The sequence below is a fragment of the Crinia signifera genome, unplaced genomic scaffold (assembly GCF_055691185.1).
Source record: "Crinia signifera unplaced genomic scaffold, ASM5569118v1 HAP2_SCAFFOLD_79, whole genome shotgun sequence".
NCBI classification, from domain to species: Eukaryota; Metazoa; Chordata; class Amphibia; order Anura; family Myobatrachidae; genus Crinia; species Crinia signifera.
The window spans coordinates 55,182-127,270 of NW_028142697.1; the positions used below are offsets into that span (position 1 = coordinate 55,182).

Below are 72,089 nucleotides of genomic sequence, written 5' to 3' on the forward strand. Positions count from 1 at the left end.
CCTCTGCGCGGCTCTTGTCCTTGATGTTGCCTAGTGTTCAAAACACACTTTCGGACAGGCAACTCTAGGGGCAGCTCCGCACCACCGAGGGGGCTTCTACAGGTCTCCAGCTAGGGGTCCTTTGCGTGTCCTTCCTCGAGAGCGGGTGTCCTCCGCGGTGCCTGCAGTCCTTGGTCTCCACTTGCTGCGTAGGGATGGACATCGGAAGCCAACCATCAAATGATGGCAGTGCTTCCACCATTGAAACTTTCGATGCGATGGTAACTAACCATTGAATCAAAAGTACTCGATGGTGAAAACTAGTTATATGACTAGTGCATGCGCAAAAGCCTGTATTGCCATTTGTAAGGTAGTAATTGAGTTTGGTGGCAGGGCCCAGGCTCTGAGCAACATATTACTTTATCATTGGACATTGTGTGTATAATATACATATATAATATTCACACAATGCCCAATGATGAAGTAGTATAATAATTTTGTACACATTATTAACACTTTAACAGCAAGTAATCAAAATGTAATAAAATTAGATAAATTGTAAACTAACTCGTTTTAGGTTTCACTATTTTTCCAGATAGGAAAATGTCTATTTATTAAGGCAAGTGTAACTACACACACACACAAATAAGGGAGATGACGGTATAGTGGTCATCACATCATTTATATGGTGAGATAAATATTGCAATGAGCAGGGCTGGCTCTACCATTAGGCAGCTGCCTAGGGTGCCAGGATCTGTGGGGGCACCACTATAATGCTACACACTAGGCGATTCTAGCTTCCATCGTCAGCTATATGGTCGCTCAGTGACCATATTGCCGGTGATACCTAGCGACCTTCGCCGTGTGTGCGCTCCCACCGCAGCCCAGCGACGGTCGCTGGTCGCAGGAACTTGCTAGAATCACTGGTCCCCAGTAAAATACTGATAACCAGCAATTCGGTCACTGAGCGACCAATCACTAGCGACAAGGTCACGTAATATAAAAAATAGTTCACTATATATAAAAACAGTTAAGGTGCCCCTACACTGAGGCGATTTGGTCCGATTGTGACCAATCGACCCCTTAAATCGGACCAAATCGCCTCTCCCTGACATGCTGTTGGGTCCCATGCGCATCGGACCCGACCAGGTGCTCAGACCGGCAGGCAGCCACCCGTTCCCCCTGGCGGTGAGGCGGGTGGGAAGCAGGGATGCATGCAATCTATCACAACGGATCGCATGCGTTCCTGCCGCCGGGAAGGTCCCTGCAGCCTGCAGGCTGTCCTGTGTCCATACACTGCTGCGAGACATCACAGCAGTGTATGGGCACCTTTAGCTTGGTTCATTCCACTGGTACCCCAGGACTGTGTATATTGTTCCTCACTATATTGACAGAAACAGACAATCTGACCAACACTTCACTGATGATGATGATATAGTGGTTGCTGCCTGGTAATACTAATGCAGCATATTAATGAGTGTTGTATGTGACTGACATTCACAACTGTCTAGTTGTATTGTGTACTTATTATTATTGTAGCTTGCCTGAGCTGGTATAACATTCAGTGACGTCTCCTCCTCTCTGAATCCTCCAGAGCTCAGTGTGTCTGTGAAATTTGCTGCTGTTTGAGTGACTGGTGCTGCAGGGTGAGGTTTGTGCTCTGATTGGCTCTCTGAGTCTGGGAGAGCCAATCAGAACTAGCAGTGGGCCCTGTTGCCTAGCAGCTACAGCAACCATAGAGAGGGAGAAGGAGGGAAGCAGAGAGAAAGTCAGACAGCCTCCAACGAACCTAGGAAGTTTCCCTGACACAGACACAGCAGCAAGGGGAGGCATAGCTTTTGGGAATTACAAAAAATAAGCCACCATCGGTACACCATCGAATGATTAGCATTCGATGGTGACAAACATCGGAAGGTCACCATTAAATGGTAAAAACACTAACATCGAAAGAAAAACATCGATGTTTCCGAAACATCGACCATCGATGTCCATCCCTATTGCTGCGTCTATCTTCTTACACAACCAGCCGGGGGACTCCTCCGGCTGGTTGTGCTCCGCAACATGCATGGGTAGAAATATTTGTGAACTGAACGTAGCAGCTGCCGGGTGAGTTGGCGGGGTACCACAGGCGATTCCCCACCCTAGCATATGGGGGCCTTAAGAGCTGCAGAGTTATTCAAGTTGGGTCAAAATCTGTGCTAGTCCTCTTGTTGCGAACCACGGTGAAAGCAGATACATATGACCATATCACCCTCCTCCTGTCATCCGTAGGACACAGAAATTAGTGTTCCTGCCCTTTTTGTGTCTGGGACTTTGCGCCCTTCCGCTGCCCCCCTGGTGCGCTGACACCACGTTGCAAACTTTCTCATCCGCCCCCCTGCATGCACTGAAACGCTGATGAGCTCTCTGCTGAAAGCTGTGTGTCTGTTGTTACAGATGTAGCCCGCCACCGTCCCCCATGCTGTTACCACTGCTGAAGTCCTGAGAAGTGAGCGGCATGGCAGCTCTTTAAAGTGACAAATCCCCCCCCGCGCCACAACGCTAAGCTGCTCTCTGCTAGCAGTGGCTATCAGCTCTTCCTGCCGGCTAAGCCCTCCCTCCACAGACAGGAGGGCTTGCTGGGGTTGCTTTTCCCATTCTGGGTAACAAGGATATAATACCTCCTGGGCAACGAGCATGAAACCTTCTTGGCAACTAAGCATAAAACCTTTGGCATTGAGTAAGAAACCCCTGGCAATGAGCATGTAGGTAAGAGGCTCTTATGTGCCATCATATGTAGTCGCTGTTAAGGTGTGCGATGGGTATTACAGTGTGGGTCATCGTGTGTGATGGGCATTACAGTGTGGGTCATCGTGTGTGATGGGCATTACAGTGTGGATCATCGTGTGTGATGGGCATTACAGTGTGGGTCATCGTGTGTGATGGGCATTACAGTGTGGGTCATCGTGTGTGATGGGCATTACAGTGTGGGTCATTGTGTGTGATGGGCATTACAGTGTGGGTCATCGTGTGTGATGGGCATTACAGTGTGGACCGTCATCATGTGCGATGGGCATTACAGTGTGGGCCACTATCATGTGCGATGGGCATTACAGTGTGGGTCATCATGTGCGATGGGCATTACAGTGGGGGCCATCATGTGTGATAGGCATTACAGTGGGGGCCATCATGTGCGATGGGCATTACAGTGTGGGCCACTATCATGTGCGATGGGCATTACAGTGTGGGTCATCATGTGCGATGGGCATTACAGTGGGGGCCATCATGTGCGATGGGCATTACAGTGTGGGCCATCATGTGTGATGGGCATTACGGTGGGGGCCACCATGTGTGATGGGCATTACAGTGTGGGCTATCATGTGCGATAGGCATTACAGTGGGGGCCATCATGTGTGATGGGCATTACAGTGTGGGCCATCATGTGCGATAGGCATTACAGTGGGGGCCATCATGTGTGATGGGCATTACAGTGTGGGCCATCATGTGTGATGGGCATTACGGTGGGGGCCACCATGTGTGATGGGCATTGCAGTGGGGGCCATCATGTGTGATGGACATTACAGTGTGGGCCATCATGTGTGATGGGCATTACAGTGTGGGCCATCATGTGTGATGGGCATTACAGTGTGGGCCATCATGTGTGATGGGCATTACAGTGTGGGCCATCATGTGTGATGGGCATTACAGTGTGGGCCATCATGTGTGATGGGCATTACGGTGGGGGCCACCATGTGTGATGGACATTACAGTGTGGGCCATCATGTGTGATGGGCATTACGGTGGGGGCCACCATGTGTGATGGACATTACAGTGTGGGCCACCATGTGTGATGGACATTACAGTGTGGGCCATCATGTGTGATGGGCATTACGGTGGGGGCCACCATTGTGTGTGATGGGGCCAAACAAACATATCAAATAAAAGAGATGCTCCGAACAATGGGCGTTTCCGCCAGACTCACATCCCCCAACGTGGCTCAGTGCCATCTTCCCGGCCTTGGGTTCTCCAGAGAATTGCATCCCACAGAATTCGGTGCGACTGCGGCTCTGCGCCATTATATTGGATGGAAGCCTGCGCTTTGCATGCTCCGCTGCGCACTCTGCTGTAATTGTTTTTTTTTTTTCTACTGGACTCCTGTGCATACTGTGACTACTGGCCATACTCCACTGTGTATACATTACTGTGACTGCTGGCCATACCCCACTGTGTATACATTACTGTGACTGCTGCTCGTAACCCCATTGTGTATACATTACTGTGACTGCTGGCTTTAACCCCACTGTGTATGCGATACTGTAACTGCTGGCCATACCCCTCTGTGTATACGTTACTGTGACTGCTGGCTTTAACCCTCTGTGTATATGTTACTGTGACTGCTGCCCATACCCCACCTGCCACCTGTCGACCCAACGGTGTCGACCTAATGACTGTCGACCTAAGTGGTGTCGACAATACGACCATATCCCGTAAAGTGGCTGCTGGCAATACCCCACTAGTGTTCACACTCTGATTTTTTTAGGGCAGGGCGCTGACCATCAAGCAGAGCACTTTTTTCAATCGAAAGAGCACATTTTATACTAGAAATTTACATCAGAAACAGCAAAAATTATAAGAATGATGCCCATTACACATTGTCATACTCTGTTATGGCCATTACATATTCTGTTGCAATGAAAACACATTATACCACACACCGTAATACCCATTACACATTATACCGCACACACCATAATGCCCATTACACATTATACCACACACCATAATGCCCATTACACATTATACCACACACCGTAATACCCATTACACATTATACCACACACCGTAATACCCATTACACATTAAAACACACACCATAATGCCCATTACACATTATGCCACACACCCTACTACCCATTACACATTGTCATACTGATCTATGTCCATTACATATTCTGTAATAATGACAACTACACGTTATATCACACAACAAAATACCCATTACACATTATACCACACACCATAATGCCCATTACACATTATACCCTACACCGTAATACCCATTACACATTGTCATGCTGCGCTATGTCCATTCCATTTTCTGTCATAATGACAACTACACATTATGGCATACACTGTAATACCTCTTATACATTATACCACACACCCTAATACCCATTACACATTGTCATACTGAGCTATGTCCATTACATATTATGACCTAATGACATCACACATTATGGCACACACTGTAATGACTCTTACACATTACACCACACACCATGCCTCTTACACATTATGGCATATACTGTAATGCCTCTTATACATTATACCACACAATGTAATAACCATTACACATTATACCATGCACCACAATGGCCATTACACATTATACCACACACCGTAATACCCATTACACATGATGGCACACACCGAAAGTTCTCAGCGGCACGTCAACGCGGTGGGGGGCAGCGCAAGGGCGCAGAGTGCCACACACAAAAAACGCAGGGAGCATTTTGAGGTTTTAAAAACGGGCAGGGTGCAGCACCCTGTAAAAGAAGCTTAGAAGGAACACTAGTGATATTATGCTGGGTACACATCGGGTAGCTGGAAATGGGGAACGTGCATCATTATTATAGAACAATGTTTATTCATAATCTTTCTGTGGCTGATATACCAGACATAGCCAAGCGATGTTCATAAAACATTCAGTGATATGACTCTTTCCTTTATGGTGAAATGCCATTGGTAATCAAGATGTATATCCAATACAGATCAATCCCTGTATTTAATGTGTCCATTATGTGCTTGGTTGCATTACAGAGGAACATATTAGGCCCATGAGTACGTTACCTCAGGGCAGAAATTTCCAATTTTTCTTTTGTTAGGATGTTGAGCCACCACATTAATCAGCCTTAATAATATAGTTATATACTCATGTGTTTGTGTATGTCTCCTGGATAGGGAGCTGAACAGTATGGGCATCTGGTACCAAATGGGAAGGGTTCCAAGAGCCCCAGAATTTCCGCAGCCCTCAACACCTTCCTGCCCATCTGCTGTGGTGACGTCGGCATCTGCTCCAAACCTCCAGAGGTAGGTACTTGTGTAGACGTTTTGTTTGAGCCAAGTGTTACTATTCGGCCCAAATGTCAACTGCAATAAAGATACGTTACTGTCCTCCTTATACTACACACTTGCCGGTCCTTTCTCACAGAACCACGGGCTGCTAAGAGGCCCAGATATCACTGGGAAGGGACAGCGAGTGCGGGACTGTAATATTACCAGGTCTTTATTACTCTACAGAGAATGCTTCATTCATTAGGACAGGCATGTCCAAACTATGGCCCTCCAGCTGTTGTGAAACTACACATCCCAGCATGCCTTGCAATAGTTTAACATTCCCTAAAAGCAAAACTGAGGCAAGGCATGATGGGACTTGTAGTTTCACAACAGCTGGAGGGCCATAGTTTGGACATGCTTGCATTAGGACCTTCTCCCTGTTCACTTCCCTATCGTCGACCTAATGCTTGTGTTGACCCTATGACCCATACCCGTCTTATGCTGGGCATACACTATGCAATGTCTGTCAGACCAGCAGATATACGCTATGAGATAGTAGTGTATGGCCACATGATCCGGGTTCCTTCCCTGTAGAGGGAACATTTCCCCATGCCTCCCCTGTGACAGAACAGGTGAAAGGATGGGCGCGCAGTTTGGAATGTTGGAAAATGTCTCTTGCCCGACAGGCCGATCATCGCTTATTGGTTGCAGCTTCCCACTATGCACTCATTGGCCGGATCCACTGATAATCAGCCAGTCAGGACAATGATTGCATAATGTATCTATATGTATTACAGGAACTTTTCTTGTATGAAGTAAAGGGACGCTGTTTGTAACCATATGTTCTTGTAATCACATTACACTCTTGTTACAGTACATGTTTGTTACAGCCTTGACCCATGTTGGATGAAGTGTGTAAACTCTTACAATCACGGGACACACTGTCTGTATTATGGATGTTTCTGAGTAGTGCCTGGGTGCACCATGCGATGCCCGGAACTGCTCCGTACTGTGGATGCGTCTGCCGGCTTCTTCCTTCATAGTGGCTTTCAGATGGAAACTGATTCAGACGTATCTTCTGTACCCAGCATGAAGTGGGTCCGAACCCAGATACTAATGATGACTGCAGTGGGCGGGACAGGCTTTCACATGTGGATTGTTAGTGTACACGGGATACTCTCGCATTGCCAAATGGAATTCAGCAATGGCGCGGATGAGTCAGATTTACACCCTCTCCCGGTGACAATATACATATTATTCAGTTATTTAATAGACCAAATTTTCAATTGTTTTTTTTTTCTCATTTACCCACATTCCAATGTCCATGGGGGAAACCTTGTTATCTTTGCAGAACAATCAATAACATATTCTGAATATTCGCTTACTGATTTGTGATGACCCGTCACCGTGGCAGCACCTGACCGTAGCCTGGTGACTTACCTGGGTATCCAGTAAGTGAGGTCAGATTTCTGTAATGTGCTAAATCAGGGAATAAATAGTATGGTGACAGCAGGTACAGTCCGATATATAGGACCTAATCTGTCCATGAGTCGGTCCGCTCAGTATAGCTGTAAGTACAGTACATGCTGAACAGCTTTATGTGACTGCTACAGTAAGTACAGTACATGCTGAACAGCTTTATGTGACTGCTACAGTAAGTACAGCACATGCTGAACAGCTTTATGTGACTGCTACAGTAAGTACAGTACATGCTGAGCAGCTTTATGTGACTGCTACAGTAAGTACAGTACATGCTGAACAGCTTTATGTGACTGCTACAGTAAGTACAGCACATGCTGAGCAGCTTTATGTGACTGCTACAGTAAGTACAGTACATGCTGAGAAGCTTTATGTGACTGCTACAGTAAGTACAGTACATGCTGAGCAGCTTTATGTGACTGCTACAGTAAGTACAACACATGCTGAGCAGCTTTATGTGACTGCTACAGTAAGTACAGCACATGCTGAGCAGCTTTATGTGACTGCTACAGTAAGTACAACACATGCTGAGCAGCTTTATGTGACTTCTACAGTAAGTACAGTACATGCTGTCAGCTTTATGTGACGGCTACAGTAAGTACGGTACATGCTGAGCAGCTTTATGTGACTGCTACAGTAAGTACAGCACATGCTGAGCAGCTTTATGTGACAGCTACAGTAAGTACGGTACATGCTGAGAAGCTTTATGTGACGGCTACAGTAAGTACGGTACATGCTGAGAAGCTTTATTTATCTGCTACAGTAAGTACGGTACATGCTGAGAAGCTTTATGTGACTGCTACAGTAAGTACAGTACATGCTGAGCAGATTTATGTGACTGCTACAGTAAGCACAGCATATGCTGAGCAGATTTATGTGATTGCTACAGTAAGTACAGCACATGCTGAGCAGCTTTATGTGACTGCTACAGTAAGTACAGTACATGCTGAGCAGCTTTATGTGACTGCTATGAGGCATGGAAGTATAGCTACTAGACTATAACACAAGTCAGTATATAGCTGTATACGCACTGGATGATGTCTGTACCCAGCGGCATCCTCCGAGATGGGACCCGGTGGGGTTTTGGCATCGGCTAGTGCATACACACTTTTGTTAATGCCAGCCGCAACGAGTGACGGTGGGGGTGCAGGCTCCATGTTACATTGCTGACAAGTTGTGTGAGTGCACATCATCAGCATTGTGCGTACACACTAGACCAGGGGTAGCAAACTCCAGTCCTCAATAGCTACCAACAATTCACATTTTTCAGAGCACCTAGCTTGTGCACAGGTGCACGCATTACTCAATGACACATTTTAAAAGATCCATAGGTGGAGCTAATTACTTCATTTGTGATTCTATGAGGAAACCTGGAAAACACGCACTGTTGGTAGCTCTCGAGGACTGGAGTTGGCTACCCCTGCATTAGACTAGATCAGGCATTCCCAATCACGGTCCTCAAGGCACATCAACAGTGCAGGTTTTAGTGATATCCAGGCTTCAGCACAGATGGTTTAATCAGAATCCCTCAGATACTAATTAAGTCACCTGTGCTCAAGCCTGGATATCTACAAAACCTGCACTGTTGGTGTTCCTTGAGGACTGTGATTGGGAATGCCTGGACTAGATTTTAGTTCTGTTATTCCGATCCATCGGTTCCTGCTAAAGTATTTAACATGTCACCTGATGCTACTTATGTCACCTGATGCAATATATGTCACCTGATGCAATATATGTCACCTGATGCTATATATGTCACCTGATGCTATATATGTCACCTGATGCTATATATGTCACCTGATGCTACTTATGTCACCTGATGCTATATATGTCACCTGATGCTTCTTATGTCACCTGATGCTATATATGTCACCTGATGCTATATATGTCACCTGATGCTATATATGTCACCTGATGATAACATATTGGTGAGATTTAATAGGGTGAGAGATTCAAAAAGTGAGAGATTTGGTAAGAAATCTCCAGTTTTTTTTAAAGCGGCAATCATTTACTCTGCAAAACCAGTTTGATTTTGCCGTGTAAATGATTGCCACTTTAAAAAACTGGAGATTTCTTACCAAATCTCTCACTTTTTGAATCTCTCATCCTATTAAATCTCACCCATTGTATTAACTTCCAAAAATGAAGAGGATTTCCCAGATATTAGGGGATTCTAGCAATAAAACATTAGTATGGGCTGGATGGTGTAATATTATTAATGAAACTTCCTGTCGGCAGATGTGAGATTGAGTGTGACCTCACACATTAACCATATTTGCTAGTGGATAAAATCTAACTTATGTAAAATAATGACACGGACAACAGTAATGCCATTAAAATCAGTCAACCTTTTTATTTTGTAACATTTTAAATAACTATGGTGGCAGAGAGAAAGAACGGTCAGTTTACCAGTGACATAAGCCAATTGGCCAGTACACCACAATAGGCCAACTAGACAGTCAGTGGCCCTGACCCCCAGTAGGGTAGGTCACACTAGATCAGTGTATTAGAAAGAGGGGTGCCGGATGACTGCCCGGCAATCGGGATCCTGACGGTAAGTGTACCAACATAGGAATTGCGACTGCCGGTGCTCTGACATGGGGGATCCCAACTGACAGGGTCTATTCTCCCTTGTGGGGTCCATGACCCCCATAGAGGGAGAATAGAACCTGTGGCGAGCCACCGAGCCTGCAAGGGGCTTCTTTGCGCTCACCCCCTTGTCAGAGCACTAACTGGCAGTCGGGATTCCGATGTCGGTATACTGACTGTCATGATCCCGATTGTTGGACAGTCATACCACACCCTGAAAAGAGAGCGCACCTCCATAAAGCAGCGCATTAGCCACTGGACTGACGTTATTTCCCACCACAGAGAGGTTGACCAACCCCAACAGACAAGAAAAAAGAAAAAAAAAAAGTTTGGGCTAGGGTGGGTGGGGAATCCAGGCTAAAAGAGTCAGCCCCTAGCTAGCCTACAATCAAAATGTCCACATCTCCAGAACTATCGAAATAACAACCTGACTAATGCCAAGGGAGTAAGGGGGTGGGATGACTTGGCCTGAGGTGAAAACCTGAAAAACCTGAAAAAACTGCACGGAGAACACGAGCCAATAGTGTCACCGTGTATTCAGGAGAAAACAGGGAAAATCCCTCGGGACCCTCACCGCTAACGGTGACGAGTGGCAAATGCTCCCAAGTCTTTTCTATTCGTGATGTGGTGTAGAAAGTGGGGAAGCAGATCGTTGAAGGAGCCGCCCTGCCGATCAAGCAGGATTACACTATAATAACAAGTGCATGGAGCAGCTGACTGGTCGACACAGGCGGCCCCAACCCCAAACCGCTAGCCCACCCCCACACCACCTGACGAATAGACCTATATACAATGATAGGCATCACACCTCCTGCTGCGTTACTGATCGGAACGGCATCCTGGGCTGCAGTATCCGATCTCCTGTGACAACTTTTGCCAGCTCCGACCCAGTTGGGTCATGCAAGCCGACCATGGAATCTACTCCGATCAGGTCTGAAAATCTCAGTCCTCCGAAGTAGATCCTGGCCCCATCTTTCACAAACAACCTCCATCCCCATGCAATCCCCAAGCAGCATCAGACTATCAATCACTGACTGTCTGATGCCATAGTTCAACCAATGTTGTGGACACATACTGTACATGGGCAGTATGGGTCCAACACATGCGCAGGGTACCAAATATCAGTACTTTACTGAATGTGCCACTACAGCTTTGGATTATGATTCGGGCCCAATATGCTAATTTAGTATTTGAGTTTCTGTGCCATCGGCCGCAGGAGTGTTGGAGAAGTGTAAAAGAGACAAATACCAACCTGACTAATACCAAGTGAGGGGGGGGGGGGGGGGTGAGATGACTTGGCCCGAGGTAAAAACCTGATAAACCTGCACGGAGAACACGAGCCAATAGTGTCACCGTGTATTCAGGCAAAAACAGGACAAAATCCCTCGGGACCCTCACCGCTAACGGTGACGAGTGGCAAAATGCTCTCAAGTCGTGTCAGCCCTAGGCCGCATGAGTGTGGGTGGGGTGTAGTAAAAATAATTACCAACCTGACTAATACCAAGTGAGGGGGGAGGAGGGGGTGAGACGACTTGGCCCGAGGTAAAAACCTGAAATTCCTGATAAACCTGCACGGAGAACACGAGCCAATAGTGTCACCGTGTATTCAGGAGAAAACAGGGAAAATCCCTCGGGACCCTCACCGCTAACGGTGACGAGTGGAAAAATGCTCCCAAGTTGTGTCAGCCCTAGGCAGCAGGAGTGTGGGTGGAGTGTAGTAAAAATAATTACCAACCTGACTAATACCAAGTGAGGGGGGAGGAGGGGGTGAGACAGCTTGGCCCGAGGTAAAAACCTGAAATTCCTGATAAACCTGCACGGAGAACACGAGCCAATAGTGTCACCGTGTATTCAGGAGATAACAGGGAAAATCCCTCGGGACCCTCACCGCTAACGGTGACGAGTGGCAAAATGCTCCCAAGTCGTGTCAGCCCTAGGCTGCAGGAGTGTGGGTGGAGTGTAATAGAGGCAGCTGAAAGCTGCTGGGATGGGATAGAGCGGTTGTGATGATGCGAAAGACAGAAGAGAGTGTAAAGAAAAGAGGAGAGAGAAGAAGACCCAAAATGGGATAACACCTGTGAGGAGAGAGATAGAAGGAATTACCACGATGTACGGTGGAGAAGATCTTCATGTTCTCGGTGTATTCAGGAGATACGACACAGGACCGGCCACCGAGTGGACTGTCTGCGGCACACAGGACAGCTGGGATTTGAGTCCGTCCACACGTAGATGCAGCTCGGATGAAATCTGTGGCCACAGGGCAGAACTGACACCCGCTCTCCATTTTGGAACTCCATAATACAGATCACGCAGGATTGCGGCTCTTCATCCTCAGCAATAGTGCACGATGGAAATGCGCTGATCTCCAAATCCCAGGGTGCGACATTCTCCCTGGTGAGACGTATCTGCAGGTATTCGGGGTTACGACTGTCGCTGTCTACCTCCATGGCCAGGATATGCTGTCCGTTGACCTCTACAATCATGGCTGGTTGGTTAAGCTCACCGATGAACACCATTTCAGACGACAGGAAGTCTTGCGCGTTGAACTCAACAAAGATGGTCGACTCTGGGTTCTGCTCGTGCATCTCCAACATCCTGTCATTGAAATACTCCCTCTCGAGCTCGTCTACGAGGTCTGCGTAGTTCTGATGATGTTCAGCTGGAGGATCAGAGGCTCGATGAAGTTCCCTGGGACCAGGGATAAAAATGGGTGAACGGCTTCGGGCTCTGTTCTCCCTTTGAGATGTTTCGTCACTGGTTTCCTGACGAGATCTTCTTTGGCGCTCGGAGCGCAGCCTCTCCACAAAAACGGTCTGCGTAGAATCGTCTGAAAAGATATACCTTTATATTGTAGCTATAATTACTAGATAATTATTAAATAACTATTATTAATAAATAACATGTTCAAAGCAATTGCTGATCAGCAAATTGAGTTACAGTAATCACATTCTGAATAGAATACTTTATTGTGTCAACAATACACTACAACAATGCACTGTCAACAAAAAATGACACACAAGTACCTGCACAAACATATCCTATTTCATTGTTTATCATTCAGCATATTAACAGCAGTTGGAAAAAAAACTGTTTAGCATGTGCTTTGTACGTACCGGGATACTGCGGAACCGTTTTTTCGATGGCAGAATATCAACAACCTCATAATTATGATTTGTCAGTGATGAGAGGCAGAATATCAGGGTTATATTTCAAGTGAGTTTTTGTAATACCCCTTTCACACCAGCCTAATTTCCCGGGTAGGGCCCGGGAACAACCCGTGACTAGCGCTGGTTTGTTAGGTTCCCGGGCCAAACTCCTGGGAAAATTTGCCAGGATTTCAACCAAGCAGGGTTGTTCACGGGTTCAACCCAAGGTCCTGGCCGTTTTGAATGGGGTAGGGAGTACTAACCCTGGTTACTGGTCCATGGTGCAGATGGTCAGGCTGGGGATCCACACAGGCGGCGGGCGCAGATGACAGGACAGGAGGTGGATGAAGATGATGCAGCTCTCCGGTGCCCTAACTCCCGCCGGAGAGCTGCGTCATCTGCACCTGCTGTCTGACCTGTGTGGATCACCGGCCTGCACCGAGGACCAGCAACCCAGGGTGAGTACTATTCACCGGCCTCCGCCACCATCCCAGCTACCCCTGCCTTCTGACGGCCTCCTCTCTGCCTCCTTCCCACACCAGAAAACGCAGAGACTTTTCTGGTGTGAAAGGGGCTAACCGGGGCATGATCCCTGGGCAGAATTCCTGGGTGGTTCCCTGCATTTTCTGGTGTGAAAGGGGTATTATCGTTTGTTAGAAAGATAACATTACAGAGCAATAATAGCCAGTGCCTACCAGATATAGTATGTGTGGATGGGGTGGCATGGGTATTATTCGTGCCTCTAACTGGAAATCCTTATTTCTAGAGTTATTTTTGTGAGGTTTTTTTTTTTATATTTGTCTATTTGCTATTTTGGCAACTAGATGAATACCTAGTGTCTAAACTAGAACTTGAAATCGCCAATAATCCACTACATCAGTATATGTATACAGAATTTATATGTACATTTTATTAAAGGTAAGCATTCAAATCAATTTAACATTACAAATGTTATTATTATTTTTGTTTAAGAATAAGATGGTGGGGACCTCAAAAATGTGTGTTTCGTTGGGCCTCTAAGAACCAGACCAGAACCCAGTGATTACCATACAGAACCACCATAAGTGTACCATGGAGTCGGCCTGTGTCACATGGGTCAGTGATTAATAATGCACCATGTCCACTTGAACCTGATTTACCAATCCCAACCACTTTGTGGTCAGGATCTGCGATCTGTGATCCCTAAACCCTTATAAGAGGGCTACCCTGACAGTCTATACCAGTGACGGCTAACCTTGACATTCCAGCTGTTGTTGAACTACACATCCCAGCATGCCCTGCATCAGTTTTAGCATAGCCAATTGGTAAAACTGTAGCAGGGCATGCTGGGATGTGTAGTCCAACAAAGCTGGAGTGTCAAGGTTAGCCCTCACTGGGCTATACCGCTCTAGCAAGAGCCGCAGCCTGACTGTTACCTGGAGCGTGCTGCCTTAACGGATTGTAGTGTTTGTGCTCTATTGTGCGATCTGACCACTATATGAATAATATGTGTAACTAGGTAGCAGAGTATTGCCGGTTATATCTTGCTGAAACGTCTGGCAATGATTACTGATACACAGATGACTTAAACAATATGGGTGGTTCAGGAGGCAATGGCACCTTTTTAAGAGCTCAGCTCAAACATGATTGAACTCGGGCATGACCACTAATGGACAAGAGTAAAGGTGCATACACACTGAAAGATTTGAAGCAAGATGTGGACAATCCCGATCTCGATAGGAACAGCCTATTCAAATCGTTCCTTGCACCAGCCGATCATTAGGATTGGTCTATGATATTCCTAGCATGCAGGAAGATCATAGGCCAATTTTTTGTGAAGTGTTTCAAATCGTTTCGTGTGTACGCACGTTGAACGATTTGAAACCATCTGAAACCATGTTGGATCATTTCCAACATCGTTTCCAACATCGTTTCGTGTGTTTGCACCTTTTAGAATAAGCTATTCATATTTGTAAGTGGATACAATACAGTGGTATAATAAATTAGAATCTCTCCCGAAGCAGTGGTCATGCTAAACGAAATAATAAAGTTTTGAAAAATGATATGGCTGCTGTATCAGCCCGTTACTGGGATGTGGTCATTTGGTCTACAGCATGTTCGACATCATTAGGTCGACATGGGTCTAGGTCGACATAGAAAAAGGGGTACTTGTGTATTATAGCGGCTCCCCCGATGTACATCGTACGATGAACGCGTCGCATCGCATGCCATGTATCGGATTTTGACCCCCTATACGATGAAAAATCGTATAAGCACCCTAAAGGGTGCTTTTGAGCACCCTAATGGTGCGTGGCGAGCGGACGCGGATACCTTCACAGGTAAACGCGTCCCTTCGCGGGCTTCACAGGTATCCGCGTGCGCTCGCCACGCTTCGGGCTCGGTGGCTCGCTGCGCTCGCCACACTATTCTATTCTCAACTCCACGCCGACGTGGATAGTGGGGGTATGAAAAGGTCGTAGGACGCGTACCGCCGACCCGCGCGGGCTCGCTGCGCTCGCCACGCTTCGGGTTCACGTTTATAGTGGGGGGGTGGCGTGGGGGTGCATTTCAAATTGTAAGCACCCATTAGGGTGCTTATACAATGTTTAATTGCATCGCATCGTATGGCATTGTATGCCATGTACAATGGCATACAATTTGAAAATTGTATGCCATCGCACACTATTGAAGCAAATCGCGTCGCATCGCATACCATCGTATGCGTTATGGTATGCGATGGGATGGGCGCCGCCAAAATACACAAGTACCGAAAAAGGTTGACATGGTTCTAGGGCGAAAGGTCATTAGTTGGACAGATGCGGTGCACTTTAAACTGTGTCCATGTCGACTGTGTTGATATTCAGGTAAAAAAAAACAGTGAAAAACTCCATGTCGACCTTTTGACTGTCGACCTAGACCTTGTCTAACTAATGACCTGTCGAACTAATGACCTGTCGATCTAGAACCATGTCGACCTTTTCCCATGTTGACCTAATGGTGTCGACCATCATGCTGTAGACCAAATGATCCCAACCCCCCATTACTATAGCCAAACGGATTACAAAAAAGGGTACTTGTTTCCTAGCACGGCGCCACGATTTTCAATCGTATGGCATCTTATGCATTCTATCGCATCGCATGCCGTATAGCCGCATGCAATGCGATTTTAAATTGTATAAGCACCCTAATGGTTGCTTACAATGTTAAATACACCCCCATGCCACACCCACTATCAACGCCAACCCGAAGCGTGGCGAGCGGCGGCGGTACGCGTCCTCCGACCTTTTCATACCCCCACTATCCACGTCGGCGTGGAGTTGATTTTATATAGTGTGGCGAGCGCAGCGAGCCACTGAGCCTGAAGCGTGGCGACGCGTATTACTTTACTTGTATTGCGCTCGCCATGCTTTGGGATGGCATTGATAGTGGGGTTGGCATTGATAGTGGGGGTGCTTTTAACATTGTAAGCACCCATTACGGTGCTTATACAATTAATAATCTTATAGGGGGCCATTTAACATTGAAAGCACCCATTAGGGTGCTTATACAATTTAAAATCGTATCCCATACAATGGGATACGATTTTAAATTGTATAACATCGGGTGCCATCGCGTCGCATCACATACCATTGTAAGGCTTATGGTATACGATGCGATGGGCGCCGTGCTAGGAAACAAGTACCCAAAAAAGTATAACAGTGTCTAACAAATGAAAACATAAAATAAATATTCCAAACTGACAATGGTTCATATAATATCAAGCAGGAAAAACACCTTTATATGCTTTTAAAATAATGCAAATAACATTCTATATACCGTAATTATCGATGCTAAACGTGAGATCCCCAAACCGGTGAAGCCGGTATTTATTACAGATAAATACAGAGGGAATGCCAGATAAAATGTTGAGTGGTGTGATAATGTCCACTGTTATGTCGACCTTGGCTCGTGTCAACCTTCAGTGATGGACCCAATGTATGTTGACCTTAGTGCAATCAGCCCATACCCAGAGTAACATCAGGCATTAGGAAGGAATCAGAGTGAAGGTCAGTGGATATTTCCCCAGGATGCTATTTACATTTTATATACTAATAAAAGTGATATTTAATGATTCAGTAAAAGGATCCTTAGTGCACCTACGAGAAGGCTTGCTAGGTGTTGTAGGTCCCAGCTGAAGCTGTGGGTAGCACCTCCCATAGCAATGAATAAAGACTGAACTGTCGCAAAAACCGAGCTTGTAACATGACAGTTAGGGGCTAAAGGTAAAGGTCCTTTATCTCTACCAGTCGCTAAAGTTTACTGCATCTCCCTGTCAGCTTGAAAATGTCAGGAGCTTTGGAGGCCTATGTACTAACCTTGGGATAAAGGGGGAAATTTACCAATATGAAAAACCTAGTTTTTCGTATTGGTATTTTCCCTACGACTGCATACGACTGTTTAAGTCGTATGCAAAGTCGTGTTCCGGAGGATCAGTTACAAAGCAGTCATATACGACTGCTTTGTAACCCTCCGATGGTGTAATGATTCGTATTAGCGGCCGTATATACGGCTGCTAATACGAATTATTTCTAGCAGTCTGCACGGATCAGTCAGATCCGTGCAGGCTGCATGGTGTAAAAAAAATAGAAAAAAAAAATAAATTAAAAAAAAAAACGGCGTGGGGTCCCCCCCACAGCCGAAACCAGCACCAGGCTGACAGAGCCTGGAGCCGGTAATTAAAAATCAGGGAACCCGACAAATAGGGGTTCCCCGATTTTTAACAACCAGCCCCAGGCTCCTGCTCCGGGGCTGGTTCCCAAAATACGGGGGACAAAATGAGTAGGGGTCCCCCGTATTTCAAGAACCAGCCCCAGGCAAAACCAGCCAGCGGGTAATGCCACAGCCGGGGGGAGACTTTTTATGCAAGTCCCCCCGGCCAAAGCATTAACCCTACCGACCAGTCAGCCTGGCCAGGGGCCCTGGGGGAGTGGGGACCCCCCCAATAAAGGGGTCCCCCCCCTCCAGGACTTACCTGACCAGGCTGAAGCCTGGTGCTGTCCTCGATGCCCCTGGGCGGTGGGCATCGAGCTGATGGTTTTGTGTAAAAAATAGAATAAAAACCATTGTTTTTTACTGTGGCACTACAAGTGCCAGCAAGCCTCCCCAGCAAGCTGGGACTTGGATAACCACAAGTCCCAGCCTGCTGGGCATTAAAGGGCCCGCTGGGTCTTGTAGTGCCACCGTAAAAAAAATAGTTAAATAAAACACACTGACACCCGTTTTAAATAAAAGTTTAATACACACATTACATACATACTGATACTTACCTTTCTTGATCCCGTAGGTAGCCCTGGTCCTGATGTCCGGTGTCGTCCTCCAGGTCCATGTCGGCTGTCTGCGTCGTCCTCCGGGTCCATGTCGACGGTCCGTGTCGTCCTCCAGGTCCATGGCGGTGTCCGGGTCCGAAGAAATCCATGTTGGAGCTGTGGAAGGAAATCCTACTCACCTGGTCCTGCGCTGAAGAAGTCTTCTCTTGATCCGACGTAGTCCAGGTAATCTTCCTGCTGTCGCCGGTCCCCGCTGTCTGCGCTGTCCGTGCATCGCGCTGAGGAGAGATGCTGAAGTTTCATATTCGGCGCCTCTCCTCAGACTGAATTCTATTGGCCGCCTAGCAGGCCAATCAGGAGCCGACTTTCTCGGCTCCTGATTGGCCCGCTAGGCGGCCAATAGAATTCAGTCTGAGGAGAGGCGCCGAATATGAAACTTCAGCATCTCTCCTCAGCGCGATGCACGGACAGCGGAGACAGCGGGGACCGGCGACAGCAGGAAGATTACCTGGACTACGTCGGATCAAGAGAAGACTTCTTCAGCGCAGGAACAGGTGAGTAGGATTTCCTTCCACAGCTCCAACATGGATTTCTTCGGACCCGGACACCGCCATGGACCTGGAGGACGACACGGACCGTCGACATGGACCCGGAGGACGACGCAGACAGCCGACATGGACCTGGAGGACGACACCGGACATCAGGACCAGGGCTACCTACGGGATCAAGAAAGGTAAGTATCAGTATGTATGTAATGTGTGTATTAAACTTTTATTTAAAACGGGTGTCAGTGTGTTTTATTTAACTATTTTTTTTACGGTGGCACTACAAGACCCAGCGGGCCCTTTAATGCCCAGCAGGCTGGGACTTGTGGTTATCCAAGTCCCAGCTTGCTGGGGAGGCTTGCTGGCACTTGTAGTGCCACAGTAAAAAACAATGGTTTTTATTCTATTTTTTACACAAAACCATCAGCTCGATGCCCACCGCCCAGGGGCATCGAGGACAGCACCAGGCTTCAGCCTGGTCAGGTAAGTCCTGGAGGGGGGGGACCCCTTTATTGGGGGGGTCCCCACTCCCCCAGGGCCCCTGGCCAGGCTGACTGGTCGGTAGGGTTAATGCTTTGGCCGGGGGGGACTTGCATAAAAAGTCTCCCCCCGGCTGTGGCATTACCCGCTGGCTGGTTTTGCCTGGGGCTGGTTCTTGAAATACGGGGGACCCCTACTCATTTTGTCCCCCGTATTTTGGGAACCAGCCCCGGAGCAGGAGCCTGGGGCTGGTTGTTAAAAATCGGGGAACCCCTATTTGTCGGGCTCCCTGATTTTTAATTACCGGCCCCGGCTCCTTCAGCCTGGTGCTGGTTATGGCTGTGGGGGGGACCCCACGCCGTTTTTTTTTTTATTTATTTATTTTTCTATTTTTTTACACTGCAGCCTGCACGGATCTGACTGATCCGTGCAGGCAAAAACGCAAATAGAACAGGAAAATGGTGTTCTATTTTCCTGTCGTATTTGCGTGGGTGTTTCACACCACTTAGCAGCCGTATTATCAGTACGGCTGCTTAGTAAATCAGAAACCACCATTCTTTTGAATGGTGATTTCTGTCGTATCCTATCGATGGTGTAGGGCATTCGTATTTGTAACTACAAATACGAATGTTCCATCTTTAGGACTACGAATTGTTGTATTTTTGGGATTGTAAATCCCGAAAATACAAATTCGTAAAAAAAAGGTGTATTTCTCCCTACGAATACACCTTTTTTCTACGAATCCATTTTGGTAAATGTCCCCCAAAGTGTCTAGTTATGAAGTACCGCCAGTCAGCTCCTCACTGCCATGTTACAGAAGGTTTGAAAATGACATTTAGGGACTGATTATTGGTACTTTGGGGTCTGTGTACTAAGCCTGGGATAAAGGGTTTGGTTATAAAGTACCAGCCAATCAGCTCCTCGCTGCCATGTTACAGGAGGTGTTTGAAAATGTTAGTTAGGAGCTGGCGTGTTTGTAGATTATCTCTGTCCACATTATCTCTTTCCAAGTGTTAGTACATAGACCTCTTTGGGGCCCATTTATCAAAATAAATAGCTCCAGCCAATCCGCTCCTGTCATGTTTTTGAAAAATGGCATTTGGGAGCTGGTTTGCTGCAGCACCATTTATCATAAGCAATAGGTTTTAAGTGTCTAAAATGGATTTAAAGATTGTGCCCTGTATCTCTCCCCACAATATCTCTCTCCAAGATTTCATGAATCTCCCACAAAGTGAGGGTATTACATACAGCTCATGTGCAGCTAACCCCAACTGCCGCCCGCATGCCACACAGGCAGAGAGATATCATGGCATGTAGAAAGGTAAAGTGGGAGAGATAAAGTACCAGCCAAACAACTCCTATTATTATTAATGACAGAAGCTGGTAGTTTGGTACTTTATCTCTCTCCCTGCTGTTATAAATCGCCCCCTTAGATTGGACTAATTGCCCCAATAGCTCACTTACCTTGATCTCCTTGGCGGCTCCATCTCCTCTGGTCCTCCTGGAGCCGCCGTAACTCTCTTCTGCTCATCTCGATCTGAAATAAAAGCACAATAAAAAAAAAAAAAACAATGTCCAGTAAAGCTCAGGTGTTATGGGGCTCTGAACAGCGGGATCCTATAGAAATCTGCTGGGAGTACAACACTAGCTGTCGCAGCAAACTAGCTCTCTCTTCCAGAAGCAGCTTCTCTCTTCAGTCTCAGGTACACCAACTGACAAATTGCTACAGCTGGGACAGCAAAATGGCTGATCCTGCCAACACACTGAGGCCAGGCGGCCATACTTGTTACTGGCATTTATATAATCAGCTATGGAGATCTGTATTCTGGTGAATTAAGCTAACTATTGCTGCTGATTAGTTTACAAATGTGAAATGTACACAGGCTGTAGGTGCCCAAAACCACATTCATTGAATTGTGACATGTTTAGACCTTTTAAATTTGTCGACCTTCAGTGGTCCACCTAATGCATACAAACCTATTCAGTGTGTGTGTGTGTGATCATTTTTATTAGCCTGGTGATGTTTTCCCCTTGGTTGTCCAGTAAGGGAGGCCAGATAACTAATGTTATGTTAAATCAGAGGAGAATAGCTTGGTGACAGCAGACACAGACCGGTTATAGGGCCAGATGCACTAAGCTTCAAAAGTGATAAAATGGAGAGCGATAAACAGCCAGCCAATCAGCTCCCGCCTGACATTTTTCAAACACAGCGTGTGACATGGCAGGTGGGAGCTGATTGGCTGGCTGTTTATCCCTCTCCATTTTATCACTTTTGAAGCTTAGTACATCTGGCCCATAGTCCTTAACCTGTCCGTGAGTGGGTCTGCTCAGTATAGCCGGAAGTACACACGTAGCAGCTTTATATGACTGCTGTGAGGGGCGGAAGGACAGCTACTATACCTATATAATGACACACGTCCATGTAACGCTTGTTTACATTAGTCTAGGGTGGCCAATCCTGGGATCGGCGGGATCCCGGGATTGGTCCCCAAAATGTCAGAGATTTCAATTCCACTCCAATTTCGGGATTGCGCATGGGCAGTCTAATGCCGGGCAGCGTCTGAACAACCGCTCACACGCTGCCCGTCTTTTACCGACCACAGCGGTGGGCCTGCGCAGTGTGACTAGGTCATAGGTCATGCTGCGCAGTCTGCACTGCTGCACCTCGCCTTCCGGAACTCTCTCCGCCCACCACCTCAGCAGTGCCGCACATACACGGTGCGATTATTGCACCCGTTATGGGCTGGATCGCATCACATGCGTTTTGCGTGTGATGCAATCAGAAAGCAGTACAATAAGTATGTGCAGCGCATACTTTTTGTACTGTGCGATGCGATGCCCGTGGGAGCGCCATCGCATCGCACTGTGTATGGGCACCTTAACAGACCTGCTAGAAAGGTAATGTTACTGTAGTTCTAAATGCAGTTTTATTGGGGCATACTGTTTACATTTTCTGCACTTGCCGATGCCGGCTCCCAGCCACCGATGAAATCGCTGGGCAGGGGTGTAAGTTCATCCTGGTCACCTGGATACAAGCTGGAATTTGGTGCCCTCTCTTAAAGGAATAAAGTGAAAACAAATATTGTGCGTGTGAATATGTGTCAGCAGTCACAGCAGGCTTGCCTACCAAGCGGGAGGTTCACGATTTTTGCATGAGCCTCCCGCTCCCCCTCCTTCCTCCCGGTTTTTTTGTAAGCCTCCATTGAATTGGAACTGGCCGGGGGTGGGGCCTGTATCGGGAAGTCGCACCGCTGGGTAGTTGTTGGTAGCGCCGGGGGCCGAGCTGCTGGGCACACAGACAGGAAGTCCAGACTGTCTGTCTGTGCACTGGGAGAAGGAGAAATAGCAACCGGGGCTTCCTGAGGCTGGCCCCGCCCCCACACTGAGGCTCCTCCGTGTGTGTCAGTCCTGCAGGCTGCAGCTGCTCTAGTCTCACAGCTCCTCCCTCGTCTTCTGCCTGTAATGTGATGACTTCCTGCACTGCCTGGAAGGAAGAACACAGCCAAGTGAGTGCTGTGGGAATGGGGGCTGTATATAATGTGTGTATGGGGGGGGGTCAGGTGTGTGTGTAATATAACGTGTGCTCACTGGTTGTGGGGGGTCTGTGTATAATTTAGTATTGTGTTATGTGCTGTGTGTATTGAGTGCCATATGGGGGAGGGGGCTGTGTATAATGTACTATGTTGTGTATGTGAATGTACTAGGTCCAATATGGGGTGGGGGTGTATAATGTACTGGGTATTATAATGTACTACGGTGTGTTATATGGGGGGCAGACTTGCCTTCCCTCCTGCATTTTGCAGGAGTCTCCTGCTTTTAGCCCAAGCACAGTGCCAGTATTCCCCAAAGCTGCCCCCTCTTACAATGTGGATTGCGCATGCGCAAGTTTAGAATAAATGGGGATGGGGAGTGAAAGGATAGCTGGTAGTCCTGTGGGAAGAACACAGCACGTGGCCCCTCCCCAAGCAGTGTGTCAGTCACCATGCTTACAGGCTCACATCCCACTCCTGACACCCCTCCCTCACAGGTTCCCCTCTCCTAACTTTCTCCTCACATCCCCCTGACCACCTACCCACTCCACAAATGTATCCCTCTCCTGCTAACTCTCATCACATCCCCCTTTACCCACGGCACTGAGGTTACAGCCTCTGGTTCGTCTATTTTACATGTACATTCTTCATTGCTGTCTCCTTTCCCAGGACATGACTCCGGCACGGACGCAACTTGGCTGCTGACGTCTGACATCAGCAGTTCCTCACAGTCACCTCCATGCTGCCTGGTTAGTGCTCTCTTCTGCCCCATCTCCGACTGGCAGGGGTGGCGATACCCCTTCTAGCGCCGTCCGCGCGACCCCCCCTCCCGTCCTCCATCGATCTACTCCTCCCCCAGCAGGTGTCACAGCAGGGAGGACATCCGGCTGCAGGGGGAGGAGGAGACGCAGAGGGACACTGACAGCCGCCGGGATGTGACGGAGACCCCCGCAGACCACATCACAGGTATCGCGGGGGTCTCCGTCACCGCAACCCGATGCCAGCCGCATATGTTAGTACATATGTGGTAGCATTGTGGCGGCTGGCAGGCGAGGGGCGGCGATGTATATTAATACATCCCTCCCTGGGCCAAATGTACTAAGCTTGAAAAGTGATAAGATGGAGAGTGATAAACCACCAGCCAATCAGCTCCTACATGTCATGCCACAGTTTGAAAAATGACAGGTAGGAGCTGATTGGCTGGTGGTTTATCACTCTCCATTTTATCACTTTTCAAGGCTTAGTATATCTCACCCTCTATCCCTGACATCCTTTAAACTCCCCATCAGGTATCCCCAGGTCCACACCTTTCCATCTCACCATAAAGTTAACCTAAACCTTAACACTAACTTATCTAATAAAAAAGACACAGACACAAGTGCTGGCGTTTCAAAATGAATGTCAATTTATTTTGACAATTAAACTAACTATATATATAATGGTGGCGGCACCAAAGAACGGTCATTATAGGAAAGTGGGGTTAAAGATGTTACCATACACACCATCGCTGGTGATCGCTCTCCCCGGTCATCCACTCGTGCTAGTGGTGACCACCACCCCGGGCGGGAGCATGGCCGATGACCATCGATGTCAGGAGAGAGCGACACCCCACTATCTACACACACACACATCAAGATCTTACAAGGATGACCGTTCTTTACCGCCGCCGAAGAGAAAAGAAATAGGGAAGGGTGGGCGGGGCTTTTTCAGACAGAGGAAGAACTTCCTGTGAGTATGTTCCTTTTCTTCCCTGTCTATACTCCTCCCACAGCTCTGATAGGCCTTGTGCCCATCCTATTAACATATCAGCTGACCTTCCAGCGTAACCTGGGGAACCATCAGGGGTTTATGCTCACTCAGTGCTTAATCAGCATTCGTGGTTCTTAAACTCCCCATCAGGTATCCCCAGGTCCACACCTTTCCATCTCACCATAAAGTTAACCTAAACCTTAACACTAACTTATCTAATAAAAAAGACACAGACACAAGTGCTGGCGTTTCAAAATGAATGTCAATTTATTTTGACAATTTAACTATATATATAATGGTGGCGGCACCAAAGAACGGTCATTATAGGAAAGTGGGGTTAAAGATGTTACCATACACACCATCGCTGGTGATCGCTCTCCCCGGTCATCCACTCGTGCTAGTGGTGACCACCACCCCGGGCGGGAGCATGGCCGATGACCATCGATGTCAGGAGAGAGCGACACCCCACTATCTACACACACACACATCAAGATCTTACAAGGATGACCGTTCTTTACCGCCAAAGCTAGGCCCTAAGCCGCAGCACCGCCACCAAGTAGGAAAAAACGCTCAGCACTGTGTATCTAACCAACTAAAGACATCGCCCAAAAAACAGAGCCACGCCCTCCGGGCTCAGATGAACACCATCGCTCCTATACAGCGCACTCCGCTGAAAGCTGATGGCGTCATGGCGAATAACACCCCCGCCATTGGTCAGCAGATACTTCTCAACTGCAGCGTTCACCGTCTTCCGTGAAACGCTCCAGGCGGGGGCAGGACATCGCATTCCTTCACACTATCCTCGATATAATGGAGGACCACACCAACTTTCATGCAGGCAAATACAAAGAAATAAAATAGAGGTCCCGCACAATCACTGAGCGTAGCTCGAGAGCGGTCACCCGCCCTAAGTCATTGCCACCCAGGTGGAATATGATGACTCTCGGGACCCCAAAATTTCTCAGGGCTCGAATCAGCCCAGCCTGCAGCCCTTTTCATAGCATACCTCTCTCTCACCCAGCCACCTAACCTCCCCAGCTTGACCAAACACGCGTACATCAGATACTATGTTTGTCCTGGAAACCCAATAGACAAAGGAATGTCCAAACATCCAAATGGACTTAACGTCCTGTCGACCTGAAATATTTATAAAGAGGTTAGAAGGCTGTCGACAAGCTCGCATACCATGCATTCCCACGCTTGTTAGAGAGAGGAATGAGAAAAACCGTGGCCGACCAGCTCTTGAGGCACAAAACACACCGTCTGGAGTAAACTAACAGGTACGCCATGCCAGATTGTAATTATAGCCGAATTGTGCCCCCAGACGGATGTGAAAACACACCTCAAGGCCCCCACTGTAAGTTGACGAGCGCTTATGCGTCCAGTCGACCATGGTGAAAAGTGACAGATAAAGCTGGCCGAATGTACCTCCGGAATGCTGCCGAGCGCCATCGACCCAGAGATTGAATCTCTGCGTCGGAGCGGCCCTCCGCAGCCGCCGAGGTAGCAGCCCCAATCCTAAAGGAATGAGACCCGAATTCCTGAGGATCGAGACCCGTGGCCTCCAGCGCCCGTCCCAAGACGTGACAAAATTGGTATTTGGTGAGCGGTGACCCATCCTCGTGCATCAGCCATGCGCCTGGAAGGTCCGGGCGCACCTGGGCGAAGGCCAAGACCAACGTCACAGGGCACGCCCTTTCCACCGTGCACGGGAGCAAGGACAGCCACCGCCCCCTCCCAGCCTGGTCCGTCTTAGATCGTCGCAGGTGACATAGCACCGAATCCACATGGACCACCAAGTCATCCACGGTCAGTGGTGAGGGCATTCGCTTTGACGGCGCCACCAGCTCCCCAAACCTGAAGGCACCATGATACGCCGTTGCATACGCCATTCGGAACAGCAGGACCTCATAGTCAGGCCAGCAAAATGTCCCTCAGGGCACCCAGCAAGGCTGGGAGCAATGTCAAATCAATTGGTCGCCTGCAGTCTGGGAGTGCCGGCGAGGCGCGCAGCCGTCCACGCAACGCACTGGGCACCAGAAAGGACCGGGACGGGTCCGCCCTACCATGCCGATACAAAAGAAAGGCACCCCTGCCAGCATCCTGCGTACTGAGGCAACAACGCCCCAAGGAGTACCAACTCCAGACAACGGCCACCATAGCCGCACCAGGCGTCTTACCTGCATGAGGGGCAGACAGCCTAAACTGTTCCCCTTCGTGCCATCCTTCCTGATGGCACCACAATGTCCCGGGCATGATAGCCCTCATGGCTAGCCCCTCCATTCCATGCTAATCACCTGAAGTGCCTGCCTCCGGCATGAGGCTCACCTCTGTGGACATGCCAGGGGTCCCAACAGCCGAGTTCCAGGAACAACCACCGGAGGAGGATCTGGCCCGCCCTGTGAGGCCTAAGTGGCAAACGGCCTGAGCTCTTGTGCCACTGCACACGTTGGGGACACAATTACGGGCGCCACACTGAAGAGGCTATAACCCCAGGCAGCTCATCAGGGCAGGCAAAATAACAGGGTTGGGAGCTGGCAGAGCCCCAGTAGGGGAAAGCCCAGACCTGCGGTCCATGAAGGAATTCAAAAGGGGCCATAAACTGCTGTACTCTCTTACAGGCAGTAGGTGGCAGGGGCCCTACACCGCGCCAGCCCAACAAAGGGGAAGTATTTTCGGGAACTCCCGAGACCCCCTTTCAGCGCTGCCTTGAGGGACCAGCCCGGTCCTCCGCAGCCATCGTCGCCTGGCCGGTCCTGCAGAAGGCATGTCCCCAGGGATGGACAGGAGTGACTGGGGTCCCACAATAGGGGAAGGGGGGGGGGGTGGCCGTCCCCGGTAGCCTGCACTACCAGCCCTACATCCCTGTCACACGTCACCCCGCAGGCCAGTCTAAAGGGAGAATATCAAACATCTCACAGTTGGAGCCATGGTGGGAACCAAACCAATGCCATCGGTGCTGTGAGGCAGTGATGCTAACCATTCCACCATCTGTACTGCCGGGAATGCCAGAGGGGCGTGCAGTGATCGTGGCAGTAGTACCCCGCCCCCTGCCTCTAACGGCCTCACTATATAATATGGTGGTGCCCCTCATGGGAGTCGAAGCCTGCCTCATGGCGTTAACCATCGCGCCAAGATGCTGTACCTCCCCAATGTCGGGGACTGGGCAGTGGCCTCATCCCAGCGGCCCTGCCGCCCCCGGGGTAGTTGCGCCATGGGCACTAGCTCTGCCCAACCCCCCGGGCTGCCAGGAGGTCCTGGCGCCATTGCCGCGGCCTACCCCTTAGTGATGGGAAATCTAGTTAATTTTTTTGACTAATTCATTACGATCTAGTTCACCCAAAAGATTAGCTCAGAAGACTACCATATATATATACTCGAGTATAAGCTCACTTTTCGATAACATTTTTTAATGCCGACAAAGCCCGTCTCGGCTTATACTCAAGTGAGGGTCCCACTCGAGTCAATAAGCTTTCCCAGTATGTGATGTAGACTTAGGTGCTTAGTCTTATATTCGGGACGCCCTCCACTCGAGCTTACCTACGGCAGTCCGTCCGGCTCACTATACCATCAGAGACTGAGAGGAGTGATTAGAACTAGATGAACCAGACTAACTCATTACCCGCAGAGCAGGGGTTTTTATACTAGCTCATTGGAGGAGTAATATTCTTGTTAGGATGATCAGATGGGAATAATCTGATTTATTAAACCTATTTTAGAAGCAGTGAATTATACAGCACCCTTATACCCCCTTCACACTGCGCTAAACGGAATATTGCCGTTGTTTCACAATTTAAACACGTTTTAGGCAAACAGAAAGTGCAGAGTTGATTTACCAGTGAAGATCACCGATATTCCCAAACGGTCCTACACGTTTTAGGGCCATTGTTATGCAGTGAGAGTGGCTCGAAGCGGTATTTAGCAGAAACAAACATCAGACTACAGACCCGTCCCCTACCTACTGCCCTGAAACGTGTTGAGGGGATCAAACGGGTTGGTTGATGTGAATGGTATTCAAATGTCATTCAAAGCGGCCATCTACTGCAATGTCAAGGCTCAGACCTGTCTCGAATACCGCCTTAAATACAGCTTGTGGAGCGTTTTGGCAGTGCTAAAGCGCACTGTAGGGACCTATTCTTTGTTTAGCTCTGCCAAACTTATCCCCTTTTGGTTATTATTTTAACTTCCATAATATGCAATAAAATACCCAAATTCAGAGTAATATACTGTCACTATTTGCTTTAAAATACAGTATTTAACATGTCCCCTTTTCCCCAATGTCACTGACTTTAGAGAGAGATAAAGTAAAGAGTTTGCAAAATATCCAGTCAGTTTCTGTCATTTATCTTCCACAGCCTAAATGTGACCGAAGCCGATGGTTGCTAGGGGAAACTGCTCCACTTTATGTATTATGAAGGTTCATACCGATCCCTCTTTGTCTTGTAGAGTAAACAGAGCTACAGTATATAACATCCTATACATGATTGGGAGTGTAACTCGTGACCTAATATGAAGGCAGCATGGCAGTGCAAACTATGGCTCAGCTCCATACATGTGCCTGAGCAAGGCAGTACCACACATGGCCGCCCAGAGGCACTGTACAGCCTCATTATGGCTGTATGAGTCAGAGATTAGTCTAGGGATCTGTAGGAAGGGAACTAACTGAACTACTGAACTATTTACATGACTCACGAGTCACCAGTAGATCCGCAGAGTCCAGACCATGTCTGAGCTCAGCAGTGCCCCTTGTGGCAGCAATCATGCACTGCCTCCTATGCACTGCATGAGAGCTGAATAACATGGCTGCTGCGGAACACCTACCTAGATCCCAGCAGAGATTTTGCACAGCATTATGCTCAGGCCCCTAGGGGTGCCAGCGGGGGCTGCTGGCACCATCTGGGCCCTATTCGGCCCCTGACCTCCTCCCCTGGCTCGCCCACGGCCTCTGCCTGGTCTATTAAGGTGGGAGAGGGGGCTCCGGAGGGGAGACCCCCTTGGTTCAGCCTGGAAGCCAGGATGGGACTGGATGAGGGGCAGAGGCTGGGCAAGGCCCTAGCATCATGGGGCTGAGTGGAGGTGGGCTGTCTCCCTAGCGCGAATCCGCCTCTGGCGCTGGACCGGGCGGAAGGCCGCGATCCAGGCCTAGCGGCCTCGCCAGCGTTTTGTGCGGGGGCCTAGCCCTCTTCCGCGTATTTGTGCGGCACGGGCTCTACCCCAGCCCGACCCCCCTGGACGCCGCGACCACCGCAGTGCGCACCGCGGCCTGTATGCGCTGTACGCGAGGTCTGGCGCCGGGCCGCGTCATCAGCCGGCGCCGCGACTCTCGCGTCAGGCTGTGCGGGCGGCTCAGGCGCCGCCAGGCCTCGACGCGATCTCCTCCGGTCCCCATTGGAACCACCAGGGACCACGCCGCTAGGCCCAGCGACCTCCCAGGCAGCCTCCGCACGATCATGAAGGCGGGCAGGCGGGCGGGTAGCCCTGCGCGGCCTGTAGGCCATGATGCAAGTGACCCAGGTAAGCGGGGCTAGACTAGCTAGTTAGAGAGGGACAGATGAAGATAGAGAGGGACAGATCTAGAAGACAGAAAGAGAGAATATATAGATTAAGGCTCCGTTTGTAAAGCCAAAGAAATGTCTGCTGCAGAGCAGCCTTGCCTGATCCTGCAGCAGCTTTTTCAGACAGAGGAAGAACTTCCTGTGAGTATGTTCCTTTTCTTCCCTGTCTATACTCCTCCCACAGCTCTGATAGGCCTTGTGCCCATCCTATTAACATATCAGCTGACCTTCCAGCGTAACCTGGGGAACCATCAGGGGTTTATGCTCACTCAGTGCTTAATCAGCATTCGTGGTTCTTTCTCTCTTCCCCCTCTCTATCCTGGACACCCTCTCTCAGCCCTTTCTGTCTCTTCTCTCACCTCCTACTCTCCTCTCCTTTTCATCCCCTCTCTATCTCCGTCGCCTTCTCACTCTCACCCCCCCTCTCTCTATCCCTGAGACCCTCTCTCTATTCCCTCTCTTTCTCAATCCTCCATCTCTCTATCCTTGACACCCTCTCTTTCTCTCCCCCTTCTCTCTCTTAGCCCTCTATCCGTTACACCTTCTCTCACCCACTCTCTATCTGTGACACCCTCTCTATTCCTGACATTCTCTCATCCCCTTTCTTTCTTTCTTCCCTCCCTCTCTCACAGCACCTTTCTCTATCCATGACACCTTCTCTCTTATCCCCCTTCTCTATATCCCTGACATCATCTGTCACCCCCTTCTTCTCATGCCCCTCTGACACCCTTTATCACCCCATTTCTCTCTTCCCTCTCTCTCAGCCCCTTTCTCTGTCCGTGACACTCACTCTCTCTTTCACCCCAATTATATCATCTCCAGCAACTCTCAGTCCTGGGAACTCTCTCTCTCACCCTCTCTTTATCCTTGACACTTTCTCACTCTTTCTGCCATTCCCTCACTTTTCCTTACAGCCAAATTATTTATCTCTTATCTTTCACACACTCTGACACTCTCTCATTCTCCTCCTCACGTTTCCTTCATTTACCTACCCCCCCCCCCTTGACATTCTCTATCTCTCTCTTTCGCGCGCACGCACACACACACTTTCTCTCTTTCACTTCTCTCTGTTTGTGCCTGATTCCCCCTGTCTCATATTCTAATAGGGTGGGACCTGCAGAGGAGATGTCTAGTTTAAACCCCCCCAAGGTGCCCTGTTTAAAAAAAAAAAACAACCACAAGTCTACCAAATGTATAGCATGTCACATATACTCTATATAATGGTGTATATGTCAGTATTATGCTCTGCTGTGTAATGTCAGCATTAGCCCTCATGTGTTATGTCAATGTGTAGCCCTGCTATGTGATGTCAGTCATGCTGTGTAATGTAGCTGTGATGTCAGGGAGTAGCCCTTCCGTGTAATGTAGCTGAGAGATCAGTGTGTAGCCAGTACTGCGCTTTGTACTTTCGTTTTTATGTGCCACTGCAGGACACACCACTTGGTCACAGTAGACACACCCATATATGGAGATAGACACACCCCTTGGGTAGATTGTGACACGCCCCCTCAAGAGTGCTCTGCACAATGCCTTTCAGTGCAATCTATAATCTCCCTGAAACTAATTTTCAAAAGTAGGCAAGTATGTGGTAAGTGCACATGTGCAGAACACCCCCTGGGCATTGAGCAACCTGTGGGTGAGGACTGGAGCTCAGTCTGTATGTTGGTCATGTATGTGACTCCCACAGGGCTGCTGCATGGTGCTCCTGGGGATATCTATGTGTATGGGCATACCAGTGTATCCTCAGCAGCGCTACTCTATGGCTCAGGTTGTAATATCTCAGCCCCAGTGCTGTCTGCATTATTATACACTGTATATTATCTATCTGCTTTCCCAAAGTGTGACACAGGTGTATATAGACCAGATTATAATCTATGGGAAGCCTCTGTGTGTATACCATATGTTCTCTCTCTGCTGCAGTAGCTATGCGCGCTTTGCTATGTTCTATGATAACAAACACATGTGAGTGTAATGGTAAATATGTGCCCGGCATGCCAATGTGGTGAGATACAGGTGCGCCAAACCGTACAGGCTAGCAAACTGCACGTAGCCATTAGTGCAGATGTAGGATAACTGGGCATACTGTATATAGGCTGGGATCACTGCTGCGTTCAGGTGACACCAAGTACATGTCACCCGCCGGGATTGCTTGCTGGATGGTTATACAGGGATTATTGTCACATTAGTTATACTGTAGTCTAAAGTGTATACTGTATTATCTACCATCCTAATGGGGCATACACACAGGGGGCGGGATGTACTAAAGGGAAAATGTGATAAAACGGGGGTTTTACCGCATTTTCCTATGTACCATTACCCGTCCGCCCCATCTCCGCCTGGCAGGGAATCGCCACCTCTGGGTGGCGATACCCTATAGACAGGGCCGCCGAGAGGCAGGGGGGGCGGGTACATTTTACCTGGGCCCGGGCCTATCAGGGGGCCCGGGTCCGAGAACACACAAAATGAAAAAAAATAAAAATCCAGCAAGTGCGCTTCTACGTAGTGGGCGGCGCCGCCGGCGGTACATCAAAGGAGGACGGGAGAGGTTGCGGCGAGCGGCGGGTGGGTGCTTGCTGTCTGTCTGTCTAATTATCTTGTGTACAGTCAGACAGTGCAGGCAGAGTAATTCCACCAGCCGCTGCGGAGCTTCCGACGGCGTCACCGTGCAGTCATAGACTCTCGCGAGATTTCATCATCTCGCAGGCCTCTGACTGTGGAGCAGCAGACTGCAGCAGCAGGGACTGGATGCTGCAGCGTGCAGCCTGCCTATGGGACACCAGGAAGGGAAAGGACGGTGTGTGGAGCTGGAGGAGCTCAGAGGCTGAGCTCACTGTCTGCTGACAGAAAACTGAGACCCAGTATAAAAACGATGCTAGTAAGTGCCTCTGCCTGGCTTAATATTTATAATTTACCTTTATGTATAAATTAATATATATATATATATATATATTATGTGTCTATATATATATATATATATATATATATATATATATATATATATATGTATATCTTATGTGTCTATATATATATATATATATATATATATATCTATATATATATATATATATATCTATATATATATATATCTCAAACGAAGTCAGATGGCACTCACAAGATTTTTTTACTGCACGGCGGCAGATACACATGAATAAAGTAACAGACACAGGTAGTGTGAGTCAACGTTTTGGGCGGGTAGCCCTTTATGAAGAGAGTTGCTCCCTTGACATTACCATACGTTTAGGGTTGCCAATCCCGGAGCATTTTTTCAATCCCGGCATTCGGGATTGAAAAATGCCCGATCCCGGGATTGGCTTCCCTAATTAAAAAACCCACTCCGGCCTCCCCGCATATTTATTTACATGTGCGGTGCGGCCAGGAGGGTGGTCGGTGATGCTGGGAGGGTGGGCGGCTGATTACTGATGCTGGGAGGCGGGCCAGCAGCAGGAGCCGGGCAGGCAGGATTCAGGAGCCGGTGCCGGTCAGGCAGGCGGGCGGGCGAGGCGATGATGTCATGCTGGACAGGTCTGTGCAGCTGTTTGGCCTGTGCAGTGTGACCTCTGGCCTCGTCACACTGCGCAGAGCCATACTGCCGGTTAAGGGAGAAGCCGGGCAACATCTGAGCACACGCTCAGACGCTGCCCGACATTAGACTGCACATGCGCAGTCTAATCCCGAAATCCCGGGATTGGAAACTCCAATCCCGGGATAGAAATCCCGGTGTTTTAGGGGCCAAATCCCGGGATCCCGCCGATCCCGGGATTGACCACCCTACATACGTTCCTGCTGCCTCTGTCTTGGCACTTAGCGCTGTCCTGGTAGTGTCACCCCATAGTGCCATGCCATTACCGCGCCTTATACTTACGTTTTATTCTCCCTTGAGGTGCCTCAGGGGGGCCCTGGGAAATTGTTGTACTGGGGCCCAGGATTTCTCTTGGCAGCCATGCCTATAGATGCCTATGGGCTTCTATCGCCGCCCGCCGTCCTTGCGACCCGTCCTCCATCGATCTCCTCCTCCCCCAGCAGGTGTCACAGCCAGGAGGACATCCGGCTGTAGGGAGGAGGAGGAGAGGCAGGGGGACACTGACAGCTGCCAGGATGTAACGGAGACCCCCGCACACCACATTACAGGTATCGCGGGGGTCTCCATCACCGCAACCCGATGCTAGCCGCATATGTTAGTACATATGCGGTAGCATTGCGGCGGCTGGCAGGCGAGGGGCGGCGATGTACATTAATACATCCCGCCCAGGGGGATATGAGGCTTATTTCTAAGTGATCTGACTAGATCGCTTAGAAATGAAAAAAGGATCACTCCACGTGTATACCCTCTGGTGATGACGATTGCGCGGTCCCGCGCGTCGCTATTGCCTGACTAGATTTACACTGCATCCAGTTATAAATCTAGTCATCGCCAGTGTTCTCACACCAGAGAACACTGGCCGTGACAGATTGTTCAGCACACAATGCTGAGCCATCGGTGCTTAACTGCAAACTTAGCGCAGAGGCTCACTTGCACTGTGTGCGCACAGCTTTAGGGATGGACGTCTTTGCAATTGATGACAATAGTGCAACTGCCCATTGATTGTGGCATACTATGCAATGGATGACCATCAATGTTTTTACCTATTGATGGTGATCCATTTTCTTTGACTGATTGGATTGTGGGCCAATCAAAACATGTAGGCGGTGCTTCATGAGTGTTGGGGCAGAGCTATGCTGGTGGTAAGGGTTGCTGGTCTTACTGTACTGCATATTAAAATAATAATAATAAAAAATATATATATAATTTATGTAAGGTGCTAAACAACATATAATGGTGATTCAATTGTTTTGTGCACCCGTAGCTCTTGCCTAATGTAGTGGGAGCTAATGAATTGTTCGCAGCACTTGCCCTGGTCTTGTCGGCTGCATTTTTGCGCCCTAAATAAACTAGATGCAGCTTATTGCCCTACTGTGCGTGAAGGGTGCGAGGAGAAATCCAGGTGAGGTGCAACCTGGGAGTCGGGTCACCAAACAATTGACTTTGATTTTAAAGCTCGTTTGTCACTGAGCGTATGTTGCAGGCATGTCCAAAATGTGGCCCTTCAGCTGTTTTGAAACTAAACATCCCAGCATGCCTTGCCATAGTTTTAGTATTCCCTAATAGCAAAACTGTGGCAAGGCATGATGGAACTTGTAGTTTTACAACAGCTGGCGGGCCATAGTTTGGACATGATTGGCTTATTGGGTTCGTTAGCTGCTCACTAGCATTTTGCACAAACCACTTTGGCACATATGGAGTTGTAATCTCTTTATTAGTCTTTTTATTAGTCTTGCACTCTACGATTACATATAATGCATGCCTTGACACCGTTTCACCGTTCGTGACACCCAAAATGTCGTTAAAATATTTGTTCCAACCAGATTGTTGCTCGGAAAATGTCCAAACTTTTTTTATTTCTTTACATTTTTGAAATACATAAAATGTTAAAATTGGATGTCAATTTCTACTTCATTTCCTTACATACAGGGAGCAACGTCTATCAGTCACCCCACCTTGCCCAGCGAGGCATGAAACGCGTTGGAGACTTAAGGAGAGGAGAAACCATCTTGCTGCAGACCGAAGTACCGACACGCCAGTCGCTGACGTCAGCAAGCCGCGTCCCGGGACCAAAGCCGCAACAGAAGATTCCACCCAGAAGCGGACAGCAACTGAGCTGAGGAATACCGCTGCCTCTGTAAGGTTAGGGTTAGTAGGGACAGCTCGACAATCTCCCTCTCTCACCTCACATCCTCCAAAAGGAGTGTAAACATTATTTTACTAATACATTTTTACTTTACAGGTGTCACTCGTATAAACTTATCCCAGCGCTCTTTTTTACCCCTCAGAACCTTTGCGTTTATGAGAGCTGCTATACCATCAGTGCAGTTGATTTAACATTTTTCTCCTCACTTAGGATTATGTACCACCGAAGAAGGACGGTGAATGTGAGACACCCAGCAGCAGCCGTCCCTATGTGTTCAGAAGAGGGAGCAGGACAAAGGATTCCAAGACTGTGCCTTCTCCTCACATTGATACATGGGAGAGACAATTACCATAAGATCCTAAAACTTACCAACAAATTCATCCAGCTGCTGACTGGAGAGGTGACTGCTGGGAATATGTCATTATACAGTAACACCAGGGGAGGTGACTGCTGAGAATGGGACATTATACAGTAACACTGGAGGATGAGACCGAAGAGGTGACTGCTGGGAATGGGGCATTATACAGTAACCCTGGCGGATGTGACGGAGAGGTGACTGCTGGGATTGGGACATTATACAGTAAAACCGGGGGATGTGACCAGAGAGGTGACTGCTGGGAATGGGTCATTATAGAGTAACACCGTTGGATGCGACCTGAGACGAGACTGCTGGGACTGGGACATTATAAAGTAACACGGGGGGATGTGACTCCTGGGAATGTGACATTATAGAGTATCACCGGGGGATGTGACCAGAGAGGTGGCTGCTGGGAATGGGGTATTATAGAGTTACACCGGGGGATGTGAGGGAGAGGTGACTGCTGGGATTGGGACATTGTACAGTAACACTGGGGAAAGTGACTGGAGAGGTGGCTGCTGGAAATGGGACATTATACAGGAATGAGGCATTATCCAGTAACCCCAGAGATGTGACTGCTGGGAATGGGACATTATACAGTAACATCGGGGGATGTGACCGGAGAGATGACTGCTGGGTATGGGACATTATACAGTAACATCGGGGGAATGTAATGGGAGAGAAGACTGCTGGGATTGGGACATTATACAGTAACACCGAGGGATGTAACCGGAGAGGTGACTGCTGGAAATGGGACATTATACAGTAACACCGGGGGATGTGCCGGAGAGGTGACTGCTGGGTATGGGAAATTATACAGTAACACTGGGGGATGTGACCAGAGAGGTGACTGCTGGGTATGGTATAGTATACAGTAAAATCAGGGGAATGTAACTAGAGAGGTGACTGCTGGGAATGGGACATTATACAGTAACACCGGGGGATGTGACCAGAGAGGTGACTGCTGGGAATGGGGCATTATAGAGTAACACCGTTGGATGTGACCAGAGAGGTGACTGCTGGAAATAGGGCATTATAGAGTAACACCGGGGGATGTGACTGGAGAGGTGATTGTTGGGAATGGGACATTATACAGTAACACCGGGGGGATGTGACCAGGGGCGGATTGGCCTGGCGGGAAACCGGGCCGTTTCCCGGTGGGCCGGCCCATAATAGTCATTAAGAGGCTGCTCACCCCCCCTGGCTTGGACGCGGACTTTGCCCAAAACAAAAATGGCTGCGTCTGCGGCCAGCAACGGCTCTTACTGGAGTAAAAATGTCCGCGGGAGGGCTGGTGCGCATGTCAGGCAGCACGCAGCTGCTCCCAAGGTTCTGTCTCTGTTCTGTCACCGGCCATCTGTGTGACGATGGAGCAGGGAGCGGCCAGCTGTATATCCCTGCCGCTGCTGCCCTCAGACAGTCTCTGTGGCTGCCAGTTCACAGTCACACTGACTGCATTAGAGACAGCAGCGCCGGCAGCACAGAGCCGAGCTCCCTCCTGTCTCCCAACCCCCTATAATGTCACTCATCATGACAGTCATCAGTCATGACAGCAGATTGTGGAAGGAGGCGGAGCTTCACGAATGGAATAAGCGGAGCTACACACGTGGAAGGGGGAGGAGCTACACGCGCAGAAGGGGGCGGAGCTACACGGGAGCACTCAGCACAGTTAATGAAAGGAAGAAGAAGTAGATCCACTGCCAGCCAGCCAGCCTTTAAGGTAAATAAAGTGGTGGTGCTCGCACTACACAGCACTACTACTGGTTCCGGCATTATGCAGCACTGCTACTGTCGGCAACTGGTGTGGGCATTACGCAGGGATAGTACTGTCGGCAACTGGTGAGAGCGTTACGCAGTGTCACTACTGTCATTATCTGGTGTGGGCATTATGCAGTGTCACTACTGTCGGCAACTGTTGTGGGCATTATGCAGTGTCACTACTGTCGGCATCTGGTGAGGGCGTTACGCAGTGTCACTACTGTCGGCATCTGGTGAGGGCGTTATGCAGTGTCACTACTGTCGGCAACTGGTGAGGGCATTACGCAGTGTCACTACTGTCGGCAACTGGTGTGGGCATTATGCAGTGTCACTACTGTCCGCAACTGGTGAGGGCATTATGCAGTGTCACTACTGTCGGCAACTGGTGTGGGCATTATGCAGTGTCACTACTGTCGGCAACTGGTGTGGGCATTACGCAGTGTCACTACTGTCGGCAACTGGTGTGGGCATTACGCAGTGTCGCTATTGTCGGCAACTGGTGTGGGCATTATGCAGTGTCACTACTGTCGGCAACTGGTGAGGGCATTATGCAGTGTCACTACTGTCGGCAACTGGTGTGGGCATTATGCAGTGTCACTACTGTCGGCAACTGGTGAGGGCATTATGCAGTGTCACTACTGTCGGCAACTGGTGTGGGCATTATGCAGTGTTACTACTGTTGGCAACTGGTATGGGCATTACGCAGTGTCACTATTGTCGGCAAATGGTGTGGGCATTACGCAGTGTCGCTATTGTCGGCAACTGGTGTGGGCATTATGCAGTGTCACTACTGTCGGCAACTGGTGAGGGCATTATGCAGTGTCACTACTGTCGGCAACTGGTGAGGGCATTATGCAGTGTCACTACTGTCGGCAACTGGTGAGGGCATTATGCAGTGTCACTACTGTCGGCAACTGGTGTGGGCATTATGCAGTGTCACTACTGTCGGCAGTGGCAAACGCAGGATTTTCAGAAGGGGGTTTCCAGAGAGGCGCGGAGCAAAGCACGGAGATGGACACTTAGGTGACCCAGTATATGCCGAGTCAGTTAAAGTATTATAAATAGACCAAATGTAGATTAATAATTATATATATATATATATATATATATATATATATATATATATATATATATATAAACAGCAGTGTAGACCCCTGGGCATAGCAATGTATTGGGGCCCCTACCGATCCTCCAGCGGTAGGTGTAGGGGGTTCTATGAGCGGAAGCTTTGATGTCCCGTGAATGGTAGGGGGTATTATATCAACTACTCAGCATGTAGGGCCTGGATCAGTAATTTCCACTAAATACCCCTTTACTGCACAGATGGTGGGAGAAGGGGGCATTGGGCTGAATGAAGGGACCCTGATACATAACTTCCAGGGAGGTAGAGGATGTTTAATACGCAGAGGTGGGGTGTATAGTGGAGTGGAGCTTATTATTCAGAATTTTCTGGTGGGAGGACAGTTTGCTTGTCAGATATCTCCAGTTCCTGGATCTAGATTTCTTAGCTTTTAATGGAATTAAAAACTAGAGAATCCCACCTACCAAATGGTACTAGGGGATCAGAGTTCAGGGGGCAGAGCAATCTGCCAATGAGTATATAAAACTACATACCAGGTGTGTGGAGCTGGAGCAGTAACCAGCTGCTGGAAGGCTGATATCTCTGGTTCTGGGAACAGTAGAGACAAGCTGCTAGTGTCCCTCAAAGGGGGAGAGTCCCTACTTTTGGAATATTCCCTCAGAAAAACTCTAAGTCAGACAGAACCTGAAACATCTGACTGGGAAGAGCAATTAACAGGCTTGGACGGGGACCACTCCTTTGAAGTCAGATATCTCCGGTTCCCCAGGGCCGATTTTTAAAATTATTGTACCCTTGGAAAGAGGGGACTCTAAGCATTCAGAATAGCACCCTTAGATTCCTGGGGGGATTTCTGGGTACTCAGAAACCCCCCCTGCGTGCGCTACTGGTCGGCAACTGGTGAGGGCGTTACGCAGTGTCACTACTGTCGGCAACTGGTGAGGGCGTTATGCAGTGTCACTACTGTCGGCAACTGGTGTGGGTGTTACCCAGGGCTAGTACTGTCAATAACTGGTGTGGGCATTATGCAGCTTTACTACTGTCAGCAACTGGTGAGGTTATTAAGCAGTGCTACTACTGTTGGCAACTGGTGCGAGTGTTACGCAGCACTACTAGAGTCGGCAACTGGTGACAGTGTTACGCAGCACTACTAGAGTCGGCAACTGGTGCGAGTGTTACGCAGCACTACTAGAGTCGGCAACTGGTGAGAGTGTTATGCAGCACTACTAGAGTCGGCAACTGGTGACAGTGTTACGCAGCACTACTAGAGTCGGTAAATGGTGACAGTGTTACGCAGCACTACTAGAGTCGGCAACTGGTGACAGTGTTACGCAGCACTACTAGAGTCGGCAACTGGTGAGAGTGTTACGCAGTGCTACTATTGTCAGCAACTGGTGTGGGCATTTTGCAGCGCTACTATTGTCAGCAAGTGGTGTGGGCGTTAAGCAGCACTACAACTGTCAGAAACTGGTGCGGGCATTATGCAGCACTACTACTGTCCACAACTGGTGCGGGCGTTACACAGCACTACTACTGTCTACTACTGTGGCCAACAGTGGGGATTATGCATAAGCAACACTGCTACTGTGGCCAACAGTGGGCATTATGTGTAAACCACACCACTACTGTGGACATTATGTAAGTGTAAGGGTTCTAGTACTCTGGGCATTATATGTATAAGCAGCGCTACTACTGTGGATATTATGGGGGAAATTTACTAAGAATACGAATACAAAAAATTTTATTCGTATTCTTGCTATGAATAAATACGACTGCATATATCGTATGCAAAGTCGTGTTCCAGAGGGGAATTTACAAATCAGTCAAATACGACTGCTTTGTAACCCTCCAATGTCGTATTTATTCGTATCAACGGCCGTATATACGGCCGCTAATACGAATTCCTACAGGCAGTCTGAACGGATCAGTCAGATCCGTGCAGGCTGCAAGGTGTAAAAAAATAAATAGACAAAAATAAAATTAAAATCAGCGTGGGGTCCCCCCCACAGCCGAAACCAGCACCAGGCTGAAAGAGTCGGGGCCGGTAATAAAACATCAGGAAACCCGACAAATAGGGGTTCCCCAATTTTTTAAAACCAGCCCCAGGCTCCTGGTCCGGGGCTGGTTCCCAAAATATGGGGGACAAAATGAGTAGGGGTCCCCCGTATTTTAAGAACCAGCCCCAGGCCAAACCAGCCAGCAGGGTAATGTCACAGCCGGGGGACGCTTATTAGATAAGGTCCAGCGGCCAAAACATTAACCCCCTGACTGGTCAGCCTGGCCAGGGGCCCTGGGGGAATGGTGACCCCCCCTCCAGGACTTACCTGACCAGGCTGAAGCCTGGTGCTGTCCCCGGTGACCCTGTGCAGTGGCCACCGGGCTGATTGAAGTGTCAAAAAATAGAATAAAAACTATTGTCTTTTACTGTGGAACTATGAGTCCCAGCAAGCCTCCCCCACAAGCTGGGACTTGGAGAACCACAAGTTCCAGCCTGCGAGGCATTAAAGTTCCCACTGGCACTTGTAGTTCCACAGTTAAAAAATAGTCAAATAAACACACACTGACACAAAATAAAAATAAAACATTAATACATCCAAAGCCCATACATACTGATACTTACCTATCTTGAACCCGTAGGTAGGTCCCTGGGTCTTGGTCCGGTGTCCTGTCCTGGTCCAGATCCATGTCGGCATTTGGCTCCATGTCGATGTCCATGTCGGCGTCCATCCGGGTGGAAGGAAATCAGACTCACCCAGGTCCTCCTGTGAAGATCTGTCGTCTTGATCCGCCGTAGTCCTGGTCTTCTGGCTAGGCGGCCAATCAGGAGCCGACTTTCTCGGCTCCTGATTGGCCGCCTTTCGGCCAATAGAATCATGTGCCTTCACGAATACAGGGTCAGATAGGAAACACAGTGTGTGGCACTCGGATCAAATAAAGCAACTTCAGTCAGATGGCTTCAAGATATAGCAACGTTTCATTCACAGGATATATCCTGACGAAATTCAACTGTGAATGAAACGTTGCTTTATTTGATCCGAGTGCCACACACTGTGTTTCATATATCTCTTATATATTTGGCTACATCTGTCACTCAAAGTGTGTCTGGAGCTGTAATGCTGGGTTGTGGACTTCCATCTTAATTTATGATTGTCATCACCTGTTTTAAACAGGGTAATTGATAAGAAAGGTGTTTAAGCACAGGTGATGGTAATCCATAAATTAAGAAGAAAGTCCAGAAACAGAGCAATGTGTCCCTCCTGGAGAGGGTCATGTTGGGAGGTATGCACCTCCCCCCCCCCCCCCCCCCATTCACGGCATCCCCACGATTAAATGGCACATGCAAAACACTGACATGGCTATGGTCGACAATGAAAAAGGTTGACAAGATTTATTTTTCACTTTTTCAATGTTTTCATATTCATTCTCATGTGTCGACATGGACACCAATGAAGTGCCACACTTATGTCAACATTTACATGTGTTGACCTTTCTGTGTTGATTTTTTTCTTGTGGCGATTCGCGGCACCCCCGCGACCCCCCTCCCGCGATTTGCAGCACACCCCCCGCAATTCGCGGCACCCCCGGTGACTCCTGCGATTCGCGGCCCCACCCCGTGACACCCCCCCTCCTGCGATTCGCGGCACCCCGCGACCCCCCTCCCACGATTCACGCCCACCCCCCCGGGGCCCCCCCTCCTGCGGTTCACGGTGCCCCTCACGACCCCCCCCTACGCGCTTTCCTACCCCTGACCCCCCCCTCCTGTCATTGCGGCAACCCCGCGACCCACCCTCCCGCGATTCACTGCACCCCCCGCACCCCCCCCCCTCCCACAATTCGCGGCACCCACACCCCCCCCCCCCCCCCCGCGACCCCCCCTCCCGCAATTCACGGCGTCCACCCACGACCCCTCCTCCCGTGATTCGCGGACACCCCTCACCCCTCCCTCCCCACCCCCCACCCCCCACGCGCGATTCACGGCAACCCCAGGATTAAATGGCACATGCAAAACACTGGCACGGCTATGGTCGACAATGAAAAAGGTTGACATGAGTTTTTGAAGATTTATTTTTCTTTTTTTGAATGTTTTCATATTCATTCTCATGTGTCGACATGGACACCGATGAAGTGCCACACTTATGTCAACATTTACATGTGTTGAACGTTCTGTGTTGATTTTTTCTTGTGGCGATTCGCGGCACCCCCCGCGACCCCCCTCCCGCGATTTGCAGCACACCCCCCGCAATTCGCGGCCCCACCCCGTGACACCACCCCTCCTGCGATTCGCGGCACCCCGCGACCCCCCCTCCCACGATTCGCGCCAACCCCCCGGGCCCCCCCTCCCGCGGTTCACGGTGCCCCCCACGACCCCCCCTACCGCGATTCCCCACCCCTGACCCCCCCTCCTGTCATTGCGGCAACCCCCCGCCCCCGCGACCCACCCTCCCGCAATTCACTGCAACCCTCCGCGCCCCCCCTCCCGCATTCTGAATGACAGCAACATCCTACCATACTTCTACAAGAATATATAACCAACTAGGTGATTCATCGCGCCCCGTGCCCCCCCCTCCTGCAATTCACGTACCCCAGCGCACCCCCCCTCCCTCGATTCGCAACCCCCCCTCGCGCAATTCACGCCCCCTCCCACGCTTTGCGGACCCTCTCCCGCGATTCACAGCACCCCCAGCGCCCCTCCCGCAATTCACGGCACCCCTAAGCCCCTCTTTAGTACCCCGTATACTAACACACCCCTATCACTACCCAGCTTCCTGATCTCCTGAACCGTAACTTCCACCACTGGGGAGTCGCTGACGCTGTTTTGCCCACATGCCCCTATCATGCCTCATAGCCCAGCCTCCTGCTCTCATGCACCCAAACTCCCACCCAGTAGGAGGAGACACTGACTAAGGGCCACCATCCTGTACTCCTGTACTGCCATGCTGGACCCTCACCCACTGGCAGAAGCTGCACAGTATCTCCCACCCTCCTCTTTAGTCCCCCTTATGCCCACACTCCCCTATCACTACCCAGCCTCCTGTTTTCCTGTGTCGTGACCTCCGCCAGTGGGGAGCCGCTGACTCAGAAACACCCTATTATACTATTGCACACACACACCTAAACAACATGCACACACAGCCCCCCCCCACACACCCACAAATGTCACTGTACCATCCACACTATCAATGTACATCTTACTCTGTAACCGCTTTTTAATTAAACAAAACAATACACACCATATGCTCTCTATTTAACACATTTCACCTATAACTCAAGTTGCAATACAGGCCATCTTTCATACAATTCTAACCATCTTTCTCATAAACAATTGTTCACAAATTAAGGGGGCGCAGCCCCTTACGACGGTGTGAAGAGCGCCCGTAGGGCGCGATGAGTCACCTAGTATATATATATATATATATATATATATATATTTATATATATATTTAAACAGTATATAGGTGGATGTCCGGCACTCGTCTTGACCCTCAGAAGCAGGGCATCACAGTGTGTGGCATATGTATAATGGGCATCACGGTGTGTGGCATATGTATAATGGGCATCACGGTGTGTGGCATATGTATAATGGGCATAACAGTGTGTGGCATATGTATAATGGGCATCACGGTGTGTGGCATATGTATAATGGGCATCACGGTGTGCGGCATATGTATAATGGCATCAAGGTGTGTGGCATATGTATAATGGCATCAGGGTGTGTGGCATATGTATATTGGCTTTAAGGTGTGTGGCATATGTATAATGGCATCAGGGTGTGTGGCATATGTATAATGGCATCAGGGTGTGCGGCATGGGTATAATGGTGCATCATGGTGTGTGGCATGGGTATAATAGCATCAGGGCGTGCGGCATAGGTATAATGGCATCACAGTGTAAGGTATATGTATAATGGGCCTTGGTGAAATAGGCCACGCCCATACTGATAGGCCACACCCAAAAAAAATTGGCGCGCCTCCGGCACGCAACACCACTACCCCCCTCCCCCCGCCCATTAGGGCTGCTTCGAGATATTTTCCGGGCTGGTTTTAATTCCCATAATTCCCAATCCGCCCCTGGATGTGACCAGAGAGGTGACTGCTGGGAATGGGAAATTATACAGTAACACCGGGGGATGTGACCGGAGAGGTGACTGCTGGGAATGGGGCAATATAGAGTAACACCGGAGGTTGTGACCGGAGAGGTGACTGCTGGGAATGGGGCATTATAGAGTAATCCTGGCGGATGTGACGGAGAGGTGATTGCTGGGAATGGGACATTATACAGTAACACTGGGGGATGTGACCGGAGAGGTGACTGCTGGAAATGGGACATTATACCGTAACACCGGGGGATGTGACCAGAGAGGTGACTGCTGGGATTGGGACATTATACAGTAAAACCGGGGGATGTGACCGGAGAGGTGGCTGCTGGGAATAGGGCATTATACAGTAACACCAGGGGATGTGCCTGATTGCTAGAGAGGCCGTCCTGCCGAATACCGGTTCCCACCGTTTCCCCTCCCTACAATGCAAGGGGATGTGTAACAAAGACACTTGCCCTCGTATTCCACTGCTGCAGGAGAAATCCTTCGATGGTTGGCGACCATGAAAATATTTCTCCTGCCTTCACAAATAAGTCAATCTCAGTGCTGGATCATGAATAGTCAAAGTACATGACCGGACACACTGATACAGCTTTCACATCGCAAAATGCAGGGTCCCACCGGGACTTTGAAACGGTTCAGTCCCGGCCAGGGCAGTCTTAACGGGATGCAGTTAAAATCCCGGTGGTCGGGATCCCGGCGTTCAGAATGCCGATGCCGGAATCCCGACCGCCGGAATCCCGACACTTTCTCCCTCCGTGGGTGTCCACGATATCCCTGGAGGGAGAATAAATTAGCGTGCCGAGCGTAGCGAGGCACCGGGCCCGCTGCGTGGCGAGCGCAGCGAGCCCAGCGAGCCCGCAGGGGGGGGGGCGGGGGCGATCCACGTGCCCCCCTTGTCGGGATTTCGGCGGTCGAGATTTTGAACGCCGGGATCCCGACCGCTGGGATTTCATACTGAATCCATCGTAACAGCAGTGTAGGCCCCTGGGCAAAGCAATGCACTGGGACCCTTACCTATTCTCCCCTCCTCAGAAAAACTCTAAAGGTGCCCATACACATTCCAATGCGGTGGGTGCAATGTGTGCTTTGAGATGGGCGCTCCCGCGGCATCTCATCGCACTGTACAAAAAGTATGTACTGCACATACTTTTTGTACTTGCTTTTCATCGCATTGCATGCACAACGCATGTACAAGGCATGCGATGCGTGCTATTTAAGCTCAAAATGCACGCCCGCATCGAGACGTGTATGGGCACCTTAAGTCAGAGAGAACCTAAGAATTCTGACTGGGAAGTGCAATTAACAGGTCAGATGTGGACTGCTGCTTTGAAGTTGGATATCTCCTTTTCCCCAGGGCCAATTTTCAAAATTCTGGTATCCCTGGAAAAAGGGGATCCTCAGCTATCAGATTATGGCCCTTATACACCTGGGGCCCCAGAGCAAGTGCCCATTAAGCCCATACGAAAAGACCGCCCTGGTCCCGGTTCGCTGACGTCATCCGGGGGCGATTATGCTGTGTACACACGGGGGCGATAGGGGCTGAAATCGCTGGGAATATGGTCGCTGAGCGACCATATTGCCAGTGATTGGAGTGTGCACCAGCGATAAATCGCCGGGTGCGCGCTCCCGTTTTCAGCCCCTGAATGGTCCCTGGTTGGAGGAGCATGCTCCTCCGCCCAGCGACATCCCCTGCCTCTTCACCCAGCAGTGTTTAAATTTTCATCTGCGACCATCTCTGGTCGCAGATGAAAACGGCACACTGGGCAATATGATTGCTGAGCAATATATTGCTAGCAATATATTGCCAGCGATCATATTGCCCCGTGTGTACGCGGATTCAGTATTGAATCCCGGCGGTCGGGATCCCGGCGGTCGGGATCCCGGCGTTCAGAATCCCGACAGCCGAAATGCCGACAAAGGGGGGACGTGGATAGCCCCCCCTTGCGGGCTCGCTGCGCTCGCCACGCAGCGGGCCCGGAGCCTCGCTACGCTCGGCACACTAATTTATTCTCCCTCCAGGGGTGTCGTGGACACCCCAGGAGGGAGAAAGTGTCGGCATTTCGGCGGTCGGGATTCCGGCGTCGGGATTCTGAACGCCGGGATCCCGACCGCCGGGATCGTAACTGCATCCCGTGTACGCACCTTTATTCCTAACAATTTTGCTGCACCCGTCATCTTGAAACGTGCACATGTCCCTTTGATAATGAATTTACAAGACTGCCTAATTAGAGCAATAATTGATATTTGCGTGGAGATTAATAACAGTATTACAGACACACATGCTATGACCGATAACACACACGTAACAGACTTATTTTATTTAATTTTTATTATAATGCACTTTATTTCACATTTATCACTTTTCACTTATGTTTTTAATATTTCGCTGTCCTTAATAAATGATTCAATAAACATCATGTTTTAGCCAATTCTCTGTTTCTTGGGTCACTTTATTAATGTACCTATAACATTAATCAGAACATTAATATATGCTAACCTAGATTGCCCCTTGTAGGAATACTTTATCTTTCTTTGCTTCCAAGTCTAATACATATTCCTGGGTGCGCCTCCCCCATTACCAATTGATACTTAATATAGGAATGCAGGGGTGAGATAGCTATACCAATTACAGGCCGTGCGGATTGATAACCTCTATCTATTAATCTGTATCAGCGGTATCAGATGGTCGACAGTCATCAGGTCGACATACTGCAAAGTCGACATGGGTCTAGGTCGACAGGTCATTAGGTCAACATGGTCTAGGTCGACTGGGTTTTTCACTGGATTTTTTGGGGTTTTTTTGAGCCGACATGTGCCGACAGGCGGAATTTCATGCCCTACCATCCACTAGGGCAGGCGTTCCCAACCACGGTCCTCAGGACACACCAACAGTGCAGGTTTTAGTGATATCCAGGCTTCAGCACAGATGGATTCATCCAAATCACAGGTACTAATTAAGTCACCTGTGCTCAAGCCTGGATATCATTAAAACCTGTACTGTTGGTGTGCCTTGAGGACCGTGGTTGGGAATGCCTGCACTAGGGTGTGGTGGGAGAATAACATAGAGTGCCAAGCACAGCCAGACATGCGAGGGGATGCGGTGCACTTAATCCTGTGTCCATGTTGACTGTGTCGGCATTCGGGTAAAAAAAAAAAAGTACAAAACCCCATGTTGAGCTAGACCATTTCGACCTAATGCTTTTTTTGACTAAATGACCTGTTGACCTTGACCCATGTCGACCTTGCAGTATGTTGACCTAATGACTGTCGACAATCTTTAGGTCGACCATATGATCCTTACCTGTTTCAGCAAGGAGTGTGAGGCCAATTTCTCTCCAGAGAATGGAGAAATATCTGTGTTTAGAGCCAGACTAGAATCACGTCTGTCTGTACGGGTTGCCCGTCAGGCCGCGCCCGCAGACAATAGATCGGGTATCATTTTTTTTTTAATGTATGTTTGATGAAGGCCATACACTTCATTGAAGGCGAAAATCCGCAGACGAAGGCCAGAGCATACAGCTAATTGCTGCCGATCCTACTATTAAAAAAGAAAAAGGAATGTATTGTATACACAGAACATCAAACATGCCTTCCAACTTTTACCAATAGATCAGTGGGACCTGCATGCAGCTGGCCCTGGAAAGGGGCGGGGCTATGTGCAACGGGGGCGGGACCGGGCATCGAGGCCCCGGGTTTTCCATCTTCTTTGCCAGCGTACCCAGCCCCGTCTCTCCTTGCTGCACACGGCACCTATCCAGCAATCACCGGCTGCTCCACAAAGCAGAGCAGCCATGATCACCTCCCCTCAAGGGACATCAGGGCAGGCTCCAAATAGCGGGACCATACCACTGTAATCAGGACAGTTGGGAGGAATGCTATAAATACATTATCATGTAGCGCCTATTATTCCTGTTGTCCGACTCTACCTGTATGACTACATGTGAAGGAAAACACAGAGGCTGCTTCTTTTGCACAACGTTTAGGAATTTATGATATTTTAGTTTTCGGGACTTGTCTCCTGTCCTACATAACAGTTTATAGATGCTGTGACCAGGGGCGAGGATCATTAAGTCGACAGTAATTAGATCTATTGGTCGGCAGTGAAAAGGTCTACACATGAAAAAGATCGACCGGTTTAAATTGACGTGGAAAACGGTCGACACAATCCAAAAGGCTGCATGAAAAAGGTCAACACTGGAATAGGTCGACATGAGTTATTAAAGAAAATTGTGTATGTGGAAATCTGCTGACACGGGCACTGTATAAGTGTACAGCGACACGGACACACAGCTCCAATTTCTATTCACTTTTTCCTTATGCACTTTTTAAATTTTAACATATTTTGCTGTTTTGTGCCAATGAATAAACTGTATATTTAGAACAATTGGTCTTTACACAGTCTCCGTCCTGCCCCCCTTATTCCTCCTGGTTATATATGGTGGCTAATTATTAATATTATGTAGTTTGAGCAGAAAATATTGTGGTATCAGTGGATGAGTCAAAAACTCAGGCTGCTCCCGGATCCGAAGGCGCTACACCCCACGCCCCTGAAACAGCAGACACTGGAGGAGGATTCGAACCTGTGGTGGCTCAGCCTGAGTGGCTGTCCCAGACGCTGAACTAACGGTACACACCACTGTACCAGCCACTCATACACGGACTGTCCGTGTATCTCGTAGCTACAATGCAGTGACGTCATTCACGCTGTGCAGCACCATCGCCACCTATTGGCAGCTGCTGGAACTACACCGGGCACACAATGCATCGTCACCACTGCTGCTCCCCCTACATGAGCACTCTGCCGGCTGTTCTGATGGAGGCAGTCACTGACTGGGACGCCATGGACGCTCTGCCCCTGCGTAGAAGTAGCGGCTGGTAATCAGGCTTGCCTACCCTCCTGCATTCAGCGGGAGGTTCCCGATTTTTGCATGAGCCTCCCGCTGCCCCGCAACCCCCCTCCTTCCTCCCGTTTTATTTGTAAGCCTCCATTGAATTTGGACTGCGCATGCGCGCGTCCTGAACTGGCCGGGGGTGGGGCCTGTATCGGGAAGTCGCACCGCTGGGTAGTTGTTGGTAGCGCCGGGGGCCGAGCTGCTGGGCACACAGACAGGAAGTCCAGACTGTCTGTCTGTGCACTGGGAGAAGGAGAAATAGCAACCGGGGCTTCCTGAGGCTGGCCCCGCCCCCACACTGAGGCTCCTCCGTGTGTGTCAGTCCTGCAGGCTGCAGCTGCTCTAGTCTCACAGCGCCTCGTCTTCTGCCTGTAATGTGATGACTTCCTGCACTGCCTGGAAGGAAGAACACAGCCAAGTGAGTGCTGTGGGAATGGGGGCTGTATATAATGTGTGTATGGGGGGGGTCAGGTGTGTGTGTAATATAACGTGTGCTCACTGGTTGTGGGGGGTCTGTGTATAATTTAGTATTGTGCTGTGTGTATTGAGTGCCATATGGGGGAGGGGGCTGTGTATAATATACTATGTTGTGTATGTGAATGTACTAGGTCCAATATGGGGTGGGGGTGTATAATGTACTGGGTATTATAATGTACTACGGTGTGTTATATGGGGGGCAGACTTGCCTTCCCTCCTGCATTTTGCAGGAGGCTCCTGCTTTCAGCCCAAGCGCAGTGCCAGTATTCCCCAAAGCTGCCCCCTCTTACAATGTCATACCTCCCAACTGTCACGATTTTAGAGGGACAGTCCCGATTTTCGGGTCGTGTCCCGCTGTCCCACCCGCGGCAGGCATTGTCCCGCTGCGGGGGGTGGCAGTTGGGAGACCCCCCAATCTAGTAGAATAGACGCTGTGCGCATTTTCTGATATCTATTATCATGTAGTGTTCTAGATTGGTTACTAGCATTGCTCAGTGTGTTGAGGGAAAAAATGTCTTGTTTTACTTACCCAGTATTTAACCCCTCCCTCATGCACCTGGGAAATGCTACTGAACTAATTGAGCATCTACCACTACCTGTATGTATGTTGTTAGAGGCAGAAGGGAGCCCATATTAGGAGGAGATGTGGGTCCTGATATGCCACATGGAGTAGTCCGGGGTTGCTCCAAGGTAGGTAGCTCTTAGTTTGGATATATCAAGTAAGGAGCCATTATCATGTGGCTCCTTGCTGGTTAATCGTAGACCCAATTTAGGGTAACGGTGGTGTGGGGTGCGGTGCTCCTGGACTGGATGGGCTGGGTGGCTTAGTGCGGTATGCCCTTACATTCTATTAACACTTTTCCCTCACTAACACTATTTCTATCCTATTTTAATTACATTCATTTATCTCTCTTTTTATATAGCTTCGGCTTCCTATCACTAATTATTAACACTTAGTATATCACTGGCATGCCGCACTGGGCTTCCCAGCTTATGATGGTTTTTTGGGGTGCCGCACCCTGCACCTAGATATAGCGCTAGGGACCCCCAATATACAGAGAAGCCTTGATGCGGCTTGGGGGCTTAGCATACACCTGCGCAGGTATATGTAACCAATATCTCTGAATTCTATTATCATGTAGTGTTCTAGATTGGTTACTAGCATTGCTCAGTGTGTTGAGGGAAAAAATGTCTTGTTTTACTTACCCAGTAATTAACCCCTCCCTCATGCACCTGGGAAATGCTACTGAACTAATTGAGCATCTACCACTACCTGTATGTGCGCATGCGCACAGCGTCTATTCTCGTATGAAAATGAGGTTGCGGCTAATTAGCATAAGCCACGCCCTCATTTGCATACACCCCGCCGCCGCGCGAGTATCCCTATTTCTTCAGGTCGAAAGTTGGGAGGTATGCAATGTGGATTGCGCATGCGCAAGTTTAGAATAAATGGGGATGGGGAGTGAAAGGATAGCTGGTAGTCCTGTGGGAAGAACACAGCACGTGGCCCCTCCCCAAGCAGTGTGTCAGTCACCATGCTTACAGGCTCACATCCCACTCCTGACACCCCTCCCTCACAGGTTCCCCTCTCCTAACTTTCTCCTCACATCCCCCTGACCACCTACCCACTCCACAAATGTATCCCTCTCCTGCTAACTCTCATCACATCCCCCTTTACCCACGGCACTGAGGTTAGAGCCTCTGCTTCGTCTATTTTACATGTACAGTACATTCTTCATTGCTGTCTCCTTTCCCAGGACATGACTCCGGCACGGACGCAACTTGGCTGCTGACGTCTGACATCAGCAGTTCCTCACAGTCACCTCCATGCTGCCTCTCTTCTGCCCCATCTCCGACTCTAGCGCCGTCCGCGCGACCCCCCCTCCCGTCCTCCATCGATCTCCTCCTCCCCCAGCAGGTGTCACAGCAGGGAGGACATCCGGCTGCAGGGGGAGGAGGAGACGCAGAGGGACACTGACAGCCTCCGGGATGTGACGGAGACCCCCGCAGACCACATCACAGGTATCGCGGGGGTCTCCGTCACCGCAACCCGATGCCAGCCGCATATGTTAGTACATATGTGGTAGCATCGTGGCGGCTGGCAGGCGAGGGGCGGCGATGTATATTAATACATTCCTCCCTGGGCCAAATGTACTAAGCTTGAAAAGTGATAAGATGGAGAGTGATAAACCACCAGCCAATCAGCTCCTACATGCCATGCCACAGTTTGAAAAATGACAGGTAGGAGCTGATTGGCTGGTGGTTTATCACTCTCCATTTTATCACTTTTCAAGGCTTAGTACATCTCACCCTCTATCCCTGACATCCTTTTCTCTCTTCCCCCTTTCTATCCTGGACACCCTCTCTCAGCCCTTTCTGTCTCTTCTCTCACCTCCTACTCTCCTCTCCTTTTCATCCCATCTCTATCTCCGTCGCCTTCTCACTCTCACCCCCCCTCTCTCTATCCCTGAGGCCCTCTCTCTATTCCCTCTCCTCTCTCAATCCCCCATCTCTCTATCCTTGACACCCTCTCTTTCTCTCCCCCTTCTCTCTCTTAGCCCTCTATCCGTTACACCTTCTCTCACCCACTCTCTATCTGTGACACCCTCTCTATTCCTGACATTCTCTCATCCCCTTTCTTTCTTTCTTCCCTCTCTCACAGCACCTTTCTCTATCCATGACACCTTCTCTCTTATCCCCCTTCTCTATATCCCTGACATCATCTGTCACCCCCTTCTTCTCATGCCCCTCTGACACCCTCTATCACCCCATTTCTCTCTTCCCTCTCTCTCAGCCCCTTTCTCTGTCCGTGACACTCACTCTCTCTTTCACCCCAATTATATCATCTCCAGCAACTCTCAGTCCTGGGAAGGCAAAACGAGGGCTGCATAGGCCAGAGTGCAGTTAAGAGCCCGGGGATTTAGGGGTTAAACGCAGATGCACATGCAGCACAGAGCAGTGTGTAATTCTTAGGCAGGTTAGCATGTGGGGCATAGGGGCCAATCAGCACCTAGAGGGGAGGTAGCTTAAGTGGGGTATATAGGGTCCAGCTTGGGGGAGGAACTTTCTCTTGGAATCCGGATTCACACAGTGCAGCACGCGAAGCTAAGTACCTTTTACTTTGTAATTTAGGCCTGTATCATCGCGCAGCTGCAATCATGTCCGGCCGCCCCAAGAGATCTGCACCACCACCACGGTGGTTGGCAGACGCAGCCCGCCCGCTGGTGACTGTACCAGCGCGCGGCGGAGGCAGGGGAGGCAGCAGGACGGCCGCGACCGCGTCATCGCGGGTGCGCGCGCCGTCTCCTGCACTGTCTCTCTCTAGGGGACATGTTTCCCCAGCGCAGGGAAGCGTCTCCCCGGCTCAGCAGGGCTCTGCTGTGAGCGGGGAGCGCGCTGCGCCATCAGCACATGGTGGACACCCAGCAGCGAGTAGCGCTGCTGGGGACAGTGCTTTGGCGCCATCTGCTGGCGTTTTAACGCCAGCGCAGGTTATTCAGACCCCTATGGGCACCCCGCGCGCCTCAGGCAGCGGGGTGAGCGGTGGGGGGGTTTCACTTAGCGGGGGAGACGGGGGGGTGCCCCCCAGGACTAGTACCCCAGTAGCGCAGGGTCCAGGGAGTCCTCTGCAAGTCATAACAGGGGGCCCCACATGGAGCCCTCTGCGGATGAATGCAGGTGGGCAGCGCGGCGCGGGGCAGGGCCCTTTGGCCTCCCTGACAAACATCTTGGCCCCGGGGAGGGGGTCGCTCATCCCCTTGGGCTGGGACGGTGGCCGTGGGGACGTTTTCGTCGGCGGCCGGATGGATGGCGGTGCCCCCCCTTCCAGGGTTGGCAGGCCCCGCAGCAGCAATGGCATCAAGGCCAGCAGCCATTCCCTGCGGCCCCTCAGGGCTTCGCCGGGGCCCCGGCGGGGCAGGGGGGACACCAGGGGTTTGGCCACGCGGGTTTTGGTGTGGGTCAGCAGGCATACATGCAACCCCCCGTGCAGCAGCAACAGCAGTGGGCTTTTCCCGGTACGAATGCAGGGGGGTACCCAGGGTACCCCATGCCCAACCCACAATATGGGCCCTACCCAGGGACTCAACAGGCCCCTTTCCCGTACTTCCCCCAAACAGCGGGGGCAGGTGGAGGGTTTCCCGGGGGGTATTTCGGGGGAGCATGGCAGGGTGCTGGTGCACCACAACCGCAGGGCCCGGGGGGGCCGCAGCAGGCTTTTCAGGGGGCGGCTTACACTCACCCCAACATGTATGCCCAGGCTCAACAGGTCAACCAGGTTTATGCGACTGGGGGCCTGGGGAGCTCTGGTACAGCAGCGGGAGGGTCAGTAAGGGTGACGGGCTCGGGATATGGTCCTAACACTGCACCTTTATCTCCCGAGGTATCCTCTGTCGGTGGCAGGAGTGGCATTTTCGGGGGATCGTCCCAGGAAGAGGACGCAGAAAGGTCCAGGAGGGTTCCGGAATCCAGGCCAGCAACACCGGTGGCGGCTCCAGCCATACCCAGGGTCCCGGCACCAGCTCCCAGGAGGACCGAGACCCCGGCGTCCGCGTCAAGGGCAGAAGCATCCACTTCCGCAGGGACGGGGGCCACAGCACGGGTGGATCCCGTGGTCCAAGGCGAAGCTTCTGGAGATGGTGAGAATGATAATACATCAGAGTGTGCATCCTCTTCCTCCGACTCCTCGGCTAGTAGTGACGAGTCTGGGTCCCCCAAGCGCCCGCGCAAGTTTGCAAAAATGGTTGCGCGCGCGGTTGCGAAAAAAGTGGGTGGCACTAAGCGGGCTAGGAAAGAGGCGGAGCCAGAAGTAGCTTCCACGGCAGGCGATATGGTCCATTGCACCAACACCGCCATGGCCAGGGGCCTGCGTAAGGGTATAAAGGATAAGATAAAAAGGGGAAAGTTTGTCGACTTCTTTACACTGACAGTCGACATGAATAAAGATTTTGAGGCAGCCAAGAAGGCAGGAAGTGGTAGCGAGGCGGCCTTTAAAGGCTTTCACAATTGGCTGAAGGGCTTTTTAATCTTCTCCTCTTGTTACCTGAGCACAAGGCCTGGGGAGCACGTGAACGTCTTACGCTACCTGTTCCTTGTGAACGAGACGTACACGGATTATAAGGGGCAGGCGTGGCGGAACTACGATGAGAAGTTCCGCCTCGCCCACGCCGGGTCAAGGGTCATGCCCATGGGCTGCAAGCACGTGGAGATATGGCTCGAGGTCATAGGCAAGGGGCAGCATAGCTCAGACACATCGGGCAGGAAGCCATTTCCCGCGGCCAAACCCGGTTCCAAAACCGGCGGCAAAGGGAAGTGCTTTGCATACAACGAAGGCAAATGTGACAGGGGCGCCAAGTGCCGCTTCCGTCGCGACTGCAGTAACTGCGGGGGGGCGGGGCACCCCTCCAAATCCTGCAGGTCAGCGGCCAAAGGCGGGGATCACGGGGACGCCGGCACTGGCGGAAAGTAAGGCCCCTTCCCCAATTGTGGTAGACGCCCTGGCCCGCAGGTTAATGGCGTACCCTAACAGGGCTGACGCACGGTTTTTGTTAGACGGGTTTAGTTTTGGTTTCCCCCTCCCCATCCCTGACGGAATCAGAGTTTCCTGCATTAGGAACCTCAAGTCAGCCAGGGATTTTCCAGATGTGGTCCGCCAGAAGGTCCAGGCTAAAGTGGCCCTGGGCAGGATGGCGGGCCCCTTCCAAGGGAACCCCCTCCCTGACATGTGTTTTTCCCCTCTCGGGGTGGTCCCTAAGAAGACCCCGGGTAAATACAGGTTGATACAGCACCTGTCACACCCCCATGGCGCGTCCATAAACGACGCCATCCCGGATGAGTTCTGTAGTGTGCAGTACCAGCTATTTGACGAGGTACTGGACATAGTCCGGGGTTTCGGCCAGGGAGCACTTATGGCCAAACTGGATATTGAATCCGCGTTTAGGCTCCTCCCATTACACCCTAAGTCCTTCAGGTTCATGGGCTTTAGGCTAGATGGGGGCTCTTACATAGACAAGTGCTTACCGATGGGCTGTTCTGTCTCCTGCTCCTACTTCGAGAAATTCAGCACATTCTTGCACTGGTGCATACAGAGCAGTACAGGCTGTGCGGGCGTAGCCCATTACCTGGATGACTTTCTCTTTGTGGGACCAGGAGATGACGGCACATGCGCCCATATATTGTCCCGGGCGGTTTCCCTGCTAGAGGAGCTGGGGGTCCCTATAGCTGCGGATAAGACGGAGGGACCCACTAGGGTCCTATCTTACCTGGGTATAGAAATAGACTCAGCTGCGGGGTGCTGCCGCTTGCCTGAGGATAAGGTGACAAAGCTTCAGGGGTTAATAGCTGAGTGCTTGCAGAAAAAGAGGATACAGCTGAGACTATTGCAGTCCCTGCTGGGGTCCTTTAATTTTGCTTGCCGCATCATTCCCATGGGGAGGGTATTCTGCCGCAAGCTCGAGAGGGCCACGGCGGGGGTTCGGGACCCCCACCACACGGTCAGGCTGTCACGGGAAATGCGAGACGACATGGAAGTGTGGTCCGCATTCCTGGGGCAATTTAATAGAGAGCTTATATGGCCCACAGAGCCCGAATCCAGCAAAGAACTGCAGCTCTTCACAGATGCTGCTGGCTCCACGGGATTTGGGGCTTATTTCCAAGGGGAATGGTGCGTCTCACGGTGGCCACAGTCTTGGATTGACAGGGGTTTCACGGTCAATCTTCTGCTGCTGGAACTGTTCCCCATCATAGTATCAGTGCAGCTGTGGGCAGCGGAATTGGCAAATCGGAACATAGTGTTCTGGTGTGACAACCTGGGGGTGGTACACGCAATTAACAATCAGAGGGCGGCTTCCCCAGAGGCCCTCAGGTTACTGCGTTACCTTGTGCTTCATTGTCTGAAGAACAATATACATTTTAGGGCTAGACATGTCCCAGGCATAGAGAACACTATCGCTGACGCTCTGTCTAGGTTTCAGTTTACAAAGTTTCGGGAGCTTGCTCCTGAAGCGTCACCCCTGGGGCTTAGGTGTCCAAATTTTGTATGGCAGATCATAGAATTGGCATGAAGGGTTTGGCACTGCTGTCACTGGCACCCTCAACCCGCAGGGCTTACGAGGCGGCCTGGAGGGACTGGGAGGAGTTTCAGTCTGCGCCTGACGCTAGCGGTAAGTCGGTCGAGGACCGGTTACTCGCATTCGTATGGGGCCATTATGTAAGAGGCAGATCAAAGTCGGCTATGACGGCGGCTTTGGCTGGTATAGCTTTCCACAGCAGGCTGAGAGGGGAGCAGGATCCCACATCCTCTTTTGTATTGAGTAAGGCTTTGAGGGGCTGGGCTAGGCAGCGGCCGGTGCCTCCTGACACTCGGCGGCCTATAGATGAGCGCATGCTAGGGGAGCTAGTAGCAAGTCTGGATAGGGTGGCCGATAGCCCCTTTGAGGCTGCACTCCTGAAGGTGGCCTTTTCATTCGCTTTCTTCGGGGCATTCAGGATTGGGGAGCTGGTAGCTGCGAGCAAGAAGGCCCAGTCTGGTCTTAGGTCGGAGGACGTGGTTCTCCATGAGGACCATGTCCTGTGTAGGATACAGAGATCCAAAACAGACCAGTTGGGGAAGGGTAGTTGGGCCACCCTGCGATCCAGTGTGAACCAAGCCATTTGTCCTGTAGCATTGTGCAGGGACTACATGTCTCTTAGGCCGGTTGGAGCCATGCAGTTTTTGGTGCACACAGATGGTGTGCCCCTCACCCGGTTTCAGTTCGGGGCTGTGTTTAGACGGTGCTTGACCGGCTTAGGCCTGAGGGCTCAGGATTATGGGACACACTCCTTTCGCATAGGGGCCGCAACATGCGCAGCGGCGGCGGGGCTTCCACCCTCTGCCATACAGAAGGTAGGGAGGTGGAAGTCATCGGCTTATAGGAAATATATAAGATTAGATAAGATAGATAAGGTAGATAAGTTGTAGAATGCGCCTGTTGCGCCAGCCCAAAAACGTAAGTTTACAATCGGTTCTGGAACGGCTAGCGTTCTTGAATCGACGGTGTGGAGTGAATTTTTTACTTTTTCCTCCGAGATAGAACTAATTCAATTCGGCTGTCACCAAAGTTCACCGGAGGTTTTTTAAGTTTTTCACCTTCACTTGGGCTGTTTACTGTATTCTGGTTGTGTTACAGTGTATATTATATTGATGTTAACGTTAGGTTTTTTCTCTTTCAGCCTTTTCCCTTTCCTCATCACATCAGGGGAGAGTTTGGGTAGTGGGCCACTCATATATTTTTTGGGCGGCCAGGCATCCCATGGCCTCCAGAGCTTTAGGCTTGCTACGAGCTGACTCAGTGCAGTGGTTCGGGGTTAGGGGACTTCAGTGGGGTGCGCTTTATAGCCTACTAGTTTCCAAGGCCCGCAGTTCAGGTCCCCCCAACACATTGATAATACATCTAGGGGGCAATGACTATCAACTAGGGGGCAATGACCTGGTCAAAAATACGGGGCTCTCCCTCATGTGTAGCATAACGGCTGACCTTGAGCGCATTGCGGCCCTTTGGCCAGGGGTGCTGTTAGTGTGGTCTGATATTGTCCCCCGGCTTCAGTGGCGGGGCTGCAGGAATGCAGTTGCCATAGACAGGGCAAGGCGAAAGGTGAACCACGCTGTTTCCAGGAGGGTAAGCGCAATGGGGGGTAGGGCAGTGCGGCACCCCACGATAGTTAGGGAGTCGGCCCACCTCTATAGGTCAGACGGGGTCCACCTGTCTGACGCGGGCATGGAAGTTTTCCTGGGCGATATCTTTTCTGGTGTAACTCGGCAATAGGAAGGCATTAGGTCTAGTTGAGGGGTGGCGGGTCTGGTCCCGGGCGACCTTGTGTTAGGTCTGGGGAGCCTTGGCAGTGGCGAGAAGGCGCTCTCGACCAGCAGTCAGGTGAGGTGTCAGGTGGTCACCGTGCGGTATTACCCCCCCCCCCTTGCCAGGACGGTGGGCGAGTCCCGAAATGAGCGGGGACGGTGGGCACTTCCTTGAGGTGTCCGCGCCCTACCTTAGAGGGGGCGGGGAGCCGTCACGGTGCAGGCTGTACCTTACGTAAGGGGTGTGTTTGTTAGATTGGAGCGAGGCAGTCGCTGCCATTGACATACACCTCTGACTGGTGCTGGTCTCAAGTGCTGTCTTGGCCATCCCTTTGATAGACTAACAAGGGTCATACCACCTAAATAAATAACTTGACCATTTTAAACTTATGCCATGGTTGTCTGAGTCTTATTTTTAGATAAGGTGACCGCGTGAATTATTTCTAGGAAGTTATGTAAGGGTAACAACAAAGGGTAACCAATATAATCCCTTGGGCGCCTTAGGCAAAACGAGGGCTGCATAGGCCAGAGTGCAGTTAAGAGCCCGGGGATTTAGGGGTTAAACGCAGATGCACATGCAGCACAGAGCAGTGTGTAATTCTTAGGCAGGTTAGCATGTGGGGCATAGGGGCCAATCAGCACCTAGAGGGGAGGTAGCTTAAGTGGGGTATATAGGGTCCAGCTTGGGGGAGGAACTTCCTCTTGGAATCCGGATTCCCACCCTCCCATCCCTTCTTTTCTTTCCTCCCTCTGGTGCTCATTGCCTTCGGGCTGTCCAAACAATTCGGTTAAATTTAATTTAGTTTAAAAATCGGCGAGAAGGCGCTCTCGACCAGCAGTCGGGTGAGGTGTCAGGTGGTCACCGTGCGGTATTACCCCCCTCTTGCCAGGACGGTGGGCGAGTCACGAAATGAGCGGGGACGGTGGGCACTTCCTTGAGGTGTCCGCGCCCTACCTTAGAGGGGGCGGGGAGCCGTCACGGTGCAGGCTGTACCTTACGTAAGGGGTGTGTTTGTTAGATTGGAGCGAGGCAGTCGCTGCCATTGACATACACCTCTGACTGGTGCTGGTCTCAAGTGCTGTCTTGGCCATCCCTTTGATAGACTAACAAGGGTCATACCACCTAAATAAATAACTTGACCATTTTAAATTTATGCCATGGTTGTCTGAGTCTTATTTTTAGATAAGGTGTCCGCGTGAATTATTTCTAGGAAGTTATGTAAGGGTAACAACAAAGGGTAACCAATATAATCCCTTGGGCGCCTTACTCTCTCTCTCACCCTCTCTTTATCCATGACACTTTCTCACTCTTTCTGCCATTCCCTCACTTTTCCTTACAGCCAAATTATTTATCTCTTATCTTTCACACACTCTGACACTCTCTCATTCTCCTCCTCACGTTTCCTTCATTTACCTACCCCCCCTGACATTCTCTATCTCTCTCTTTCGCGCGCACGCACACACACACTTTCTCTCTTTCACTTCTCTCTGTTTGTGCCTGATTCCCCCTGTCTCATATTCTAATAGGGTGGGACCTGCAGAGGAGATGTCTAGTTTAAACCCCCCCAAGGTGCCCTGTTTAAAAAAAAACAACAACCACAAGTCTACCAAATGTATAGCATGTCACATATACTCTATATAATGGTGTATATGTCAGTATTATGCTCTGCTGTGTAATGTCAGCATGCAGCCCTCATGTGTTATGTCAATGTGTAGCCCTGCTATGTGATGTCAGTCATGCTGTGTAATGTAGCTGTGATGTCAGGGAGTAGCCCTTCCGTGTAATGTAGCTGAGAGATCAGTGTGTAGCCAGTACTGCGCTTTGTACTTTCGTTTTTATGTGCCACTGCAGGACACACCACTTGGTCACAGTAGACACACCCATATATGGAGATAGACACACCCCTTGGGTAGATTGTGACACGCCCCCTCAAGAGTGCTCTGCACAATGCCTTTCAGTGCAATCTATAATCTCCCTGAAACTAATTTTCAAAAGTAGGCAAGTATGTGGTAAGTGCACATGTGCAGAACACCCCCTGAGCATTGAGCAACCTGTGGGTGAGGACTGGAGCTCAGTCTGTATGTTGGTCATGTATGTGACTCCCACAGGGCTGCTGCATGGTGCTCCTGGGGATATCTATGTGTATGGGCATACCAGTGTATCCTCAGCAGCGCTACTCTATGGCTCAGGTTGTAATATCTCAGCCCCAGTGCTGTCTGCATTATTATACACTGTATATTATCTATCTGCTTTCCCAAAGTGTGACACGTGTATATAGACCAGATTATAATCTATGGGAAGCCTCTGTGTGTATACTATATGTTCTCTCTCTCTGCTGCAGTAGCTATGCGCGCTTTGCTATGTTCTATGATAATAAACACATGTGAGTCTAATGGTAAATATGTGCCCGGCATGCCAATGTGGTGAGATACAGGTGCGCCAAACCGTACAGGCTAGCAAACTGCACGTAGCCATTAGTGCAGATGTAGGATAACTGGGCATACTGTATATAGGCTGGGATCACTGCTGCGTTCAGGTGACACCAAGTACATGTCACCCGCCGGGATTGCTTGCTGGATGGTTATACAGGGATTATTGTCACATTAGTTATACTGTAGTCTAAAGTGTATACTGTATTATCTACCATCCTAATGGGGCATACACACAGGGGGCGGGATGTACTAAAGGGAAAATGTGATAAAACGGGGGTTTTACCGCATTTTCCTATGTACCATTACCCGTCCGCCCCATCTCCGCCTGGCAGGGTATCGCCACCTCTGGGTGGCGATACCCTATAGATGCCTATGGGCTTCTATCGCCGTCCTTGCAACCCCCCCTCCCATCCTCCATCGATCTACTCCTCCCCCAGAAGGTGTCACAGCCGGGAGGACATCCGGCTGTAGGGAGGAGGAGGAGAGGCAGGGGGACACTGCCAGCTGCCAGGATGTAACGGAGACCCCCGCACACCACATTACAGGTATCGCGGGGGTCTCCGTCACCGCAACCCGATGCTAGCCGCATATGTTAGTACATATGCGGTAGCATCGTGGTGGCTGGCGATGTACATTAATACATCCCGCCCAGGGGGATATGAGGCTTATTTCTAAGTGATCTGACTAGATCGCTTAGAAATGAAAAAAGGATCACTCCACGTGTATACCCTCTGGTGATGACGATTGCGCGGTCCCGCGCGTCGCTATTGCCTGACTAGATTTACACTGCATCCAGTTATAAATCTAGTCATCGCCAGTGTTCTCACACCAGAGAACACTGGCCGTGACAGATTGTTCAGCACACAATGCTGAGCCATCTGTGCTTAACTGCAAACTTAGCGCAGAGGCTCACTTGCACTGTGTGCGCACAGCTTTAGGGATGGACGTCTTTGCAATTGATGACAATAGTGCAACTGCCCATTGATTGTGGCATACTATGCAATGGATGACCATCAATGTTTTTACCTATTGATGGTGATCCATTTTCTTTGACTGATTGGATTGTGGGCCAATCAAAACATGTAGGCGGTGCTTCATGAGTGTTGGGGCAGAGCTATGCTGGTGGTAAGGGTTGCTGGTCTTACTGTACTGCATATTAAAATAATAATAATAAAAAATATATATATAATTTATGTAAGGTGCTAAACAACATATAATGGTGATTCAATTGTTTTGTGCACCCGTAGCTCTTGCCTAATGTAGTGGGAGCTAATGAATTGTTCGCAGCACTTGCCCTGGTCTTGTCGGCTGCATTTTTGCGCCCTAAATAAACTAGATGCAGCTTATTGCCCTACTGTGCGTGAAGGGTGCGAGGAGAAATCCAGGTGAGGTGCAGCCTGGGAGTCGGGTCACCAAACAATTGACTTTGATTTTAAAGCTTGTTTGTCACTGAGCGTATGTTGCAGGCATGTCCAAAATGTGGCCCTTCAGCTGTTTTGAAACTACACATCCCAGCATGCCTTGCCATAGTTTTAGTATTCCCTAATAGCAAAACTGTGGCAAGGCATGATGGGACTTGCAGTTTCACAACAGCTGGCGGGCCATAGTTTGGACATGATTGGTGTATTGGGTTCGTTAGCTGTTCACTAGTCTTTTGCACAAACCACTTTGGCACATATGGAGTTGTAATCTCTTTATTAGTGTTTTTATTAGTCTTGCACTCTACTATTACATATAATGCATGGCTTGACACCGTTTCACCGTTCGTGACACCCAAAATGTCGTTAAAATATTTGTTCCAACCAGATTGTTGCTCGGAAAATGTCCAAACTTTTTTTATTTCTTTACATTTTTGAAATACACAAAATGTTAAAATTGGATGTCAATTTCTACTTCATTTCCTTACATACAGGGAGCAACTTCTATCAGTCACCCCACCTTGACAAAGTGCCCAGCGAGGCATGAAACGCGTTGGTGACTTAAGAAGAGGAGAAGCCATCTTGCTGCTGCCCGAAGTACCGACATGCCAGTCGCTGACATCAGCAAGCCGCGTCCCGGGACCAAAGCCGCAACAGAAGATTCCACCCAGAAGCGGACAGCAACTGAGCTGAGGAATACCGCTGCCTCTGTAAGGTTAGGGTTAGTAGGGACAGCACGACAATCTCCCTCTCACCTCACATCCTCCAAAAGGAGTGTAAACATTATTTTACTAATACATTTTTACTTTACAGGTGTCACTCGTATAAACTTATCCCAGCGCTCTTTTTTACCCCTCAGAACCTTTGCGTTTATGAGAGCTGCTATACCATCAGTGCAGTTGATTTAACATTTTTCTCCTCACTTAGGATTATGTACCACCGAAGAAGGACGGTGAATGTGAGACACCCAGCAGCAGCCGTCCCTATGTGTTCAGAAGAGGGATCAGGACCCAGGATTCCAAGACTGTGCCTTAACCTCACTCATTGATAAATGAGAGAGACAATGACCATAAGATCCTGAAACTCACCAACAAAATCATCCAGCTGCTGACCGGAGAGGTGACTGCTGGGAATAGGTCATTATACAGTAACACCTGGGGAGGTGACTGCTGGGAATGGGACATTATACAGTAACATCGGGGGTTGTGACCAGAGAGGTGACTGCTGGGAATGGGACATTATACAGTAACACCGGGGGATATGACCGGAGAGGTGACTGCTGGGAATGGGGTATTATACAGTAACAATAGGGGATGTGACCAGAGAGGTGACTGCTGGGAATGGGACATTATACATTAGCACCGGGGGATGTGACCAGAGAGGTGACTGCTGGGAATGGGGCATTATACAGTAAAAATGGGGGTGTGGGGGGGTGTGTGTGACCGGAGAGGTGACTGCTGGGTATGGGACATTATACAGTAACACCGGGGGGATGTGACCAGAGAGGTGACTGCTGGGAATGGGAAATTATACAGTAACACCGGGGGGGATGTGACCAGAGAGGTGACTGCTGGGAATGGGAAATTATACATTAACACCGGGGGATGTGAAGGAGAGGTGACTGCTGGGATTGGGACATTATACAGTAACACCGAGAGATGTGACCGGAGAGGTGACTGCTGGGTATGGGACATTATAGAGGAATGAGGCATTATCCAGTAAACCCAGAGAGGTGACTGCTGGGAATGAGGCATTATACAGTAACACCGGGGGATGTGACCGGAGAGGTGACTGCTGGGTATGGGACAGTATACAGTAACATCAGAAGAATGTAACCAGATAGGTGTGTGCTGGGAATGGGACATTATACAGTAACACCGGAGGATGAGACCGGAGAGGTGACTGCTGGGAATGGGGCATTATACAGTAACACAGGGGAATGTGACCAGAGAGGTGACTGCTGGGAATGGGTTATTATACATTAGCATCGGGGGATGTGACCGGAGAGGTGACTGCTGGGAATGGGGAATTACACAGTAACACCGGAGAGGTGACCGCTGGGAATGAGGCATTATACAGTAACATCGGGGGATGTGACCAGAGACGTGACTACTGGGAATGTGGAATTATACAGTAACACCGGGGGAGGTGACTGCTGGAAATGGGACATGATACAGTAACACCGGGGGATGTGACCGTAGAGGATACAGCTGGGAATGGGACATTATACAGTAACACCTGGGGATGTGACCGTAGAGGATACAGCTGGGAATGGGACATTATACAGTAACACCGGGGGATGTGACCGGAGAGGTGGCTGCTGGGAATTGGGCATTATACAGTGACCCCGGGGAAGTGACTTGAGAGGTGGCTGCTGGAAATGGGACACTATACAGTAACACTGGGAGATGGGACTGGAGAGGTGACTGCTGGGTATGGGACATTATACAGGAATGAGGCATTATCCAGTAACCCCAGAGAGGTGACTGCTGGGAATGAGGCATTATACAGTAACACCGGGGGATGTGACCGGAGAGGTGACTGCTGGAAATGGGACATTATACAGTAACACTGGGGGATGTGACCAGAGAGGTGACTGCTTGGAATGGGGAATTATACAGTAACACCGTTGGAGGTGACTGCTGGAAATGGGACATTATACAGTAACACCGGGGGATGTGACCGGAGAGGTGACTGCTGGGTGTGGGACAGTATACAGTAAAATCAGGGGAATGTAACTAGAGAGGTGACTGCTGGGAATGGGACATTATACAGTAACATCGGGGGATGTGACCAGAGAGGTGACTGCTGGAAATGGGGCATTATAGAGTAACACCAGGGAATGTGACTGGAGAGGTGATTGCTTGGAATGGGACATTATACAGTAACACCGGGGGGATGTGACCAGAGAGGTGACTGCTGGGAATGAGAAAATTATACAGCAACACCGGGGGGGGGGGGGGTGGGGGATGTGACCAGAGAGGTGACTGCTGGGAATGGGAAATTATACAGTAACACCGGGGGATGTGACCGGAGAGGTGGCTGCTGGGAATGGGGCATTATAAAGTAATCCTGGCGGATGTGACAGAGAGGTGACTGCTGGGATTGGGACATTATACAGTAAAACCGGGGGATGTGACCGGAGAGGTGACTGCTGGAAATGGGACATTATACAGTAACACTGGGGGATGTGACCAGAGAGGTGACTGCTTGGAATGGGGAATTATACAGTAACACCGTTGGAGTTGACTGCTGGAAATGGGACATTATACAGTAACACCGGGGGATGTGACCGGAGAGGTGACTGCTGGGAATGGGACATTATACAGTAACACCGGGGGATGTGACCAGAGAGGTGACTGCTGGGATTGGGGCATTATAGAGTAACACCGTTGGATGTGACCAGAGAGGTGACTGCTGGAAATGGGGCATTATAGAGTAACACCGGGGAATGTGACTGGAGAGGTGATTGCTGGGAATGGGACATTATACAGTAACACCGGGGGGATGTGACCGGAGAGGTGGCTGCTGGGAATGGGGCATTATAGAGTAATCCTGGCGGATGTGATAGAGAGGTGACTTCTGGGATTGGGGCATTATAGAGTAACACAGGGGGATGTGACCTGAGAGGTGATTGGTGGGAATGGGAAATTATACAGTATCACCAGGGGGATGTGACCGGAGAGGTGACTGCTGGGAATGGGAAATTATACAGTAACACCGGTGGATATGACCGGAGAGGTGGCTGCTGGGAATGGGGCATTATACAGTAACCCTGGCGGATGTGATGGAGAGGTGACTGCTGGGATTGGGACATTATACAGTAAAACCGGGGGATGTGACCAGAGAGGTGACTGCTGGGATTGGGGCATTATACGGTAAAACCTGGGGATGTGACCGGAGAGGTGACTGCTGGGAATGGGGCATTATACAGGAGCACCTGGGGATGTGACCGGAGAGGTGACTGCTGGGAATGGGACATTATACAGTAACACCGGGGGATGTGACCGGAGAGGTGACTGCTGGGAATTTGGCATTATACAGGAGCACCGGGGGATGTGACCGGAGAGGTGACTGCTGGGAATGGGACATTATACAGTAACACCAGGGGATGTGCCTGATTGCTAGAGAGGCCGTCCTGCCGAATACCGGTTCCCACCGTTTCCCCTCCCTACAATGCAAGGGGATGTGTAACAAAGACACTTGCCCTCGTATTCCACTGCTGCAGGAGAAATCCTTTGATGGTTGGCGACCATGAAAATATTTCTCCTGCCTTCACAAATAAGTCAATCTCAGTGCTGGATCATGAATAGTCAAAGTACATGACCGGACACACTGATACAGCTTTCACATCTCAAAATGCAGGGTCGCACCGGGACTTTGAAACGGTTCAGTCCCGGCCAGGGCCGTCCTAACGGGATGCAGTTAAAATCCCGGTGGTCGGGATCCCGGCGTTCAGAATCCCGACCGCCGAAATCCCGACACTTTCTCCCTCCGTGGGTGTCCACGACACCCCTGCAGCGAGCCCGCAAGGGGGGGCGATCCACGTGCCCCCTTTGTCAGGATTTCGGCGGTCGGGATTCCGGCGTCGGGATTTTGAACGCCGGGATCCTGACCGCCGGGATTTCGTACTGAATCCGTCGTAACAGCAGTGTAGGCCCCTGGGCAAAGCAATGCACTGGGACCCTTACCTATTCTCCCCTCCTCAGAAAAACTCTAAAGGTGCCCATACACATTCCAATGCGGCGGGTGCAATGTGTACTTTGAGATGCGTGCTCCCGCGGCATCTCATCGCACTGTACAAAGTATGTGCTGCACATACTTTTTGTACTTGCTTTTCATCGCATTGCATGCACAACGCATGTACAAGGCATGCGATGCGTGCTATTTAAGCTCAAAATGCACGCCCGCATCAAGACGTGTATGGGCACCTTAAGTCAGAGAGAACCTGAGAATTCTGACTGGGAAGTGCAATTAACAGGTCAGATGTGGACTGCTGCTTTGAAGTTGGATATCTCCATTTCCCCAGGGCCGATTTTCAAAATTCTGGTATCCCTGGAAAAAGGGGATCCTCAGCTATCAGAGTATGGCCCTTATACACCTGGGGCCCCAGAGCAAGTGCCCATTAAGCCCATACGAAAAGACCGCCCTGGTCCCGGTTCGCTGACGTCATCCGGGGGCGATTATGCTGTGTACACACGGGGCCGATAGGGGCTGAAATCGCTGGGAATATGGTCGCTGAGCGACCATATTGCCAGTTATTGGCGTGTGCACCAGCGATAAATCGCCGGGTGCGCGCTCCCGTTTTCAGCCCCTGAATGGTCGCTGGTCGGAGGAGCATGCTCCTCCGACCAGCGACATCCCCTGCCTCTTCACCCAGCAGTGTTTAAATTTTCATCTGCGACCATCTCTGGTCGCAGATGAAAACGGCACACTGGGCAATAGGATTGCTGAGCAATATATTGCTAGCGATCATATTGCCCCGTGTGTACGCATCTTTATTCCTAACAATTTTGCAGCACCCGTCATCTTGAAACGTGCACATGTCCCTTTGATGATGAATTTACAAGACTGCCTAATTAGAGCAATAATTGATATTTGCGTGGAGATTAATAACAGTATTACAGACACACATGCTATGACCGATAACACACACGTAACAGACTTATTTGAATTTTTTTTTTAATGCATCACATTTATCACTTTTCACTTATGTTTTTAATATTTCGCTGTCCTTAATAAATGAATCAATAAAGGTCATGTTTTAGCCAATTCTCTGTTTCTTGGGTCACTTTATTAATGTACCTATAATATTAATCAGAACATTAATATATGCTAACCTAGATTGCCCCTTGTAGGAATACTTTCTTTGCTTCCAAGTCTAATACATATTCCTGGGTGCGCCTCCCCCATTACCAATTGATACTTAATATAGTAATGCAGGGGTGAGATAGCTATACCAATTACAGGCCGTGCGGATTGATAACCTCTATCTATTAACCTGTATCAGCGATATCAGATGGTCGACAGTCATCAGGTCGACATACTGCAAAGTCGACATGGGTCTAGGTCGACAGGTCATTAGGTCAACATGGTCTAGGTCGACTGGGTTTTTCACTGGATTTTTGGGGGTTTTTTTGAGCCGACATGTGCCGACAGGCGGAATTTCATGCCCTACCATCCACTAGGGCAGGCGTTCCCAACCACGGTCCTCAAGGCACACCAACAGTGCAGGCTTCAGCACAGATGGATTAATCCAAATCACAGGTACTAATTAAGTCACCTGTGCTCAAGCCTGGATATCATTAAAACCTGTACTGTTGGTGTGCCTTGAGGACCGTGGTTGGGAATGCCTGCACTAGGGTGTGGTGGGAGAATAACATAGAGTGCCAAGCACAGCCAGACATGCGAGGGGATGCGGTGCACTTAATCCTGTGTCCATGTTGACTGTGTCGGCATTCGGGTAAAAAAAAAAAGTACAAAACCCCATGTTGAGCTAGACCATTTCGACCTAATGTTTTTTTGGACCAAATGACCTGTTGACCTTGACCCATGTCGACCTTGCAGTATGTTGACCTAATGACTGTCGACAATCTTTAGGTCGACCATATGATCCTTACCTGTTTCAGCAAGGAGTGTGAGGCCAATTTCTCTCCAGGGAATGGAGAAATATCTGTGTTTAGAGCCAGACTAGAATCACGTCTGTCTGTACGGGTTGCCCGTCAGGCCGCGCCTGCAGACAATAGATCGGGTATCATTTTTTTATATTTTCTATGTATGTTTGACAAAGGCCATACACTTCATTGAAGGCGAAGATCCGCAGACGAAGGCCAGAGCATACAGCTAATTGCTGCCGATCCTACTATTAAAAAAGAAAAAGGAATGTATTGTATACACAGAACATCAAACATGCCTTCCAACTTTTACCAATAGATCAGTGGGACCTGCATGCAGCTGACCCTGGAAAGGGGCGGGGCTATGTGCAACGGGGGCGGGACCGGGCATCGAGGCCCCGGGTTTTCCATCTTCTTTGCCAGCGTACCCAGCCCCGTCTCTCCTCGCTGCGCACGGCACCTATCCAGCAATCACCGGCTGCTCCACAAAGCAGAGCAGCCATGATCACCTCCCCTCAAGGGACATCAGGGCAGGCTCCAAATAGCGGGACCATACCACTGTAATCAGGACAGTTGGGAGGAATGCTATAAATACATTATCATGTAGCGCCTATTATTCCTGTTGTCCGACTCTACCTGTATGACTACATGTGAAGGAAAACACAGAGGCTGCTTCTTTTGCCCAACGTTTGGGAATTTATGATATTTTAGTTTTCGGAACTTGTCTCCTGTCCTACATAACAGTTTATAGATGCTGTGACCAGGGGTGAGGATCATTAAGTCGACAGTAATTAGATCTATTGGTCGGCAGTGAAAAGGTCGACACATGAAATAGATCGACCTGGTTTAAATTGACGCAGAAAACGGTCGACACAATCCAAAAGGCTGCATGAAAAAGGTCAACACAGGAATAGGTCGACATGAGTTATTAAAGAAAATAGTGTATGTGGAAATCTGCTGACACGGGCACTGTATAAGTGTACAGCGACACGGACACACAGCTCCAATTTCTATTCACTTTTTCCTTATGCACTTTTTTAATTTTAACATATTTTGCTGTTTTGTGCCAATGAATAAACTGTATATTTAGAACAATTGGTCTGTACACAGACTCCGTCCTGCCCCCACTTATTCCTCCTGGTTGTATATGGTGGCTAATTATTAATATTATGTAGTTTGAGCAGAAAATATTGTGGTATCAGTGGATGAGTCAAAAACTCAGGCTGCTCCCGGATCCGAAGGCGCTACACCCCACGCCCCTAAAACAGCAGACACTGGAGGAGGATTCGAACCCGTGGTGGCTCAGCCTGAGTGTCTGTCCCAGACGCTGAACTAACGGTACACGCCACTGTACCAGCCACTCATACACGGACTGTCCGTGTATCTCGTAGCTACAATGCAGTGACGTCATTCACGCTGTGCAGCACCATCGCCACCTATTGGCAGCTGCTGGAACTACACCGGGCACACAATGCATCGTCACCACTGCTGCTCCCCCTACATGAGCACTCTGCCGGCTGTTCTGATGGAGGCAGTCACTGACTGGGACGCCATGGACGCTCTGCCCCTGCGTAGAAGTAGCGGCTGGTAATCAGGCTTGCCTACCCTCCTGCATTCAGCGGGAGGTTCCCGATTTTTGCATGAGCCTCCCGCTGCCCCGCAATCCCCCTCCTTCCTCCTGGTTTTTTTGTAAGCCTCCATTGAATTTGGACTGCGCATGCGCGCGTCCTGAACTGGCGGGGGGTGGGCCCTGTATCGGGAAGTCGCACCGCTGGGTAGTTGTTGGTAGCGCCGGGGGCCGAGCTGCTGGGCACACAGACAGGAAGTCCAGACTGTCTGTCTGTGCACTGGGAGAAGGAGAAATAGCAACCGGGGCTTCCTGAGGCTGGCCCCGCCCCCACACTGAGGCTCCTCCGTGTGTGTCAGTCCTGCAGGCTGCAGCTGCTCTAGTCTCACAGCTCCTCCCTCGTCTTCTGCCTGTAATGTGATGACTTCCTGCACTGCCTGGAAGGAAGAACACAGCCAAGTG

The 72,089-nt window shown here is 49.9% G+C and overlaps 1 long non-coding RNA gene across 1 annotated transcript; it reads left to right on the forward strand.

The window, feature by feature from the left end:
- Positions 1-5,963: 5,963 nt before the first annotated feature.
- On the forward strand, positions 5,964-37,481 carry LOC146056317 (uncharacterized). The gene is made up of 3 exons (XR_014469133.1): positions 5,964-6,048; positions 35,883-36,095; positions 36,310-37,481. It is a non-coding gene; the product is annotated as an uncharacterized LOC146056317 (long non-coding RNA).
- The last annotated feature ends 34,608 nt before the right edge of the window (positions 37,482-72,089 follow it).